At 42.1% G+C, this 72089-nt stretch overlaps 1 protein-coding gene across 1 annotated transcript; it reads right to left on the bottom strand.

The window, feature by feature from the left end:
- Window positions 1-21848: 21848 nt before the first annotated feature.
- Window positions 21849-55179, bottom strand: LOC310802112 (ceramide kinase-like). Its single transcript, XM_083666393.1, has 13 exons — window positions 54980-55179; window positions 39053-39190; window positions 38669-38791; window positions 36584-36709; window positions 35722-35788; window positions 33679-33824; window positions 31757-31831; window positions 30763-30915; window positions 30422-30527; window positions 29972-30057; window positions 26535-26740; window positions 25674-25891; window positions 21849-24724 (listed from the first exon to the last, which is right to left on the bottom strand). Exons 1-13 carry the CDS (start codon window positions 55128-55130, stop codon window positions 24637-24639), a joined length of 1683 nt encoding a protein of 560 aa, XP_083522519.1. The 5' UTR covers window positions 55131-55179; the 3' UTR covers window positions 21849-24636.
- Between the last annotated feature and the right edge of the window lie 16910 nt (window positions 55180-72089).

Raw genomic sequence — 72089 nt, 5'->3', positions numbered from 1 at the left:
TTTGACCAAGTGATAGCAATTGATGGTACTTTGATACGGCCAGACACAGTGCGCGCCCACCCCTATTTTGCGATTATCAGCGACAGGTTATATCGAGTAAGTCGTGACTCACATAGTCAGGAGGAAGTAACCCAGTTGCTGGTTCCCAGCAGCCGCCGCGAAATGGTCTTCCAGGCGGCTCATTTCAACCCCATGGCGGGCCATCTAGGGTATGACAAAACACTGCACCGTATAATGGCTCGATTTTATTGGCCGGGGATTCGGGCAGAGGTGCGTAGGTGGTGCGCTTCCTGTCGGGAATGTCAGTTAGTAAATCCCCCGGCCATTCCCCGGGCCCCCTTGCGGCCCTTACCATTGGTCGAGAACCCGTTCGACCGCATTGCGATGGATATTATCGGGCCATTTGAACGGAGCACACAGGGTTATCGATTTGTGTTGGTCTTGATAGATTACGCCACCCGATACCCCGAGGCGATACCTCTGCGCAATATCTCTGCCAAGAGTGTAGCGCAAGCATTGTTTCAAGTCATCTCCCGCGTGGGAATCCCGAAAGAGATTCTCACCGATCAGGGCACTAATTTTATGTCACGCACCCTCAAGGAACTGTATGGCTTGTTGAACATCAAGGCGATTCGAACCAGTGTTTACCACCCGGCCACTGACGGCCTTTGTGAGCGGTTCAATCGGACCTTGAAGTCAATGATCCGGAAGTTTGTCCACGAGGATAGTCGGAATTGGCATAAATGGCTAGATCCCCTGTTGTTTGCGGTGCGGGAAGTTCCCCAAGCTTCCACCGGGTTTTCCCCGTTTGAATTACTCTACGGGCGTAAGCCCCGGGGTGTCCTAGACCTGTTTAAAGAAAATTGGGAGGAAGGGTCTAGCGACAGTAAGAGTGAGATCCAGTACGTCCTCGACTTGCGCACAAAGCTCCACGCCCTAGGGGCTATCTCACGTGAGCATTTGCTGCAAGCCCAGGAGCGTCAGAAACGCCTGTATGACAGGGGGTCTACCCTACGAGAGTTTACACCGGGAGACAAGGTGCTCGTACTGTTACCCACCTCCAGCACGAAATTACTCGCGAAGTGGCAAGGACCGTTTGTGGTCACACGTCGCATGGGGGACGTGGATTATGAGGTTGTACGCTCGGACCGGGGGGATAGCTTGCAGGTGTATCACGTCAATCTCCTAAAAAAATGGAACGACGTGGTCACGGTTGCTCTGGCTACGGTAATTCCGGAGAGAGAGGAGTTCGGTCCGGAAGTCCCAAAATCGAAAGTTAGCACTCCGGTCGATATTGATAACCATCTCTCTGCTAGCCAGTCCGCGGACGTTGCAGATTTGCAGCTTAAGTTCGCTGATGTGTTCTCTCCCCTGCCCGGTCAGACTACGCTCATCGACCACCATATAGAAACGCAGCCGGGTTTAACGGTGCGCACGCGTCCCTATAGGTTGCCGGTGCACAAACGAAACGTTGTGTGCACGGAGTTGGAAGCCATGCTGGAGCTGGGTGTGGTCGAGGAGTCCCGCAGTGATTGGTGTAGCCCCATCGTGCTTGTCAACAAGCCAGATGGGACTATACGGTTCTGTGTGGATTATAGACGGGTTAATGCGGTCTCCAAGTTCGATGCCTATCCGATGCCCCGGGTCGACGAGCTCTTGGACCGGCTTGGTACGGCCCGGTACTTCACGACATTGGATTGCACGAAGGGATACTGGCAGATTCCACTCTCGCCGGTGTCCCGTGAGAAAACGGCATTCTCCACTCCGCTCGGGTTATTCCAGTTCACCGTGCTCCCTTTCGGGTTGTTCGGAGCCCCAGCCACTTTTCAGCGCCTCATGGACCGTATTCTGCGGCCGCACGCCGCCTATGCTGCGGCCTACCTAGATGACATTGTCATTCACAGTGACACCTGGCCGCAGCATGTGCGGAGTGTGGCTGCTGTTCTGCGGTCCCTGAGGCAGGCGGGGCTGACGGCCAACCCGAAAAAGTGCGTGATCGGGCGGAGGGAGATCCGGTATCTGGGGTACCACTTGGGACGGGGGGAGGTGCGGCCGCAGATTGAAAAGACTGCGGCCATCGCCGCCTCTCCCCGGCCCAAGACAAAGAAGGAGGTGAGGGCCTTCCTGGGGCTGGCGGGATATTACCGCCAGTTCGTACCAGGGTTTTCGGAGCTGGCCAGTCCCTTGACGGACCTCACCCGGAAGGGTGCCCCGGATCCGGTCCAATGGTCGGGCCAGTGCCAGGGGTCGTTCAAGGCCCTTAAGGGGGCTCTTTGTGGAGAAACGGTCCTGTATGCGCCTGATTTTAACCTCCCTTTCTCCCTACAGACGGATGCGTCGGATAGAGGGCTGGGAGCAGTACTGACCCAGCGCGTGGAGGGGGCCGACCGGCCGGTGCTGTACCTGAGCCGCAAGCTGTCGGAGAGGGAGGGCCGGTACAGCACCGTGGAGAAGGAGTGCCTGGCCATCAAGTGGGCGGTCGGCACCCTCCGCTACTACCTGCTGGGTCGCGCCTTCACCCTCTACTCCGACCATGCCCCCCTCCAGTGGCTCCACCGCATGAAGGATGTGAACGCGAGGATCACCCGGTGGTACCTCGCGGTGCAGCCCTTCAACTTTTCCGTCGTGCACAGACCGGGTGCACAGATGGTCGTGGCAGACTTCCTCTCCCGGGCAGGGGGGGGGGAGTAGGTCGTCGGCCGTCGGTTCCCCGGCCTGTGTCGGGCGGTGGGGGTATGTGGGGGGACATGCAGCGTTCGGCCTGTAGAGGGAGCTACAGGACCGTGGCCGGGGTTGTGTCGGCGAGACTTTTGTTGCACACCTGCTGCGAATTAAGTCTCGCCGGCGAATGTTTAAGATGTGTGTGCTTCTGCCATTTCAGGAGCGAGGTGGGCTGGGAACGACAGGAGTGGCTTCCGAGACAGACGACTGAAAAGTCGCAGGAACTTTGAGACGGGCTGAAAAGCCGCTAGAACTTTGAGACGGGCTGAAAAGCCGAGAAAGTGAATGTTTGTGATAATAAACGGGACAAAATCCCTCACTACGATACTGCGTCTGCCTCTGTGTACAACGGACTTCGTTACAGATCCCCTGCTGATTTTGTTAGTTTCCCCGATTACAAAGAAATGAGCGGTCTATAATTTTTTATGGTACTTTTATTTTAACGAATAGAGACAGAATATCAACAAAGAAGTCCAGAAAAAAACACATTATATAAAGTTATAAATTCATTTGCATTTGATCGAAGGAAATAAGTATTTGATCCCCTACAAACCAGCAAGAATTCTGGCTCATACAGACCGGTTATATGCCCATGAGGCACACAGATTAGTCCTGTCACTTTAAGAAAGTACTCCTAATCTCTGCTTGTTATGGGTATAAAAGACACCTGTCAATAGAATCAATCTCTTCCATTCCAACCTCTCCACCACCATGGGCAAGACAAAAGAACACTCAAAGGACATCAGGGTAAGAGTTGTAGACCTGCACAAGGCTGGAATGAGCTACAAGACCATCAGCAAGAAGCTTGGTGAGAAGGAGACAACTGTTGGTGCAATTATTAGAAAATGGAAGAAATACAAAATAACCATCAATCGCCCTCGGCCTGGAGCTCCATGCAAGATCTCGCCTCGTGAGGTAAGGATGATCATGAGAAGGGTGAGGGATCAGCTAACAGAATTGATATTTCAGTGTCTCAATACGGGCAGATGCAAAACATTAACCAGAGAGAGCCTAGTAGAAAAACAACAATTTCAAATAGCCTATTTGTTTGATCAAATTGTTGTAATTTACAAGGTAGGAGATTTGTGTTTGTTGTTGCGCAACGCTTTTAGCTGTAGATGTGTCTCCGAAATGAACCTCTATATTTTTTAAAGGCTAATGATCCCTCAAATTAAATGGATAGCCTATGTTTATTTTCCCCCTTGTGTCATTTTTAAACAATCCTGTATTTCATTACTCTTGTCGGCATTATGACAGACATGCAGTTTAAGTTAGAAAGTTATTCCCTTTACAGCAGTTTGACAATAATTTGTTTGCCCTTTCTATTTTATTTTTTTTCAGCATTATTTTTTCGTTATTGGTCCTTGAAGCAGCGTTTATTGTCTGTCAAGGTCAATATATGTACGGAATTGTGCAGGACAGGCTACACACATACATGTATGAAAATAGATATCCATGTGGCATATGATTATTTGTGAAAGACAGTTGTGCGCTGCTGAAATCAGGCGCAGCGTGTCTTCATCACTGGTCAGACATTTATAACTGGCTGTTGAGACATTACACAGATACTGTACGCATTCGGAAAGTATTCAGACCCCTTCAGCCTTATTCTAAAATGGATGAACTATTTCTTTTCTTCATCAATCTACACACAATACCCTATCATGACAAAGTGAAAACAGGTTTTCGAAATTGTTGCTAATTTATTAAAAATAAAAAACTGAAATATCACATTAACATAAGTATTCAGACCCTTTGCTTTGATTCAGGATTCTTTATTTGTCACATGCATACAAGTATACAGTGAAATGCAAAAGTGACAGTGCCACAGAGGAGTGCAACAATAAATAAAAAAATAAATAGAATATAAACAGCAGTATAAACAGCAATGTAAGCAATGTACACAATGGAATAGCTATATACAATGGCAATGACAGGTTGACTATGACACTCGAAATTGAGCTCAGGTGCATCCTGTTTCCATTGATCATCTGTGAGATGTTTCTACAACTAGATTGGAGTAAATTCAATTGATTGGACATGATTTGGAAAAGCACACACCTGTCTATATAAGGTCCCACAGTTCACAGTGCATGTCAGAGCAAAACCTAAGCCATGAGGTCGAAGGAATTGTCTGTAGACCGCCGAGACAGGATTGTGTCAAGGGACAGATCTGGGGAAGAGTACAAAAAAATGTCTGCAGCATTGAAGGTCCCCAAGAACACAGTGGCCTCCATCATTCCACTACCAAAACTATGCAAAACTTAACTACCTGCTTCAGAAATGAATTGCATATTTGTCCTGCATGACGGAGATAATGTCGTTTTAATGATAATTAGACTAGCTCGCGAGTACCGAGGCTAGTAATGACGAAATTACAATGTGAAGGTGACAAGTCCAACTGACCTCCTATTTTTTAATGGATATATAACATAAAAAGTTAGTAAGTGTTGTTTAATCGTGGTTTCATAATTAAAACAGTGCCTACCTGAGTGATATCATTCACCGTAACCGAACTGGGGCTGGGGATGCGGTGCTTTTCATGACAAGTTGTATTCGGAATGTCAGAAGATTGAGACAAAACCATTGAGACACTTTTTGACCCTGAGGGCAAAATGGCAGGGCCTCAAGCCCCCCTTCGGCCCTATCTGTGCATGTGCCTGGCAAGCACCGATCTGCGGACGTGGAGGACAGGGTCAACAGTCCTGTCCATTCAGCCCTCTCTCTCCCACCCTCCAATGCTACCTCCTCTCCCTCTGGCTCACCTGTCAGGACGTGCAACCCCTCCAGAGGCCTATCTCAGGGTTCCAGCCGCACCTTGCTCCACCTTCTCCTCTCTCCTCTTCGCCTCCCAGCCCAACCTCTCTATTGACCCCTGCTGTGCTGCCCAGTCGCAGCCATGTTCTCCCGTGTATGCCTCCCCTGTGGCCTCGTGCCCTGTGTCCCACCCTGTCTCCTCCTGCCCTGTCTCCCCCTCTCCTCCCACCCCCTCCCAGTCCTTCCCTGCTACAGACTCCTCTTCTTCCTCTCCCTCATCCCTTGCCCTCTTTCAGTCCTCCACCTGCACATCTTCAGTCCTCTCAGGTCTCTCCCCTGGAAAATCTGAGTCTGACAACACCCAGGACCAGGATGGAGAGAGCAACAAGGAGCCTGAGACCATCAGGTAGCATATGATGTCTGATGTTATCTTTCAAAGGATTTGATTGGTTTGGAAAGTCAAGATGAACACCCCAAACATATTTTCCTATGGATTCATCAATCAAAACGTTATAAAAATGCGTGATGATGCTACATGATGTTCATAATGTGCCCTAGAAAGTATACATGAATTCAGGCTAATCTGTGTGTGTGTGTTTGTGTGTTTTCAGAGTTAGGGTAACTAGGGTAACGGGAATGTTTCCTGAGAAGAACTTGGATGGCACTTTAGACATGTTTATGACACATATATTTACACAAGGAGCGGAGCTGTACAAATTACCCGTCAATCTCATCTCTGATACAGCAAAAAAAACACTTGGGTGAACAGTGCGCATATGTACAACACAACGTATAACCATGACAGGTACCACCGGAGGGCAAAACAGGCCAGGAGAACAGCAGAAGACAGGGGGAGTCTGATTGCCTTTAGAGCAATGCAGATAGGGACGGGAACCATATTGCCTTTAGAGCAATGTACATACAGTAGAAGGAACTTGAACCTTATTGCCTTTAGAGCAATGTTCATACAGTAGAAGGAACTTGAACCTTAATGCCTTTGGAGCAATACATGTAATTATATTTTGTCGAACTTCACTCAATGTATCCAAAGATAAGCAGGCTACTACATTTCATACCTGCTACACTCACTCGCTCTCTCACACACACACTGGGTGTCCTTCATAGCTCTCCCCATATCTGGTTTCTCAGTTGTCAGTTGGTTCAGTAACACTGAAACAAATCAGCGACTTATTATCACTGATTACAACCTATTGGAGGGAGAAGCTGGGACATGACTAACCTGTGGTCATAGCGTGAGTGACAGGCTCTGTCTCCCTCTACAGGTGCTTCACAGAACTGCACAACTGGAGGGAAACTAACAGAAGTGTCTCTGTCAACTAAAAATAAGCTCCTCCGGAAGGTGAAGAGCTCTGTATCTGCAATGTGGAATACAGAGAGAACTACGAGCAGGTGAGATACAGGTTGGGCATTCATCATAGTTGATATTTTCTTCTTGGAGGGTGAGGCCTGCAGGCCACGCCCGACGGTTACACCTGCCCAGTGGGCAACTTTGAGTTCAAGCTCAAACATTCGTACCTGCACCAGGTAACATCTCTCATTGCCTCATGGTCTCATAGATAGATTGTATGTCTGAAGTATCATCATCACTGAATAGATTCTGAAGCCAATTCTGATAATCATCAGAGTCAGGCTGTTTGCCTGTGTAAAACCTTATGCATTTCTAATATCCCTACTTTCTTCTCTGTAAGCTGTGGGTGAAAAGTCTTCAGAGAAGAAGACTTCAATCCCCTGTCCCTGGACCTGAGGCCTAGCCTCCCTGACAGCCTGCAGCTCTACTTCAAGGTCAGTATGAGGAGGGGACAGATTTAATAATCAATAAACAGATTTATTCATTCTCCTTGGGGATATCAGTCTTGCATATCCCATCAAACAAGCAACAGGCATTACTTTCATCACAATACACAAATGATACATACAGTATGCATTATCCAATGACACAGACAATAGACATTAATTACTGCTTATTATGATGATGATAATAATAGTAATTAACTTTGGGAGTCAAAACAAGTATTGGAAAAGTAGTGTAATAGTATTCATAATGGAAGTTGTTGTTTGTCATCTCCAGGCATCAGAGATAGAGTGCCACTGCTGGAGGTGCGAAGGCCGCCATGTGTCTGTGGAGATGCAGTTTCTCACGCTGCCCTGTGAGTCTCCTCCCCTCCTCCTCAGTACAACAGCCCTGGTCCAAATGGACAAACAGGACTTTTAATGTGAAGGATGTTGTGCGTGTGTGTCTGTGTGCTTTAGCCAACTCCTCTTTTGTTGTCAAACATGTCATGTGGTAGTCTTGCTAATTGGCTAAAGCACACACAGATCTGGAGCCAGACTATTGAATCAACTGGTATATTGAATTGTTTAGATCGATAGATAGATTGAAGTATTTGATAGAATACATTGGCTCCTGTCGCCACAACATGAGTTCATCAGTCAGTGCATCTCTCTGTCTGTCTCCCTCTGAGCAGAGTCCTAGTGCTTCACATGAAGCACTTCCATATGGGCAAGGACTTGAAGAAAATGGCAGACCCCATGGTCATCCCTGCAGAGGTGACACCGTCCAACATGCATAGAGTTGTTTGTAGAGTCTACAAACTCCTTGACTCCGTCTACAAACAACTCCACGCCCCTGAACCCTACACACTTGTGTACATCTGACAGGGCCCTGACCTTACACCAACATTAAGCAGCCTCTCTGTACTGTCCCCAGTCTACTCCGCAACAGATCAGTCTCCCAACTGTATGATAGCATGGGATGTTTGGATGAGAATTGTAATGCAGACAAAAGTTATTCTAATACAATAGCACTGCTATGAAGCTGCCATGTTACGATGTATGAACAATACAATTTCCTTTTAACAGCTCACCACTGGGAAGTGAGTTAAATGCTGCCATGGCAGAATCCCTGGCTGACACTCTCACAGATCTAGGTAGGCTCAAGTGTCTTATCTAAGACATCACACACATACCCTACACATCCACATGGGTCAGAACTGTGTCGCAAAGAGAGTTTGGTGTCAGTCATTCAGGCTTCTACTGTTTTTTGTTGTTTTTGTGTTTATATTTGACCCCACTCAGCTTCAGTTGTCAACGACCAGCTAGGCTCAGCTGACAGAGAGAGAGGGCAGGAGGGAGCCTCAGTGGTGACAAAGGAGAAACAGAGAGAGAGAGGGAGTGATATGGTGAATTTCCATAGTAAAGAAAGGTGGATGTTCCATGGGAGTAGGACCGGCAGATGGCCAGAGGTTGCTTTGTGAGGGGAGTGAAGTGGAGAGGGTCTTGGAGGTTACTTGGGGGGGATAGGAGCTTGGAGAAAGCAGATGTCCAGAGCATAAAAAACAGGATATAGTAAAGGTGGTGATGTAAACATAACCAATTGTGGACATTCCATGTGGGACAGGACAAAGAAGCTAAGAGTGGGTTATGGAAACCAGAAACACTTATTCCGTGTGAAAACAGGATAAGGCATAGAGGGAGTGACGATTGATGGAGACACTAAGTGCGGTTGGTAGGTGAAGAAAGGGCCATTGGTACCAGGCACTAGAATCACAGTGACAAATACATGAGCTCATCACCAATGTCGAAGTAACCCGAGAACTATCTTTAGGAATGGGAGGGGAAACCAGGTTGTGACGAGGTATAGGAACCGGGTGAATGATATTGGTGGCTACAGCCAGGAAGTGTGAAATGATTTGCATATGGGGGATGTAACCTAGATTTGAATGGTATAAAGATGGTGGATTGGAAGAACAACGATAACTACTTTGCAAACCGGTTTGGCTTTTATTACTTGTGAATAAAAGTCTCTGAATAAACCATCAGCTCTAGTCTTTGGCATTTTATTTTAAAGTATTTTAACTTGGAATTCCACCACAGTGAGAGAAAGAACAAAATGAGACAAAGGAGCTAAATCAGATAATGAGATGAGTCAGTTGAGGTAGATCTCAATAGTGTAGTTTGTAGGTCTGTCCTGTACATTTAAATAACAATCGTACAGTTGTGGTCAGAAGTTTACATACACTTAAAAAGAACATGTATGTCATGGCAGTCTTGAGTTTCCAATCATTTCTACAACTCAACTTATTTTTCTGTGATGGATTGATTTGAGCACATACTTCTTTGTCACAAAAAACATTCCTGAAGTTTGGTTCTTTTATGAATTTATTATGGGTCTTCTGAAAATGTGACAAAATCTGCTGGGTCAAAAATATACATACAGCACCTTGAATTATCAATTTTGTGTGATGTAGAAAGTCGTGTCAATCAAATTTGTTTTGTGGCATGGCCTCTAAACTTCTCATGAGTGATAATGATTGACTACAGCTGGTGACTTATTTCAGCCCATTTAAATAGGGCTCCTTTGATACACTCTACGCTACAATGGGAAAGTCTAAGAAGCAGCACCTTAAGGCTCGACTGAAGTTTGCTGCTGATCACATGGACAAAGAAAAGGCCTTCTGGAGGAAAGTTCTGTGGTCAGATGAAACAAAAATTGAGCTATTTGGCCACAATGACCAGAAATATGTTTGGAGGAGAGAAGGTGAGGCCTTTCACCACAACAACACCATACCTACCGTCAAGCATGGTGGTGGTAGTATTATACTCTGGGCCTGTTTTGCTGCCAGTGGAACTGGTGCTTTACAGAAAGTAAATGGAATAATGGAATAATTCTTCAGGAAAACCTAAAATTATCAGCCAGAAGGTTGGGTCTTGGACGTAGTTGGGTGTTCCAACAGGACAATGACCCCAAACACACATCAAACGTGGTAAAGGAATGGCTAAATCAGGCTAGAATTAAGGTCTTAGCTACCAAAAGCGTCTAATTGAGGTGAAAATGGCCAAGGGACATTTAATCAAATATTAGCATTGCTGTATGTATATTTTTGACCAAGCAGATTTTGTCACATTTTCAGAAGACCCATAATAAATTCATAAAAGAACCAAACTTCATGAATGTTTTTTGTGACAAAGAAGTATGTGCTCCAATCAATCCATCACAGAAAAATAAGAGTTGTAGAAATGATTGGAAACTCAAGACTGCCATGACATACATGTTCTTTACAAGTGTATGTAAACTTCTGACCACAACTGTATATCCTTGACTGTGTTTCCTTACAGTGAGACCAGCAGGAAAATGTTGCCTATCACCTCACAGGCATCTTGCATTTGGGGGACAGCCCATATTCGGGTAATTGAAAACACATACTCACACACCACACACACACACACAGGGAGCTTGACATTCATTCCCCTGTTCCTCAGGTCACTACATAAGTGATGTGTGTGAGGCTCATGGCGATGGGTGGCTCTTTCTCAATGATGCCAACGTGGAGAATAGATGAGGCCACCATACTACAGCAGATTGCACACAGCCTACATTCTTTTCTATGTATTCAGGTGAGGCTCATTCATTTTTAAATATTTGTTTTTACATTGGGGTGTCTGTGTATCTTTTATGTGAGCAAAGAAATCTCAAAGTGGTTTCAGAATTTAGCAAGTTATGTATCAGACACATTTTGAGAGATACATTATCACTCTAAGCTAGTTAACGTTAATGTGTGTGTTTCTATGCAGTATCTAAGTGCTCTTTGTCATTGTCCCATTCTAGTGGAGCCTGAGGTGAAAGAGGCGCTGCTGTGCCTTTTTTCACCACCTGATTGGTGTGCTCGTCCCAGGTGAGGTCGTCTGAGATATGGACGCCAAGGAACTTAAAGCTGTTGACCCTCTCTACTGCGGACCCGTTGATGGTGATAGGGTCCTATTCCCGGCCTTTCTTCCTGAAGTCCACCACCAGTTCCTTGGTCTTGTCGGTGTTGAGAGAGAGGTTGTTCTCCTGGCTGTACTGGGCCAGGCGGTCGACCTGTAGGCCGTCTGTATCACCGTCTGTGATCAGGCCAATCACTGTGGTGTCATAAGTGAATTTGATCACAGAGTTGGAGCCATGAGTGGCCACGCAGTCATGGGTGTACAGGGAGTTTAGGAGGGGACTCAAGACACAGCCCTGGGGGGCTCCTGTGTTGAGGGTCAGGGGGGCGGGGGTCTTCGAGCCCATTCTCGAATCATCTAGTCGCATAGGCCGGGGTTGAGGCCTAGGTTTCTCAGCTTGGTGTCGAGCCTGGAGGGGACAATAGTGTTGAATGCTGAACTGTAGTCAACAAACGGCATCCTCAGGTAGGTGAGGGTGGAGTGGAGTGCGGTAGCGATGGCGTCGTCAGTGGATCTGTTTTGTCTGTAGGCAAATTGGTGAGGATCCAGGGTGCGAGGGAGCATGCTGCAGATCTGGGCCTTGACATGCCTCTCAAAGCATTTGCTCACGATGGGAGTGAGAGCAACAGGGCGCCAGTCGTTTAGGCATGCTACCTTGTTCTTCTTCGGCACTGGGAAAATGGTGGGTGACTTGAAGCATGAGGGGGGACTATTCCTGTCGAGAGGGAGAGGTTGAATATGTCCATGAACACACCAGCCAGTTCCGCTGCGCACACTTTGATCACCCGGCCTGGGATGCCTGGTCCGTCGGCTTCGCGGATGTTGACACGCCCGAACTGCCTGCGCACATCTGCTTCGGTGATGACGCGGCAGACGGAGAACCCTGGAGGAACAATCGCCTGGTCCGGTGTGTTTTCCGTATACCAGGTTTCAGTCAAACAAATTATGTTACAGTCTCTTGTTTCTCTCTGGAAGGCAATCCTTGCTATTTGCTAGCAGAGCTTGTTGTCTAGTGACTGGACATTTGCTAGCAGAATGCTGGGAAGCGGAGGTTTGTTTCCGCGGCATCTCAGCTTCATCAGCACTCCAGCCCTGCGGCCTCTCCGTCGTCACCGCCGGCGGCGCCTCTGTTGTTGTGTTCCAGCTATTGTTGTTGTTTGGCCAGCATCTGGAGCGAGCAGATTGTTATAACGCAAAAGTATCATTATTCAACCTAACAAATTGTTATTTCTTCAGAAAATATGTAGTCTGCTATATATTTACTATATACTACCGTTACCAACCGGCGATGCACATGTGCTTTTGACTTCAAATGTGACATGAAAATCATGAAAAAAATGGCATTACACCCACTCGGTTTTCACTCCCTAGCTAGCATGCTAAAGGTTAGCTGAGCTAGCAAAGGGGGTAACTGCCAACTGAGGAAACAACCGCAGCTCTCCCCCACAAGCGAACTCTCCCCCACCTCCCGCCTGCCCTCTAGCAGTACATGCCTGCATATGCAGCCAGCTAGAAAAATAAGTTCCAGAAGAAACTTTGTGGGCTTGCAAAGTGTTATTTTTGTAGTGGAAACAGTTTAAATATGTTTAGATAGATAGATAGATTTACTGGGTAGTTAACAGGAAGTGATGTCTTATTATGGTAGCGGATAAAGTTAGAGATGGTTTGGTTGGTTTGTTGGATGGATAGAATGTTAGATAGATAGATAGATACTTGCATTCTGAAAGTTTTTCCACATTTTGTTATGTTACACCCTTATTCTAAAATGGATTCAATTCGTTTTTTTCCTCATCAATCTACACACAGTACCGCATAATGACAAAGTGAAAACAGGTTTTTAGAAATGTTTGCTAATTTATTAGAAATAAAAAACTGATATCACATTGACATAAGTATTCAGACCCTTTGCTATGACACTCAAAATTGAGCTCAGGTGCATCCTGTTTCCATTGATCATCCTTGAGATGTTTCTACGACTTGATTGGGTTAGGGTTAGGGCCACTTGTGGTAAATTCAATTGATATGACATGATTTGCAATGGCACACACCCATCTATATAAGGTCCCACAGTTGATAGTGTATGTCACAGCAAAAACCAAGCCATGAGGTTGAAGGAATTCTCCGTAGATTGTGTCGAGGCACAGATCTGGGGAAGGGTACAAAAATATTTCTGCAGTATTGAAGGTCCCCAAGAACACAGTACCCTCCATCATTCTTAAATGGAAGAAGTTTGGAACCACCAAGACTCTTCTTAGAGCTGGCCACCCGGCCAAACTGAGCAATACGGGGAGAAGGGTCATCAGGGAGGTGACCAAGAACCCAATAGTCACTCTGACAGAGCTCCAGAGGTCCTCTGTGGAGATGGGAGAATCTTCCAAAAGGACAACCACCTCTGCAGCACTCCACCAATCAGGCCTTTATGGTGGAGTGGCCAGATGGAAGCCACTCCTCAGTAAAAAGCACATGACAGCCCACTTAGAGTTTGCCAAATGGCACTTAAAGGACTCAGACCATGAGAAACAAGATTCTCTAGTCTGATGAAACCAAGATTGAACTCTTTGACCTGAATACCAAGTGTCACGTCTGGAGGAAACCAGGCACCGCTCATCACCTGGCCAATACCAGTCCCTACGGTGAAGCATGGTGGTGGCAGCATCATGCTGTGGGGATGTTTTTCAGCGGCAGGGACTGGGAAACTAATCAGGATTGAGGGAAAGATGAACGGAGCAAATACAGAGAGATCCTTGATGAAAACCTGCTCCAAAGTGCTCAGGACCTCAGACTGGGGTGAAGGTTCACCTTCCAACAGGACAACGACCCTAAGCACACAGCCAAGACAATGCAGGAGTGGCTTCGGGACAAGTCTCTGAATGTCCTTGAGTGGCCCAGCCAGAGCCCGGACTTGAACCCGATCGAACATCTCTGGAGAGACCTGAAAAAAGCTGTGCACCAACGCTCCCCATCCAACCTGAGCTTGAGAGGATCTGCAGAGAAGAATGGGAGAAACTCCCCAAATACAAGTGTGCCAAGCTTGTAGAAGAAGACTTGAGGCTGTAATCGCTGCCAAAGGTGCTTCAACAAAGTACTGAGTAAAGGGTCTGAATACTTATGTAAATGTGATATTTCAGTTTTTTTATTTTTAATAAATTAGCAAACATTCCTAAAAACCTGTTTTCGCTTTGTCATTATGGGGTATTGTGTGTAGATTGATGAGGGAAAAAAATGAATTTAATCCATTTTAGAAAAAGGCTGTAACATAACAAAATGTGGAAAAAGAGAAGGTGTCTGACTTTCCAAATGCACTGTAGATAGGATGAGCTAGGGGTACTGTTGGGTGATGTAGTGGTAGAGAGTGGTCAAGTTGGTTAGTCAACCGGATTAGTGTTTTTGGGGTTACAAATGGCTGAATAGTTTAAAAGGTTTAATAGGTATCAGAATGCTTTGATCAGGGTTGATGAAGATTTTATTGGTAGTTGAATCAAAGTGAGAGGTTGGTTGATTGGATGGATGAATGGATAAATTAAATAGGTATAGAAAGATCAAAACAATGAAGAGGTTTATCAGTGTGGGTGATACTGAGTGAAGCAGTAGTGACTGGTGAAAGGAAGAAAGGATGATGCTAGGTAGTTCAAGGTATAGATAGATAGTATGTTAGAAGGTTATAGATAGATAGATAGATAGATAGGATAAGCCTGGGGTAGTTAAGTATAGTGGGTATGGGGTTGAGAGTGGTATAGTTGGTTGGTTAAGCGGTTGAGAGTGGCTGAAGCAAGCCCACCTAATAATAAGAACTAGAAAAAATAAGAAACTTTGTGGGCTTGCAAAGCCTTATTTTTGTAGTAGTAAAAAGTTTAAAGATGGTTTGGACAATAGATAGATGTGCTGGGTAGTTGAAAGAAAGTGAGATATCTAGTGAGAGATCATATTTTAGTAGAGGATACAGTTAAAGATGGTTTGATTGGTGGGTTGGGTGTATGGATGAATGGTTGGTTGGATGGATAAATTGATAGATGATAGATACTGTAGATCGATAGATGAGAGTAGGTTATATAGATAGATACTGTAGATAGAGAAGGATATAGATGAGAGAGAGGATGGATAGATTAGAGAAGGGAGGTATAGATATAATGTATCATAGGAACCCAATGATCCTCATAGAAACCCATGTTCGCTCATGCAACTTAATGCAACTCTGAATGCAAGTTATTTAAGTGGAGTCAGTCTACACATTGTAATGTTTAATTGAGGTGTCATGCTTAAAATATGAAAAAATGGATACATTTTGAAATGTCCCCATTCAGAGGAAATGAAAGGAATTAATAGGATTTCAGGCAAAATGGGGTACAGTGCAAAAAGTATAAATGGTATGAAAAAAAAATATCAATATCAGACCTTACAAGTGAGATTAAACTTTCAGCATTGCTGCACAGCTACATTTGAGTTAGACCCTGACATAATTTCGCTAACAACCCCCCCCCCCTCCCCACCCATTGGCCAGTCACATCAGTCTGCAGCCAATCGCTGGGCATCATGCACTAAAACAGTCTCCATTAGATCCTGGAATAGTTTATCGTACCTCATCAAAACCCCATCTGCCATTCACAATGCACCGCAGTGTCCAGAGAGATAATGATAACAGTTAATCACACCTGCCCACAAAAGAACCAGCGACCTCCTTTTCCAGACAACCCACTCTCTGGATAATGGAGATAACTGGACTGCAGCCTTTGCTCTGTTGTGCTAAGGTCTCATCCATCCAGGATGACAGATAGTGACAAAATGGCAGGCAATCATAGCGGGGATACAATCCAGAGGCAGTTAGAATTTCAGCCATTATTGTCTATCATAATTAGCAAGTGTTTTATAATTAGTCCGCCAGCTAATGGGGCTGATGGCTGTTTTTACCCCCCACCTTGATCTGTCGCAATTAGTTCCAGAGGCTGGACCCCTGCCTCCTGTGAATTTGGACTAAATGGAAGGTTAGTCAGGTCACTTAAATGTCCCTGGTGGTGCCCAGACATGTGATTCAGAGTGCCATTTGGCCACGCTCCTAGAACATTTCTGTGACACAGCCACCAGGGTTGAATAGAGGGGACAGCTGGTGCCTGTGATGGATCATGAAGGGATGTGTTTTTCTTTTCCTCCAACACTGGGGAGCCTTGCTTCGGCATCTGGACCAAATCCCAAAGTCTCCTTGCATCGGTTTTGGTTGACACCGGTTGACCACCTCCACCACGGTCCAACTGCTCTGCATACAGTCGAGAAACACAGTAATTTCTTCTTAATCCCTTTCACCACCCTCATGTTACAGGTCTGCTACACCACAGGGGTGAAATCCCTGTGACGGAGTTGATAAATTCCTTTTGTAGTCAACGATACCTGCTATACCAGCGCATATGAAAAACATAGACGTTGAATGGCTGCACTACCAGCAACATAAAATTAGGATTGGACACACGTAATATGCTTAAAAACATATTCACTCAGCTTCATAGTAAAGACTTGCCATACCAAATACAGAGTTGTACGGTGTCAATTTATTTGCACCTGGCAATATGTACAGTATTATGTGAAATACAGGTGGTCAATGGTTAATCAAATGCATCAGCTCCAGCCCCGCCAATCTCGTCTCTGCTACAGCATAAAAGGGGCACAATATATAACAATAATACATTATTTTTTAATTATTTGTGTAGTTGTATAGTTAATGGTCAATCAAATGTATCTATTAACTTCCTCAGGCTACAAGTTTAAGTAACTGGCAGGGACGTACTGGGACAACAAATTGGTAAGAAAAAAAAGGCTTGTTTCCGTTGTGCAAGAAACACATAGCTGCCTAGGTGTGCACACATCCAATCAAGAAATGTTGTTTACTTTGTGATAAAGGACGCATTTTAATGCAAAAGTATAAAAGGTGTCAAAATGTAACAAATTTGCCTTTGCTCCTTGGCATTTCCGATTGTTGAACTTGGCATAAAGCCAGTTCAACCCAGTATTTCATTTTCAGTCAACAATAACTATGACGAAACATATATGTCAGCACCCTTTTTCCCCATCACGAAGACGAGACGATATGAAATGCCCTTAAAAAAACGATAACTAAATTACGTTTCATTTCAGTTGACGAAAATGTGATGAGATGAAAATCGCACGAGAGACGAATGGCGATTCTCAACGCCATCCTGTCATTTGCCTTTTAGTTTCCCAGGCTTCCTGGGCCCCACTAGCCACCCCCACTGGCGCACTATGATCTCCTCTCTCATCAACAGCGGAAGCAGCAATGTGCACTCTCCTAACCTACAGTAGGTCAGTGTTTAAAAGCTTCATGCTTGAGTGACGACATTGTGGGGGCACCACGAAATAGCGAGTCAACTGGCCTTTTCCACATATTCTATTTGAGGTACTTCACCTCGGCAAATACCATTGAATCGGCGGGTATAAAATCCCAAATTGCACATTAATGAACTCAAATTAATGAATGCAAAGAGCACAGTTCTTGTCATGAATTTTTCGCTTGGGCACCGCGAGTTCACGTTGAACGTATTTCATATGATTGATTCATGAAAGCTCTCATTTCAATCAAAAAAGGTTAACATACCATGTGCAATGACTAAATCTGAGAATGAGAGCAAGCAGGTGAGGCTAGAGTGGGACAGCGAGAGAGAGTAGGCTATATCAGCTCACGAACAATGGCGAGATGAAGAGAGGAAATAGTTTAAATATCAAGGTATATTAATGTGTTTAAAATAAATACATATTTTTTTAAAACTTCTCTGCATGTTGGTTGCTGTCTGTGCATACAAGGCCTATGAGAGAATGCAAGTTAACAGTATGAGAGTAGATTAGGGAAATTGAAAAGATTACTAAAGATAACTTGATATTTTAAAAATGTCCACTCTTCATCTTTCTATAGGAGATATCTTTTCAAACATCCTTCACAGCTAATCACCAGCTTGTGGTGGCTTTCAGTGCACTTCACATGTCTTCACAACTCGTGTCTGCTGCAGCAGCGCCATTGAGGTAGCCTACCGTGGTGATGGCAGTATGAACCTTTTTAACTCTGACCTACATTAATACTAGAGGGTGCACTTCCCTCAGATGTTATACTTCAATGTGACGCTATAGTAGATCTAAATTACTTTGATAGATCTATAGATGGATCAATTACTTGGGACTTCTATGCACATTTCAATGTTGCACAAGAGCAGGTCAAAAAGGGTATCTTTACCGTTTCTGCTCACAAACAAGTGAGCAAATGTGTTCTAGCTGTGACTCTTGACACTTCTCTTTCACTCATTGAAGACTACTTGGACGTACAGTATGCTTATAATCACTCTGTGTCCTTCCCTTTTACCCTTTTGGATAGGAATGATTCAATTGCACCATTAGGCATGGGGTAGTCAATAAGAAGCTCAGACACTGCTTCTGAGGTTTAAATAACCTTTATTCTGTCATTTATTAACTGTTCCATTTCCAAGCAAATAAAAACTACCAGTCCATACATTTTTTGTAAGATCTTGAAACCTGCATGATCACAATGGAGGCTTTCTTTTCTCAGTTTTTACCAGGGAAATCTTTGACTTATGTCAGAGGAAGAGTGCTCTGTGTAGTGGTTAGGGTGTGAGTGTGCGGGAGAAGCTTGTAAGCCTGTGTAAATCAGAGTATGTGTACACTGCCCCCCCCCCCCCCCCCCGAAATGCCTCTTGCAAAGATACTACCATTGTCCATAAGCCAGCCCCCTTTTTCGATTGTCCCCTATCCTGAGCCTTTTCTTGGTCTTAAACTCACCCATGCAGCACGCATAACAGCTCTTCTGGAAGTAGTGAGATATACAGTGCCCTGCATAAATAATGGTACAGTGAAGCATTTTTTCTTCTTCCAAAAGTTTGGATTTGAAGGTTAGACAATTGAAGGTATTTGAAGGTATAACAATTTCTATGCATAGACCCCCTATTTCAGGGTACCCAAAAGTGATGGGACAGATTTATCAAATGCCCAAACATGTTTAATATTTGGTCGACAATCCTTTGCATTAAATAACTGCCCGAAGTCTGCGATCCATTGACGCCAGATGCCAGGTATTTTCTCTGGTGATACTCTGCTAAGTCTGTACTGCAGCCATCTTCAGTTGTTGTTTGTTTTGAGTTTGTTTTGTTTTGTTTCTCCACTTCACTTCAATAGGATTTAAATCTGGAGACTGACTTGGCCAGTAAACAACTTTCTACTTGCTGTGCCTGAAAAACCTTCCTAGTTGCTATGGCAACTGTTTCTGTCCACTTTAGAATGAATCCTGCTGCTGCTGTCAGCAGTTACATCATCAATGAAGACATGCCCAAGCCATAACACACCCTCCACCATATTTCACAGATGAGGCGGTATTGCTGTGGATGTTGGGCAGTTACTTTTTTTCTCCACACTTTACTCTTGCCAGCACTCTGGTACATAATGTTTGTCTCATCTGTCCACAAGACCTTTTCCAGAACTCTGCAGGCTCTTTTAGGTACTTTTTAGCACTGTGAACTGTAACCTGGCCATCCTGTTTTGTGGCTAACTAGTGGTTTGCACCTTGCAGTGTAGCCTCTGTAGTTCTGCTGGTGAAGTCTTCTGCGGATAGTAGTCTCTGACACATTCACGCCTACCTCCTGAAGATAGTTCCTGAGCTGTGGGACAGTTGTTTTGGGGGTTTTCTTAATCATGGTGAGCATTCTTCGGTCATCCACTGTCAAAATCTTCCTTGGCCTACCAGGCTGTTTGAGATTTCTGAGCTCACCAGTGCTTTCTTTCCTTTTAATGATGTTCCAAACTGTTGATTTTGGTAGGTTTAAGGTTTTAGCTATGTTTCTGATTGTTTCTGTTTTTTTTCCTGATATTTCAGCCTCATAATGGCTTCTCTGACTTTCATTCATGTCTCTTTGGTCCTCATGTTCACAGTCACCAATAGCAGACTCCAAAGGCAAACGCAAAGCCTAGAATCAATACTAGACATTGAGAGCTTTCTTATGACTGCACAAATGATCACCTGTCAAGTCAATTGCCCCATCACGTTTGGGTACCCTGAAATAGGGGGACTATGCATAAAAAAGTGTTGTAATTTCTGAATGGTGAAAAAAATATGTACACAAATACCATCAAATAAAAGCTGAGAATCTCTTTTGGAGTGTAGAGCCAAAAGAAGAAACAATGCTTCACTGTCTCATTACCTACACAGAAAAAAAGGTTTTTCCCCTGAGATGCTTTGACAAACAAACTGTCAGGAGAAATCAGTTAAAGAAAGAAAATGATCTGACAGCGTACTGTAGACATAAAGCACAAAGACAGTCTCCAAAACTTTTCTACAGCTGGAATATCACTAAATCTCACAACCAACATCATGTTACATAGAGACTGAGAAACTTGCTTTCAATTCAGGAAATAAATGGCATGATTCAGAAGTGGAAAAAATATCACAGGTTCAGAATAACTCTCCCAATAATGCAAAGTATAGTTCGACCCCTTCAGAGAAAAATTACTTTAGGGTCAAAGTAGACAAACACAACAGTTAAAAAAATCATCTAATCATCGGCACAATATAAGTAACACCCAGCAAACATGATTGACTTGGGGGCAGTGGTAATAGAGGCATGTTCATGAAAATGAGCAGGCCAAGTGCTATCAGTTACACTGAAAAATTCTGGCCTTGAAAATAGCAATAATATTTTGGAAACACCCCCAGGCGCCAGCGCCCACTTTGCGCTAAGACTGGATTTTACACTGTTCAAATAAAGCCCAGACTCTGGGTTGTTAGTCACAGAAACCTAATCATTTCAAAGCAGTAGTCAAAAAGAGTTGCTACATTGTACTCCGTCTTTGATGTTATGTCTTACAGCAGCTACATGAGATTAACATTTAAATAGTTCTATGTGGCACTGAGGCAGTTACGTGTGTAGTTAAATATCTTGATTTTAGCTAGCTAAATTAAGAGGGACAAGACTCCATAATCTTATCTAATCTTCTATTGTTCACTTGCTCTGAAGATGTAAAGCAACAGGTCTCAAATCAGTTTCAACGCTTGAGCTTCTATTCACAGGCAGACAGGGCTTTTACCCTGGATACCACAGTTGTATTGTGTGCTGAGAATACTAAAGGACATTGGGACCAGTGTAATAGGGACTAAATTTAGCAATAGAAAACAAAATTGAAGACTCTTTAGTCCTGATAGACACCCATTCAAGATGGAGTGCACAGCTAGTCTGATAGGACAATAGTTTCTGTTGCTTTTCACCGTGCTCCTTATCTCAATGACTGACTTAGATCTGGGTAACCAAGTGGGAGAAGACTGACCAATCAACACTATCAATTGACCAATAAAATACAGCGGCAAATAATAAAACAAATCATTTATGGCAGCCCTCTAGGACTAGTATGTATATTGTGCACTTAAGTATACCAGACTTTTCGGACATAAAAGACAGACAAACACACTTCACATCACTTGAGATTGGTATTTGGTCAGATAAACCTGGTGCTATTAACCGTTGTCACAGCATACTGAAATTCAGCACCATGAATTGCTACTATTTTACTCATCAGCTACAAGACCAGCTTGACAACACAAATAAAAATGACATCTAGCATAGTCTCTAGTGAACAAAGGATGATTTGGATCAGAAGCAGCGCACTTAGCACCACCGGTGCAACAAATAAACAAGTTTTTCTGACAGCCATTTCAGACAATTGAATATCACCATGGAATGATTTTGCAGCAACAGCAAAACCAGCCTGGCAAATTATCTAATTGCTACTTTTTTCCTATGGAATCACACTTTTTTTTCAGTGCATAAACATGTGTTGATGCTACATAGGTACGTTTTGTAACTGCTCATGTGAATTTTAACCAACCTTAGTGAACCAATAGGACATTTTGGCCCTGTCCAGGAAGAACCCCAGGCCCTTACTTACTGATTTCTATAATTATTATTATAAGGTCACTTGCACATGGCTAACATGTTAGCTGCTAAATTACAGTAATTTCTTCGGGACGGAAGTTTCGGTAACAGCCTAAGTATAACCCACTGTCTTGGTAACTATTTATCCCTCTTGCAATAAAGATAAGGGCTTGAGATTTGTTAAACCAAGTATGTTGTGGTGTTTACTCAATTCAATGTAGGCCTAAATCGGCTTAATAAAAGTTTCTAAACCAAACAAGCAAATATTTGTTTAAATAATATGAGTAGGATTGGGCAATTGGTTGCTTGCTAAGTGTCACACCTCCGTTCATAACATTTTTAGTGTTTTCCCAGAAGAGTTTGAGCTGAAGACTTCTGCATGCTTATCAGAAACCTAATATAATATTTATAATCACCACATTTCTAACAGCGGAGATGTGTATGAGTATATTGCAATAATTCTAATTCGATTTCAGAAAATAACAGATCATGGATGTCGGAGTCCTAATGAACCTACATTTTTTGTGTGCAAAACAATGCCATTATATATTCAGCTACACGTTGAATAATAGTCACTACAAATTAAAATATCCCCTAAAATAACGAAGCATGTTGCCCAATATTGGCACGGATGTGGAAATATTTAATAGCATAATGATGCAGTCGAGAAATACAGCATGTGCGCTCTTGATTTCCGGTGCAAAACATGTAGCACTCCTGTAGACTATATCGGCATGCTCGTAAACTGAATTCCTGGGTCTTATTTGTTTCAGAAGTTAGGGGAACATATCCCTTCACCACTACCTCAAAGTGGTGTGTTGCAAGTGAGATTAAACGTTCAGCATTGCTGCACAGGTAATCCAATTACAACTGAGTTAGACCCTGACATATTTTCGATGCAAGTGGGTTTTGGTCAAACTATCCAGGCAACACTGTCCTTTTTTTAATTTATTTTTTTATTTATCCCCTTTAAGATCAAGGAAGTTATGGTAACACGTAACCTCCACATAATAAACCGAGTAAGTTATGGTATGTTCATTGCAAGTGGCCTATTTTTTCCACCTACCCAAGTGTCTAGGGGGGTAGAGGCTAGGGGATGTTTTCTGGATGGGGCCATCAAGTTTGGGTAATTGGTAGGGATGCACCGATATGAACATTCTGGGCCGATAGCTGTTATATTTAATTCCCAAAAACACACAAATGCACTGCAAAACATACTCTTAGAATAACTGCATTTATTTGCTGCTAATCCCTGTTGCTTCAAATAAGGGTTTATTCCAGCCCTCCCCCTCCCCAAGACAAACTTTAGCAAGGTGGTAAAATCCCCTCTCCTCACGAGTGTCAGCAAACCTGCGTAGTGCTCCATTCTGTTAAACTGCTTGATAAAGATAGGACATCTGTCTCTAAAATTAATGGATACTACAGTAGCTATCCATGTTAACTGGAAAAAATAAATGACTGGTAAATAATATCTTATTGTGTGACTCCTTATGCCAAATAACTCTTGTTCAGTGCTTACTGTGCAAATTGACTGCAGTCTGATTGGACGCTCATTTGTATCCTTTTAAAATCTTGATGTAAGTAGTAAATAGTGATGTGTACATATTTTGTAATCAGGGTACCCTTGTGAAACAGATCCTGAATAAGTAAAGGATACCAAAAAAAAAAAAAAAAGAGAAGAAATCAGACATTTTACAGCAATACGATCACCGATTGTGCAAACTATTGCTGATATTGATTGCTGACTGATTGATCAGTGCATCCCTAGTAATTGGTTTGTTCAATATCACATGACCACATTAAGGTAAGAGGATTGGTTGGTGTCTGGTAACAGCACAGAGGGACTGGTGCGTCTTCATCCAATTCATTGTCAAAATGCTATTTTCAAACATTCAATAATTTCAAATATTATTTTCTTTTTTAAAGCACAGAAAATTATTCTTATCAAGACATTGCTTAAGCGTGACAAAAATACTTTAATGGTATACTTTTTCAAACCTACTATTCACAAAACAATTATTCTATTCTCATTGTAACAGTTATTCATAATTTTCAGCAGCATAGATTCTAATGCGTGCATAGGGCAATTCTAAAAATATTCAACAGCAACTAATGTATGACCCTCATGCTGTCTCTCTCAACTGCAAAAAGACAGCAGAAAGCATTAAACAACAACCACATTCAACAATTATTCATAATTCCTCTTACTCCAGTGGAAGGACAACCTCTCTGAAAGTATACCAGACACCAGACAACCTTTGACCTGAAACCTTGTGACCTAAGAAATGCAGTGAAAAAAAAAAAGCACTACAGGTACAGCATATAAAGGCATTGAACATGGGTATGGCCAAGCGTTCCTCATCCACAGGGCCCTAGTTATTTTCCTGGTCAGGTCACGTGGTTAGGTAAAACTCCTGGCCCTACACATGGGGTAAGGTAGTAACAGCAGTGAGTGAAATACATTGGGACTGTTCCAGTGACTTTGACAGGGCAGGGGTTGGGGGTGGGTCTATATTGCACATGGGGTGGTGAGGTCCTCGAACACAGGCTGCTCTTCGATTCCTCGCGCAAACAGCTTGATCAGCTGGCAGTGCACCCTAGAAGAGAGAAGGTTGTCAAATACGGACAATCAAGTTCAGGTAAAATGTTGGTTTTGCATGTGAACGATTGTCTTCGCTTTTTTCCAAGCAGGAACCATATTTTTATAGTTCGCTGAGTATACCAATACAACTACGATACTCCAAATAGCAATAGCAGTCCTAGGTGGTAAAGGTTTAGATAATTACATGGGAGATAGTGGCTATATGATTAAAATCTTGATCTGTGCTTGATTTAGCTTGTCTTGCATGTAGTGTTTGCACATCTGAGACTACTTCAGTGCTCCCATTGTGCCTGACAAGGAAATCAAGCACACCTCATGTTTTCCAAATACATTTCTAATATCAAATATGCATTTTGCCCAGGTCTGGTATAGATGTGTGTGATAGACATGACACTAACAATTCCTAAATTGGATACTTTGATTCATAACAAAAAAAGTAAATAGCAACGGTTAAAAACAGATTTCATTGTTTCATAGCTCTCTATTTATTCGATTTGAAGTTTAACTGTGATACAGTCATACACTGGGTCATACAATGGAATAAATGGTTTATTAAACAAACACACTAAACACCATGGAGCTCAGACAGTTTTTTTGTCACGCAAACTCCTCGCCGACTAATATATCCAATATAATTTAATAATCTCTGCACAAGTGAATCTTTCAGAATGCAATCTCTGTTTAAATTCAGATATATCCAATGTGGGTCACTTGAAAAACTAGCGTGAACAGTCTGCCAAAAAAATCTGACATGACAAAAAGATCACTTTTATTTGCAGTATAAACATTACCAAAGTGGCTAATATAGTCAGCCCTTAATTACTGTGTAGTACAATCAATACATGACACTTTATTTTGATCATGGCCCTATAGATCATCAACAAACTATGCTGATAACGAGACATTGGCGGATTCACTTGATTGACTGCAATAGGAGGGCGTACCCGACTTCGATGGCTGCGTGAGGGAGGATTTCGCCGTCGCAGTTCCAGCTGCTGTAGGCAGGGCGGCAGCTGCAGGCCGGGTGCTCCCTGCAGATCTGGCTGAAGAGGCGCTTGCTGTTCTCCCTCAGGTCGAGCTCTAGCTCCGAGTCACTCTGACAGTGGCGTGGCGTGAAGCGGAAACGCCGCACACGGTGCACCTCCACGAAGGTCAGGTCAAACTGGAGAGGGAGTGAAGAAAAGATAGTCGTGTTGGCAGGAGATAGATGAAATGAGTCAAAGAAAAGTTAAGGGGGAAAAGTAGTGGGTTTGAGGCAGACAAAATAAAAAGGTTAGACAAATGAGAGGAAGGTTGAGAGAAATGTGGACGATGATAACACAGATATAACTACCAGCATAAGGTACAATATATGGCACACTCAAGGTGCAACATTTAGAATTAAGCATATTTCATTGCACACATTCTTGTTATATTACTAGTGATGCCAGAGTGAGTAGCAGGTTGTAACACTTCCACAACTGACAGGGTTTCAGATCCTGCCGCTGACCCTTTCTTATCTGTGTCCCTCTCTATCATAATACCTTGTCTGTATCTCCTCGCTGTCTGAATAACTAACATATACTTAAAAGAGGGTGGATATCCAATCCCCTTTAAACAAATAAAATAAAAATAAAAATAAGAAAGGCTAAAGAAGAGTCAAATGTGTTAAGAGTTTCACATTTGCCTTACCTCAGCAAGGCAAGTTTGCAAGGCAAATTTAATTTTTCTGCAGTTGGAACTGTACAATTACCAAGCATTTAGTTCTACACAGAATTAAAATTAGTTCTAACTAGAATAGATTCTACCGCAGCCGGATCCGCTACCTGGTCGTCTTTGCTGGTGTGACGTAGCAGGTGACGGAGGAAGTTGAGTCGAGAGCACTTGCGGACTAAGATGAGGTCAGTGGTGCCGTCTGCCAGGTGGGCGGCGGGGGACAGGCCCTTGGGGCTGCGGGGACATGCACAGCTCATACTGGCCGCGTTGATGGCAAGGAACTTGCCCCGGATCACCTGCCACTTGCCGTCACACTCTGGAATAGAATGGAAATTATTAGTGGGCTTGCTCAACTATTGTTCTTAAATATACATACAGTGCCTTCGGAAAGTATTCAGCCCCCTTCACTTTTTCCACATTTTGTTGTGTTATAGATTCAATTTAAAATGGATTAAATTAAAATAAATTTGCTATCAATCCACACACAATACCCCAGAATGACAAAGTGAAAACAGGTTTTTAGAAATTTCAGTAAATGTATTAAAATTGAAATACAGAAATACCTAATTTACATAAGTATTCAGACCCATTGCTATGACACTCTTACAATTTGCCTAAATGCAAGATTCATCAACAAATCACTCAATAAGTTGAATTGAGTCCATCTTAATGCAAGGATAATAGTTCATGTAATTTTGGAATTAATATCTTTGTTTTATAGGGTTTCTGATTTGCATAAGAATCCATTACACACTGATCAGGTGTCATTACAAACTGAGCAAATGGAGAGGAACAAAACTGCTCAGGAATGCGACCCTGAGGCCTGGGGAGACTTACAAAAATCTACAAAGTTGAATGGTGGAGAGGAAAAAGCAGTCGATGGGACAACATCATCTCAGTCACTCTACAAAATTGGTCTATTACCAAGTGGCCAAAAAGAATCTCATAACCATAATTGTGTTTGCAACAATGAATTCAAGTGATGCAGCAAAGAAAGTGGCTAGAAATGTGTTTATTTAGTTTTACTACAAAGCATTAAGTTTGGTGCAAATCCAGCACATGCAATGCAGTTTCATCACCATCTCTCGTTTGAAGAATAGTGGTAGCTGCATCAAGTTATGGGTATGTTTGTCACCGGCAGGGACTGGGAAGTTTGTCAGGATCAAGAGAAAATTATGAAATTTTCTGAGTTGGTAGTGACATCCTAATCCACAGTGTGTAATTGATTCCTATGCAAATCAGAGAGCCTATAAAAACAAAGATATTAATTCCAAAAATACATGAACTATTATCCTTGCATTAAGATGGACTCAATTCAACTTAGTGAGTGATTTGTTGATGAATTTTTTGCATTTAGGCTAATTTTAAGAATGTCATAGCAAAGGGTCTGAATACTTACGGTATGTACATGAGGTATTTCTGTATTTCAATTTGAATAAATTTACTGAAATTTAAAAAAAAATGTGTTTTCGCTTTGTCATTCTGGGGTATTGTGTGTGGATTGATGGAAAGTGCACTTTTTAACATGGAGGTCTATAAAACCCACAACATGCAATTGTTTAACCACTACCTTTTAAGCTATTCACACCATTTCAACTGTAAAATGTGCCAAAGACTCTGAATTACAGTATCAACTAAGAAAAAATCTTTCTGATACCTATTCAACTTTTTAAACTATTACGCTTTTTGTAACTCCAAAACCTCTCATCCGGTTAACATGGTGGAATGTTGATTTAGGACAACATTCTGAGAGCCTCATTGTTACTTCAACTGCTATGGATCTTTCGGAACTCTTGAATAAAAACAACAGGAGACCTACAGAACACATTCTTAGAATGATTCCACAACAATGCATTCTCTTGTCAACTAGTTCTACCCCACTAAAAAACACCTTAGACTCACTGTCTTACGTCAGGTGTCGTCATTCTAGCATGACACCTCTTTGCCTGAACTACCTGTCTTATTTTCTGTATCAACGTGAATATATCAGAAAATCTATCTGCCACCCATTGCTTTCAGTGGCATTACAACATATGTTACAAAGTATCAAAACTCAATTAAAACAGTTTGCTTTTATAGTAACTGGCTACTTTTAGAGGTTTTTATATGCACTGTTTTGTATACACATGATGTATGATAAGCATCCATTTAGTTTATTATGAAATGTGCTCGCTGACCAATCTATGCTCGTTTTCATTCTCATTATCAAACATAATAAATATTGCACAGTCAACTCCTTTGCTAGTCATACAATCATGTAATTAAGAAATTAGCTCGAAAGAAACTTGAAACTCACTTACGGATGTATTGTTTTGTTGAATAATCATGACTAGTTTAAGGCTGAAATGTTTGTCTGTAACCATGGTAATGTTTTGACAGCACATATTTTATCTGAGCTACTTTTTATCCTCTCCATAATTGCTTGCGAGGTATCAAACAGATCAGTGTGGAAGGATTAAGACAATGTGTTATCTGTCGCAAGACAATGCTTTTCACTCCCTCTCTCTATCTATCTTACCTTAACAATCTTCTAAACGTCTCTCATCTATCTGGCTGTCCTACAATCTGACCATCCTCCTCTCAAATCATCCCCACTTATCCCCATCTTGAAACTTTTTTACCACCAAAATAATACTTTGAAGGCCCACAAAGTTTCTTCTGGAACTTCTTTTTCTAGTTGTTTCTATACTTGAAGTATACTTTTACTTGAGATGTTACACATGATATATAACAGTGTTCAGATATTAATATTAATAACAATATTAATGGTCTATGTAGAGTTTATAACTGTATCATATAGCATTATACCTGAAATATGTTTTTTAAATTATTTTAGTTTTACATTTGTAATGTCTGTCATGATGCTTCTATAACACATTGACTAATACTACTTAATACTTCATAAGTGATAGTAATGCCAGTTGCTTAAGCAAAAACATTATTTTAACAATGTTGTGACAGGTAAAAAAACAACCAAAGAAAGTCCAGAACAGACTAAAGGAAGCTACAGTATGTGCTTCACAGGCACTTCGGCTTCATTGTTGTGCCTTTAGTCTGATGATGATGAGAGCTACAAGCTCACTGAGGCAGGTCAAATCTCTGCCAAGACTGGTGGCAGTGTCATCTCCTAAATGATGATGTCACTTTGCTCACTTACTCACACACACCCCTTCTCTATCAATATCTCCCTGTTTTTTCCCTCTTCTCCTCATAGTCTGATGAGAACCATGTTTACTGCAGAATGCATGACACCTATAAGCTTTTTGTGAGGAATTCTGATATGGGTTTTTCTAGGGTTCTATGTGACAGTGTTTCTCAACCTTCTTTTTGTATCTAAGGGCAAGTTATTATCTTTTCTCAGATGATAGAGACTAGTTGAGACTACTTGAGAACTAAATCAGTGTCAGCTAACCATCTAAGACAACAGAAAGCTATAAGAAATATCCCATGGGACGGTGCAAGTCCATATAACGGGCTGAGAATGTGAGATGTGAGATGTTTCTTGTATTTCTGTGGGGTCTATTTGGAATAACAAAGAGACACTAACCACTGTCTGAAATGTCTTGGTCGCTCTTGCATTTCTCTGGTTTATCCTCCGAGTACAGCTGCCCGTTGTGCTGGCATATGAGGCACCTGAAAAACAGGAAGAGGGTGAATCCAAAATCTTTACTGTTGGCAAATGGGCGATTTTGCATGTTGATGTTTACACTGGCTGAATTCCATAAAATAGGTAGTGATATCAAATAGAGCATTGTGGTGTATTATGTCAGAATCATAAAAGGGCATAACATTTAAGAGAAAGTCTAAGTTTGTCAGATGTTTACAGGCCTCCATGTCCCTGTTTTTTAGTTTATGTCCCTGATGGTCCTGAGTTAACGCATATCTTTTCCATTAATTCATTTGGGGTTAATGCATATAGCTGAAAATACACACCAGATGGTGTGGGATGTGGACTCGAGTCTAGACAGAACACTAGTTAAGGCCCAGGAGCTCTTACCCAGCTCGACACCTAGACCTGTCCCGAGGAGTCCCCAGGATGTCTATTGCTGGTAGGAAAGATACTGTCCCTTCATAGTAGTGATGAGTCAGAAATGTCTTAAAACCTGCAGGAGCAGCAGTGTTAAATACCATTAGCATTTAGCAACAGTCTTATCACAGCAGTGCTCCTTTAGTGTTAAATGTGTCATGCATAATGTCCTCTGTACCATGTGGCGACAACAGTACAAACAAAATCAGTCTGGAGAAAAACTAAATAGGGAAAGAGTATGTGTATGGGGTGGGGGGGAGTGGTAATTTAATGTCGGTATTATGTCTTTAAAATATTTCTTTCCAGTCTACCTGAAAAGTCGTATCTTGCTGGTCCCATCCACCTCTTCCTCTCGCTATCAGTCAGCACATCGCCATAGAAACCGTATCCAAGCAGGGAGACGGAGTACCTCAGGAATGTGTTGTTGTGGTGGACCGAACACACGTCCATAGACTGGGAGTCCCCTGTCAAGACACGCCCCCTCCCGTATGAGTTAATAGCCGCACACTGTCTGGGTATGTGACTGCAGATAATAACAATGACTGTGCTTTCATCTTGACCATGTGTACACACACACACACACACACACACACACACACACACACACACGTTTTCAATTTCAGCCCGAACCCAACGGGACCCAAAGGGTCCCTGCATAAGTAATGGGACACGCAAGCATTTTTTCTTTCTTTTCTACACTCAAAAAGTTTGGATTTAATAAAAAACATTTTTGGGATTCTCAGCTTTTATTTGATGGCATTTATGTACATATTGGTACACACTTTTAATAAACACTTTTTATGCATACTCCCCCTTGACAGTTGACAAACTTGCAGTTGACTGAAACGTTAAATAAGAGGTCAAGGCTGTAAATCTTCAGCTGAGTGTGCAATATGACGAATGACACACATTTGTATGCACAATAGAGTTACAGGAATTCCCTGGCACAATGAGAGAATGGCTAACACCACATATCTTTGAGTATAACCATTTCAGTTAAACCTCTGTGAAAAAAGTGATAAAAATAAACATTCAATTTGTAGATAATAATGCCATGAGAGATGGTACATAAAAGGCAATCAAATATGTTTTCTTTGTTCTCAAAATCATGCACCTATTAGCATTTCAGTTCTTGTTTCTTACAAATTCAGGTGTTGCTAAAAGAAACACAAGCCAAAGAAATGGGGAAAAGGCTCAAAGGCTCAAAAGTTCTCATTAGTTACCCTGTACAATTTGAGTTGAAATAGTATGATATTAAGCTGGATTTCTTGCTATTAAGATCTCAATATTTATTCCTGGACTCACCCACTATGATGTGTAAGACCGAGGTCACAGGGTCGTTGGCGCCTACAGTTGCATAGCAGATGCAGTCCGTTGAACCTGGATAACACACACAGGCAAACAAATGAGTCAATGATACACATCAATGGTAACAATAGGATAATCGTGGTAGTCAAAGGATATCAAATCAAATCAATCAAATATTAAATATAGAACAAAGTTTTAACTAAGGCCATGCAAACTTGATAAATTGTTTAAAATAATTATTTTTCTGAAAAGTGAGGCGAGCGAGGGGAAAAATAAAATAAAGAAAGAAACAGTATTACAGCGTATTGAGTGCATGAATATCCAGCTTAGATGGAAAAACATGAAAAATATGAGAAACATTATGCTACATTTCAGTATGACTATTAAATACATAAACATTAATGGATTTGGGGTCCCTAGTCAAGATCTTAGCTTAGGTCATTGGTGTTTCAGTTATGGAAAGGTGAGACCGCTGTAATTATGTCATTTATGTCAATTATGTCATGTGATTTATAAGTGATATTTATCAAAAACCAGGGGTAGGCCTATACTGTATACAATTTATTTTTATAAATTACTGGGAAAATAACTGTGGCTTTAATGAAAGTGCTGCCATTGAACCTACCTGAAACCTACAAAGCATATTCAATGGTAGCCTAATGATAAAATAACTTGCACTTCTTTCTTTCCTAAAATACAACACTGCCCCTTTAAGACCTCAGTCAGACCTCAGCCAGTGTGTCCATCTTGCATTGAACGGCACTAAACACAGCTAGTTGAGCTACAAAATATGAAATTATTGGAAACTATTGTTATAAAGGCGTTCAATCCCCTAGGGCAATATCGAAGTCCCTGTCCAGTCATAAAACGCAAATGGCACCAATTCCCTCAGTAAAAAGTCCCTGTCACGGTAACAGAGAGTCAAAAAATCAGCAGCTTAATGTGGTAAGGACCAGGGGGTATGGGCCATTGTCCTTGGGGTGAAAAGTAAATTATTTAACACTTGTTGAAAACAGATTTGTTTTTAAATCTGTCAATCATGCAAAACTGGTATAAAATTGCACATTTTACTGAAAATGATACGGTGAGCTATTCACAGTAAAAGCTTTTCCATATAGTTAGCATTTCCAAAGTGTTTTCATATAGTTTGCATTTAGAAAGTGTTTTGTCGAAATGTAGCATTTAAAAGCATTGTGATTAGAAGACACGACAGTACTTAGCACTCAAATGTCTATGGTGTGCACACACACTTGAAGAAAATGAATGGAGGTGGCATTTAGAGTTTCAAAGCCAACCACAACAATTATCAATTCCTCCAGTATTAAGTCCATCTCACACCATTTCAGCCACACACTTTGAAGAGTAGCTGCAATCAATCATTTCCCTACATGACACAGTTATACTTTTTTGTCCATTTACAGTAACCACTCCCCTAAATATGGACAATTCAACCAATGACTCTGGAACAATGACCATGCTGTTCCTTTGGTATACAGACCATAACAGGCCCGAGGGTTTTCTCCTTTTATAACCAAATATACTGTTATATTTTTGTTACAATAGAATTAGGCCAACGTTGAATTCTATTTCTGTGTTTGTAACCATGCTGTGCTTTCGCAGTAGAAACCTCTATTACCTCTCTAGAATCCCATTTATCTCAGCCAGACATTTTATTGAATTCAATAAGGAAAGTGGATGTCAATGACTTTGTTACTTTCTGAAAAACATAGAAGGGAACTTAAAAAGGTGAGGAAAGGTAGTACTGGGGAACATGTATACATGTATACATGTGTATATTCATGTGCATTTGAAAATGTGCATTTACACACATTTGTGTGCATATTAGTGTATGTGTATGGGTGCTTGAGTGTGTGTGTGTTTGTGTAGCGAGAGAGCGTTGGTTGGTTTTGCACACTTACCCGCAGGTATAATGCCGATGCGGAGAGGACAGGGCATCAGTCTCTCATCCGGACAGTTCTGGTCCACTCTGTTGTCCCTCTGGGTCCGTGAGATCAGCCCATGGACCACCTCGCTAAACATACCGTCGCCACCCACACACACCACACTGTGTAGGGATCAGAGGTCACAGAGAGGTCACCACACAGTGGAGTTGATTGAACTTGTCTGTTTGAAAAGCTGACTTCACTAAGCCATAGGGCATTTTAAGGAGTTGAATAATATTGACTATTGTATCCTTGAACAACATTAAGAGTACGACCTAGACCTAATCATAGACACAACATCCTTTTTTATTGCCACTCATTTCAACATACACTCACCAAACACTTTATTAGAAACACTATACCAATACTTGGTAGTGCCTCCTTTTGCTCTCAAAACAGCCTCACTTCTTCGGAAAACATTCCTGGAAACATTCCTTTGAGATTCTTGTCCATGATGACATGATTGCATCACGCAATTCCTGCAGATTTTTCAGGTGCACTTTCAAGCTGTGAATCTCCCGTTCTACCACATCCCAAAGGTGTTCTATTGGATTCAGATCCAGTGTCTGGAAAGGCCACTGAAGAACATTAAACTCATTGTCATGTTCATGAAACCAGTTTGAGACGACTTTTGCTTTGTGACATTGTGCATTATCATGCTGGAAGTAGCCATTTGAAGATGGGTAAATTGCAGCCATGAAGGGATGCACATGGTCAACAACAATACTCAAATAGGCTGTGGCATTCAAGCAATGATTGATTGCTATTAACGGGCCCAAAGTGTGCCAAGAAAACATTCCCCACACCATTACACCACCTCCACCATGAGAAGGTGTACAGGTGTTCCTAATAAAGTTCTCAGTGAGTGTAGGTTGGTGGAATTTGTCTTCAGTACAGCATGGGGTGTACTGGGAAAAGGCAGAGGCAGTTTACAGTCTGGACCAGAATATCAGGGAGAGAAGTCTTGATCTTTATTGTAGTATGACAGGAAACAGTATAGTAGACATATACATGTTCTTACTAGCTCTGCAGCTAGGCTTCTCTGATTGTCACTCTCAAAGGTGGCCTTTTTGTACAGGAACATAGCCCATCCCTCTGGTATTCTAGTTAGGGGAGGGGGAATAGGAGACAACCCCATCTGACCTGGCCATCGGGGCAGTTTAGTCATAAACTGCCTTGCAAGACAGGCCACAGGTCAAATTTGTAACCTATGAGACCATATAACAGATACCTAGTAGCCTAACAAAAGGTCACCTGCCATAAAGCTCAGGACCCTGACCCCTATAACTTCCCTTACTTTTCCACTCCACAAATCACACACTCTGATCATATGATGTTAGTATATTGCATTGTGTTTATTGCGTATGAGTCTCTACCTAGACTAAATCATTGATTAAGAGCCAGTTTCCCAGGCTGTCAGCAGCAGCAGAATGAATACTGAAGTGTCCAGATATATCTTGTACTGCTGAAGTACGAGCAAATGCTTCCAATCTCATTGGATACATCTCATCTTCATACAGTAAGACAATGACCCCAAACATACTGCCATCGCAACTAGGTTTTTTCAGGGCCAAAAATTTTAAAGTTCTAGAGTGGCCAAGTCAATCTCCAGATTTAAATCCAATTGAACATGTATTTCATATGCTTAAGGCAAAAAGACCACAAAACAAACAGCAACTGAAGATTGCTGCAGTAAAAGCCTGGCAGATCATCACGAGAATATACCCAACATCTGGTGGGGTCAATGGGTCGCAGACTTCAGGCAGTTATTGCATGCAAAGGATTGTCAACCAAATCCTAAATATGAGTGCTTTATTTGGACATTACATTATTTTTTCCAATACTTTTGGAGCCCTGAAATAGGGGGAGTATGTTTTATAAAAATGTTACTTTCTAAATGGTGAAACCAATCTGTATCTGGGGAAACCAACACTAAAATATGGATCTCTCAATCAAGATGAAATATCTGCATCGACATCTTTCATGGACAGAAGTTAAAAATGATGATCGATGACTCACCCATCATATTTCTTTAACTCCGCCTCTGTCTCCAGATGGTGCCTGGCATGATTGGCATGCTGTGTAACTATAACAACACATGAAAATGTTGGGACATCATCATTGGGTAAAATAACCAATACCTTGTGCAGCAAGTTATTCCAACAATTGCCAAGACAAATTATTATTCAACCAAACTTGTGTATTGCTGCATAAACAATTAGTCATAATTTGTGACTGTGAAGGATATAAATGATTCATCAACCATGAGCCTTTCCCATTAAGTGGCTAGGTTTATTGATGGCAGCTGTAAATTGTGTCATATTCCTGCGCGGGCTGAGCAAACTTGGACCATGTGTCTACAGTGACCAATTTAGGCCCTGTCCAAAAACAGCCCCTAGTTATACATCTGAGAGGATTGTGACGGTATAAGCTAAAATGGTGAAGGCTTCACTTAGCATATCAGTGATCAAGGTGTTTTTGTACCCATAAATCCTGTCAGATCTAGGATCTTCTAGACAAGGCCTTGGCTTGGGGACTCATCTTTTAGTGGGCTTGCATCAGCAATTCCAAATCTCAATATTCCTATTACTTATAAGTGGGCTTGCTTCAACAAGTCCAACTATTGTTCTTGCTTATACTTATTAGGTGGGCTTGCTGAAAGCATACTAAATTAAAATGTTTGGGTCTCATTTATCAAGTCATATTGGTTAGTTAGATTTTCTAAGGGGACTTTTGAGAACTGCTCCTCTACTATCTCACTTTCTTTCAACTACCCAGTGACTATTTCCACAACCAAAATAAGACGCCCACACATTTTCTTCTGGATCTTCTTTTTCTAGTATTAAAGGCTACTATCATGTAGTTGGCAGGAGGAACTCACCAATCACGTGTGTGGAGATGGAGGCGTGAGCGAAGAGAGGGGAGACTTTCTGCTCGTAGATGCGCTTGCCTTGCTGTTTGCCTCCATAGGGGTTGATGTACACCAGCAAGTGTTTGGGTCGGCCAGCTTGAGAAAGACAAGGGAAACATATGGACAGCTTTCAACCACAGTGAGGCATGTCACATGTCACATACAAGTACACTTAACTCATAGAAATAGGAACAATCTCCTATTTTATTTTATTTATCGGACATACAATGAGCATGTTCAGTAGTGATGAGCATGGCATTTTTGCTAATTATATCAGTGATCACTGCCCCATTATATGTGTCAAAAGTCTAATCCCTGTATGATTTCAAAGACAAACTTTAATAATGTTGATGCACAGGGTTTTCTACATGAACTGTATCAATGTCATCTACCCAGTATTTCCTATGTTCTTGATGCTGAGCTAGCACTCAACAATTTTTCCTCTATAACTATTTGTGTGGCAAATAAGCATGCTCCAGTTAAAAGGTTGACAATTAGGGATGGAAGCAATCCCTGGGACTCTCCTGAGCTCTCTGAATTAATCAAAGTAAGAAACCTAGCCTGGCCTAAGGCCAGATCTACTGATTAGCTACTGATTGGCTATCCTTCAGCTCAGAAATAGATGCACTGCCATGATTAAGAAGGCTAAATCAAGTTACTATTTAAACACTATCTCTGATTCTGGTGGTGACCCAACAACATTTTGAGGGCAGTTAAGTCACTGAAATGCAATAGTTCTTCTCTCTCTCTACCTCAACAAGTTGTATCCAATTCTAACATCATTACAGATAATATTTAATAATATAACATTTTTTAAGTGACACCTTTAACCAACATTTTATCTCTGCAGGCTGCCTATATTAAATAAACAATGATTTAAATATCTCTGATTAGACAGATAGTCTGGCTAGGTTGATCCCTGATCAGACTAATAGCTTGATAGTTTCCCCACAATACACCTAAATCTGTTGTGTTTCTACCAGGGAAGTGTTTGATGTGCTGTGTAAGATTGGTGTTTATTGATTTTTAACATGACAATTCTCTTTGGTACTATTCCCAAAGTGTGAAAGGCTGCCAATATACTCCCTCTTCATAAAGGGGGGGAGTCCCTGATCAATTCTCAGATGCAATCCTTTTTATCAATAAATTGCATTTTAAATGCGCAACAGCCAGGTTTTAGGTCTGGAGAGCACCAACTTTGCTGCTTCCCTAGTCATAAATGAGATTGTGATCTCTCTTGATAAGAAACAGCATTGCACGGCTCTCTATATTGACTATATATATATATATATATATATATATATATCAAAAGGTGGAGCAGGGCTTATTTCTGAACAAAAGAAGTCTCTCTCTAACCCTTGATCAGTATGTGCATATATATATATATATATATATATATATATATATATATATATATATATATATATATATATATCCTTGACTATGGTGACAATTTACATGCACACGGCAGCCTCATTTCTTAAACCACTAGACTCGGCTAATTTCTGTGGCTCATTTCTAGGGATAGTTTCCGCACCCACTATTGTCTTTTGTATCAATCTGTGGTGTTGGGATTCTTTCACTGAGAAGGGCTTATTTATTTTATTTGTATATAAAGCAGTTCTTTTAAAACTTCCATTGTACCTCACATCATTGCTTTTATGGTGATCTAGTGGTGATCAGACATGCTCTCAGAGATTGCTACTATTTAATGTCCCACTGGTGTCTAGAGAATTGGGAAAAACTGCTTTTAGCTACTATGCTCCTCAGACATGGAATGATCTTCAGCGTAGATTGAAGTTGGACCACTTGGTCCCTAACACTTTTTTTACATCCTTGGTTAGGGACCAGCTCACAGAGACATGCTCTTGTTTTGATTAATGAATGTGTATTTTGTATTCTACTGTATTTTGTATTCTATTTGTTTTGTGTCAGTATACTAGACTAGTAACAGTATACTAGAAATTGCTAAAATAATTAGCTAATAAATGGTAAGTTCCCCTCAGTCACACTAACAACACTGAATGCTATTATACCCTCTTCAATAAGTCATACTCAGTTGTGCGAGCTGCTCTCTAATGATCTGGGCCCACTGCTGACACAGCACTCCTTCTGGACAGTGAAAGGTGACATCACTGCACCGCCAGCGGTGCTGTCGTGCTCTCTCCACATAGGACACTGAAAAATAATTACACTTCTGTTAACCAAACATGGAGCTGATGTACTATGCCATTTACCGTAATGCAAACAATAAATCAGTAGAACACTGAAGGTGATAAAATAATCCCAAAATAAAGGTAGTGCTGTTAGCATACTATTGATTGAAAGTGTTGGCAAACCAAGTCTGATCAGTTGCAGCTCAGCACGCTAAGCTTCAGCAGACAGTTAAAGGTGCTACCTACATGTGAAATACAGGATAAAAGGGCCTCATATGTCTACCTGTGAATGCATATGGATAGGCCTCCATCGGTTTCTGGGGCATTTTCTGCCACCTCCCATCATCTTTAGTTCCACTGTAGTCCACATCTAGCTCCCGGACCGCAATGATCTCCGAAACTGGCACGGTGTGGCAGGTACCTGTTCAACACACCAAACACACACACACACTGTTCTGTCCTCAGTACATGGAATTTTAAGGGAATTCACATGAAAGCACAGCACTGTATTGTATACAAACAATACAACAAATGTACAACGGTTCTTGTCCTTAAGTTTATGTATTGGCTAGTGATAAAAATAAATCTCTCCTTTTTCGAATAATTATATTGACACTATGAGACATTTGCATCGCAAACTGCATTTTTTTCAAGTTAAAATGTTATAGCAAGGAATTGAATCTTCCAGAAATGGATACACATTCAAAGGTTTCATTGAAGTTAATCGGGGAGCAACACCTAAAAAAAACATTCCAGTATGACCTGAAGTTGTCCTCTGTAATTGAAAGTGAAGGGGGAGACATCAATTCTGCCCGCCTTCTTGATATTCCTTCCCCCCAATGGGCCAAATGATCTCTCTTTGATGTTTACAACCCATTGGAATGTGTTGATGCTGGGGTGTCATATGACTAGGATTGATAGGATGATGTCTGATTAGTTCTCCCTTACAAACAGCTCTTGATTTGAATACTATGGTTGGAAGTTAGGTATAAAACAGAACAGTTGAACAGCAGATTATCTCTCTTTGTCTTGTTCTGGGGTCCTAGCTGTTGTTCTGTGATTACAGTATCAGACTTCTCAGAGAGAGAGAGAAAGCTCACTGAAAAATAAAAAGATAATCTCAGTATAATTTCAGGTATTATGTATATGTATTTCAGGATCCAGCCCATGTCCCTATGGTTCAGTAATGTAAAGCAAGAGCAACACTTACATACAGTGCCCTCCATTTGTATTGGAAAGAGGAAGTATTTTTTTCTTCTTTTAACTCTATACTCCAACAGAGATTCTCATCCTTAATTCAATGTTTTTGTTTTTTTTCAGATTTCAGTTTCACCATTTAGAAAGTCCAACATTTTTAAGGGCTCCAAAAGTATATATCGAATAATGTCCAAATTAAGCACTCATGTTTAGTATTTGGTCGACAATCCTTTGCACGCAATAACCTCCTGAAGTCTGCGACCCATTGACCCCACCAGAAGCTGAATCTTCTCTGGTGATGCTATGCCAGGCCTGTACTGCAGCCATCTTCAGTTGTTTTGAGGTCTTTTTGCCCTAAGTTCCCTCTTTATGAAATGCATGTTCAATTGTATTTAAATCTGGAGATTGACTTGGCCACTCTAGAATTTTCCACTTTTAGGCCCTGAAAAACTCCCTTGTTTCTATGGCAGTATATTTGGGGTCATTGTCTTGCTGTATGATGAAACGCTGTCCAATGAGATTGGAAGCATTTGCTTGTACTTCAGCAAACAAGATGTTTCAGTACACTTCAGAATTCATTCTGCTGCTGCCGTCAGCAGGTACATCATCATCCAGTCAAAGCCATACATGCCCAAGACATAATACCCCCTCCACCATATTTCACAGATGAGATGGTATGCCGGGAATTTTGGGCAGTTCCTTTTTTTCTCCACACTTAACACTTGCCATCACTCTGGTACATGTTAATCTTTGTGTCACAAGACCTTTTTCCAGAACTCTGCAAGCTCTTTTAGGTACACCTTGCAGTGTAGCCTCTGTAGTTCTGCTGGTGAAGTCTTCTGCGGCTCTGACACATTCATGCCTACCTCCTGGAGAGTGTTCATGATATGTGGGACAGTCGTTTTGGGGTTTTTCTTAATTATGGTGAGCATTCTTCGGTCATCCACTGTAGAAGTCTTCCTTGGCCTGCCAGGCCGTTTGCGATTTCGAAGCTCACCAGTGTTTTTCTTCTTTTGGATTAAGTTCCAAACTGTTGTTGTTGGCAAGCCAAAGGTTTTGGATATGTTTATGATAGCTATTGGGCTGACAAATCAGAAATAAACTGCTTCCTTGACTTGCCAGTGACAACTTTGGTCTTCATCAAAGTCAAAGTGGCTTTAATGTCAATTCTTCACATGTCAAGACATACAAAGGAATCAAGAGGACGTTTCTCACTCTCCCACGGTGAGACAGATAAAGAGCACAGGCACAACAGATAAGACAAGACATACTAAAAGTAAAACATTCAATTGCACAACAGATAAGACATTTACTAATGCTAGGATGATAGACAATAATTTAAACAGTGCAAAAAGAACAGTCAGTAAAGACAGTAAATAGCAGCCAAATACTGGTAGTAATAATAGTGCAATAGATCAGTAGATTGTCCAGAGTCCGTAGTGTTTTTAGGGGGGGGGGGGGCTGAAGGGTTGGGGGGGGGGGGTTTCAGCTTCCTGACAGCCTGGAGGATTGTGGCTGGGGGGAGTGAGGGGAGAGAATTTAGAATGAAGCTTTTCATGAGTCTGGTGGTATGGGCACAGAGGCTCCTATACCTCTGTGGCAGGAGGCTGAACAGACTGTGTGCGGGGTGGCTTGCGTCGCTCACAATCGAGGTAGCTTTTCGGGTGAGGCGGGTGGAGTAAATGTCTTGCAGGGAAGGGAGTGGGGCACCAATGATCTTTCCAGCTGTGTTCACTATGCGTTGCAGTGCTTTCCTGCTGTGTTCGGTGCAGCTACCACCCCACACAGTGATGCAGCTGAACAGGATGCTTTCAATGGTGCCCCGGTAGAATGTTGTCAGGATTGGTGTGGGAGCTTTCGCTCGCTTCAGCTTGCGGAGGAAGTAGAGGCGCCGCTGGGCTGTCTTTGCCAGTGATGCAGTGTTGGTGGTCCAGGAGAGGTCCTCACTGATGTGCACCCCCAGGAATTTGGTGCTGCTCACTCTCTCCACAGCAGCACCATCGATGGTCAGTGGTGGGTGTTCGGTGTGGCCTCTCCGGAAGTCGACCACAATCTCCTTAGTTTTGCTGACATTCAGCAGGAGGTTGTTGTCTCTGCACCACGTGGTCAGAAGATTGATCTCCTTCCTGTAGTGGGTCTCGTCGTTCTTGGTGACCCACCAGAGTTGTGTCGTCCGCAAACTTCACCATGTGATTGGTGCTGTAGGTTGGTGTGCAGTCGTGAGTCAGCAGGGTGAGGAGCAGGGGACTGAGCACACAGCTTTGGGGGGCCCCTGTGCAGAGTGTGATGCTGCTCGAGGTGTTGTTGCCGACTTGTACTGCTTGTGGTCTCTTACTGAGGAAGTCCAGCAGCCAGTTGCAGAGGGAGGTGTTGAGCCCCAGCTGGTCCAGTTTACAGATCAGTTGTTGTGAGATTATGGTGTTAAATGCTGAACTAAAGTCTATGAAAAGCATTCTCACATATGAGTCTGCTTTTTCCAGGTGGGTGAGGGCTGGGTGGAGAGCAGAGCAGATTGCGTCCTCTGTGGAACGTTTTGCTCGGTATGCAAACTGAAAGGGGTCCAGGGTGGGGGGGAGGATGGACATGTTGACAGACACCAATAGCAGAGTCTAAAGGAAAATGTAAAGGCTAGAACCAATACTAGACATTGACAGCTCTCTTATGCCTGCACAAATGATGTGACAGAATACACCTGACTAACCAGAAACAGCTGTCATGCTAACTGTCCAATACTACTGGTTCCCTGAAAGAGGGGTACTATGTATAAAAAGGGTTGCAATTTCTAAATGGCGAAACCAATCTCAAAAAAGAAAACATTGAATTAAAGCTGACAATCTATATAGAATCAAATCCATATTTGAGTATGGAGCTAAACGAAGACAGCATGCTTCCTCTTTCCAATACTTATGGAGGGCACTGTGTCAGTCCTGTGACAGCGCAGTGCATCATTAATGATTAACGACGAACCAAAATACCAACAACAGGACGTATAATAATAATAATAATAATAATAATAATAATGCATTTTATTTGGAGGCGCCTTTCAGGTCACCCAAGGTCACCTAAGTGTATGAGTGTAATTGTTTGTTTGCGACAGGTAGCTACAGTGAACAACAGCTGGCTCTCATCTCTATGGGGGATACGAACGGAAACCATATCAAATATTAAACTTTGCTCTAGTTTATGATTGCAATTACACAACAAAATGTTAGGAGCATAACACAAATGCGATGCACATGCTCATTTGAAACACAATGAGCATGTATGAGCTATTGCCTTTTAAAGTAAAAGCCTTGGCATGACATTTAAGAGCCATTCTGGACAGAAAGGCATAGATTGTTCTCTGTTAGGGCAAGGCACATTGAGTAGAAATTACAATAATACGATGGGTGCATTTAGTCCAATAATATCACATACAGTAGGTGGTGTTTAATTTGGAGGACAAATTATTGTCTGGTTGGAGAAATTCTAAATGATGTCCTTGGATAAGTCATGTCTTCATGGATACTTGATAAAAAAATTATGTCAGACATGGAAGAGATGTGGCAGTGTTCCTCGACCACTAAATGGGTGGGGCAGGTAGAAAATCTGAAATCGCATTTTGATTAACTCATAGCAATATAATGTTTCTCAATTGATTCTGCACATTTCAGCAGTAGGCTATATGGACACAGCGTGCTCACAGTGCAGTGCTTGCCACGTTGAACGTATTTCACATGATTGAAATATGAGCTTTCATGAACAAATCAAATCAAAAAGTTGACATGCTATGTGCAATGACAATAAATCAGAGAAGGGCATCAAGGGATAATGAGAGCCAGCAGGTGGGGCCAGAGTGAGGGACAGCGAGGAAGAGAAGATTAGCTCATGAATGGCAGATGAAGAGAGGAAATAGTTTAAATAGGCTATCAAGGTATTTTAATGGGGACCAATGTGTTTGTTGTAGTCATCACACATTATTTCTACCAAAGCTCTCATTTGGCAGCGACAGCGCTGCCTGAGAAGCAGTGGAAATGTTTGATGTATTTTGAAATAAATAGCACAAAATATGCTTTGATATTGTAACCTATGGATTGCAGAATGACATGAGGAATTTTCATCAAGACAGTAGTCAGGGTTTTGAATTTCAGATGGATTTTATTGGACAATTGCCCATCCTCTATAACAGGAAAAGAACATTTCCCCTGCCAGTCCCATGCCTCTGCTCTGAATATGTTAATATACTTTGGCTCTATTCAAGGGTTTAGACGGCAAGACATGGTTGTGAGCCCCCTTCAAAGAACTGTATAAGTGTTATAAGGGTTATAAGGGTTAGGGTTTGGACTACTCTTTATAATAAAGAAGCATTTACTGCGATCAGTAACTGATAACGACACCTACAATGACAGCTAAATGGATAAGGATAATTGAAAAACACGAGTTGGTCCCACTGCTTGGTCCTCGTTAAGATAACCTGATATTTAAACCATTTTCACTTTTTATCTCTGTAGTTCATGAACTGCTATAATAAACTTGATTTTGCCAATCTATCACAACCTAAGGCAAGCTGATAAGGCAAACCATCACCAACCATTCTCTCTCTCATTTTTATGTTAGTGTCTGCTGCAGCAGTGGCACTGAGGTAGACCACTGTTGCGATGGAAGTATGAAACACTGGCCTACTGTAGTTACCACGGTTGTGAACATACAGAGGCATTTAGAAAGCAAGTGTGATTTCATCCTAAGGGATGATCACTGTTGGCTGAACTAAGCAAGGAACCACAGCATACTAGAGCTAAGGGACTTCTACAGAAGTAGGTCACGGCTGTATTTGATGTCCAACGGGGTCAAATACTAGATGTTCTTTGTATTCCAACCCCTCACTCTAAATTAATCTATGTTTTTGTAGTTTTCAAGCAGACTCAAGCTGAACCAGATGCAGCTTGATTCAGTGTGCATTCTTCATATGGTGTTAATTGTTTTGCAAAAGTGTATAGTTTAATCTCTTCAACTTTTCTTTCCTCCAAATCTAATCTATTAGAAGAGCATAGATCAACTCTGTGTTTCTTTAAAGGAACCCCATCAAATACAGCTGGTAGAATTAGCATTTAAAACTACTCACTCTAGCGGAAACTCTTCCACAGTGTGAAAAGAGGGCTCCTACCTGACTCTCCTTTGCTTCTGTGTAGAAACTTAGAAAAGCAGAAACCTGGAGGGGAACAGTGAGGTTACTGTGGTTGGTTTTATGCACCAATATGAGAACCACTAGACCTTGCACTCCCTCTGATTCAGGTTAACCTCAAGGCTTTCCCTTGAGGCATCGCAAGACAGATTCTTATGGCACACAATCTCCCTATACCTTCAGCAATCATTTTAAATAAAGAAAAATATCCTGAGGGATTAATTTACATTTAGCAAGAAAACTTTAACATCCCCAGTTGGTATAGTATATAATACTTTATAATAACATTAATTTAGAATCCATTTATAAACCATTCAAAAATAATGAACTCACTCATACTTAACTAATCATTATTCCAACACTTTTAAACATTATTAGTTCTTATTCTTATAATTAGTTATTATTAATCAAAACACATTGCAACCACTCACCCCTTACAAACATAATAAAGGTTTGGTAGCCATTGACCTTGATACATAAATTGTGACATGTCTTGACTGACGCCTTTTCATAAGTGTTGTTCCTCATATTTTTTGTAAATACATCCCTCAATAATTTGTTAATAATTCATATTAGTTTTTTGCAGTCCCTAATCTAAAGTTGCAACTATTCATCAGTTATACACATGTATAAAGGTTTATAAGCCATTTGTATATCATTGGAGCAAATTGGTTGGTTTGATCATCTCAATAACATATCAAAAAGCATACAGTGAAGCATTGAAATGACCAAATTAACCACAGAGACAATTTAAATAGATTTGTATTCTTTGAACAATCTAAGTTACATGTGGCATTGGAGGAACAAACAATTAATTAGCTACCATAGCATCACAAACCATCATCAAACACATTACATATCACACTAGAATACTACTGCACCTAAGCAAACTGTGCCAACTGTGGCTTGCCAGACCACACAGTTCCACCACTAGCCAGTTAGCTAACAACATATGGCTTTCAATGCAAGGTGAATAAACTAGCTAGCTAGGCTTTTCATGACAAGACAGTCTCAACACGTCTAGCTAGCTAGCTAGCAACAATGTCAGTAATATTTAAGGAAGGCATACAACTGCGGTTATTCCGGCCTCTTTCTCTTCCTGGCCTGTAAAAGTGGTGAGAGGACGCTAGTCCAAGCCCTGTTAAGGTAATCCCAATCCATTTCCCTCATACACTGCCTATAAAACCTATTCAGTATAGGCTAGCAAATTGGCCTACACCTCAGGGGAGTTACCCACCCTAGAAACCCCAGACGACTTTAAAATGAGAAATGGGCTTGGACTACATTTAAATGCCGGAAGCCTAATACATAAAATGGACTTCATCAACACATGGGCAAAGCCAAACATTTTTGTGATATCTGAAACATGTCAGTGCCTATTCCATATTTAGAACAGAGAGAGAAGGGAGGAGGAGGGGTGGCTACTTTTGTCAAAAACTGTTTGACTGCATCTGTTCTGCTGTCCTCCACTGTACCACATCAATATGAATGTTTAGTCCTAAGTGTGTTTTGGAAATAACTCTAAGCTGTCTGTGATAGGAGTGTATTGCCCATCATCTGCTCAGCATAGTACCCTTGATAACTTAGCTGCACATCTGTCCCCCTATTTACATTCTGAAGTAGTAATAATAGGCGATTTTAAATCTAGACCGGTTGTCTCCAACCTCAGGTAAAAACAAACACCTATGCAATTGCTTACAACTATCACAGTTAATCTCAAAACCAACACGGCCTAACATGAAGAATCCAGATACATTCACCCAGCTAGACATCATTCTAACAAATAGGTCTTATAAATATATAGTCAGTGGTGTTTTTGCAAATTACATCAGTGATCACTGTCCAATAGCCTGTATTAGAGATGAAAGGATAAACAAATCTGCTCCACGCTTCCTTCCAAAAAGTACATGCCAAATATTTTAGCGAGCAAGGTTTTTTACATGATCTTTATTGATTGAATCTTTCCCTTACCAGCTGCATACCTGACACTGATTTGGCACTAGAACATTTCTCATCTATATTTACATCTCTGGTAGACAAACATGCCTCCTTTAAATTCCTTAGAATTAAGAAAAGTATTCCAATAGTATTGGTATTCCACAGAACATTCAGATCTCCTTTTGTTGAGAAACCAGGCCTGGGCCAAAGCTAGAAAAACAGACTCAGTAGCTGATTGGCAGATTTTCAGACAACTGAGAAATAGATGCACCTCATCAATTAAGAAAGCGTAATCAAACTACTTCCTAAGTACTATCTCGCCCTGAAGCGTGGGAATTCCTCTTCATCCCTACCTAAAGAAGTTTTGTCAGACTCTGGCCTCATTACAGAGAAAATGTAGATAAATAATGCCTTTAATCAGCATTTTATCTTGGCAGGCTTTTTATTTGAGAGAAATGGAGGTCTGGCTGACCCTGGTCATACGGTCGATTGAGCTCCCATCTCCCAGACACCAGTTGTCTCGATGGGAGATCAGTCAACTACTAGTGAATCTTTGTTTTCATTTAAACCATTATCTATTTGTGATGTACTAGATGACCTGCTTAAAATTTACATTAAAAAATCCATTGGGGCTAATCTGCTTGATGCAGGCCTATTGCAGCTGATTGCGGAGTCATTGATATATTTTTAATCTGACTGTTAATTCAGGTGCTATCCCCAAGGTTTGGAAGGCAGCGCATGTGCTCCCTTTCCATAAAGGTGGTGACCCCTCCAACCTAGATAACTACCGCCTAATATCCAAGCTATCTTGCCTTATATACCTTATATACTTTAAGTATTAGTGTGACTGGTCAACTCCCAGCTAAGAACCTTTTTATCGTCTCGTCTTAAATGATGTATTACATTGCCTAGATCAGAAAAAACATTATTTATAGATCTCTCCAAGGCATTCGATACAGTCAACCATTACCTATTCATTCAGAGGTTGTCTGAAATAGGCCTCGATCAGCCTTCATGTAGATGGTTTGAAAAGTATTTAACAGACAGAGCGCAGTGTGTCTTAATTGATAAGACTTGTTAAATCAGGTTTTCTGGACATAACAATGGGTGTTCTCCAAAAGGATAAATTCTTGGTCTGGATCTTTATACTATTTACATCAACAATATTGCATTATCTGTCAATAATTGTAACCTACATCTTTATGCAGATGACACTATTGTATATGCTATTGCCCCCCAAGACGGACCAGGCTTTTCTGAGCTACAGTTTGCATTGCTGTCCTGCAGAGAGCATTTGTTGGGCTGAGATTGGTGCTTAATGCTGGAAAAACAAAATCTGTGTTATTTACCAAATCACAGAGACATGTTGAGCATGCCCCCATTGAGCATGTCCCCACTTATAAATACCTCGGCATTTGGTTTGACAAAGACTTGATGTTCAGAAAACATATGGAGGAGCTTGTAAAAAAGCTAACTTTCCCCTGAATAGCAGAAAGTAGATTGTGCAATCAACCTTCGTGCCAGTGCTTGATTATGGTGATATCATCTACCAAAATGCAGCAGCTACTACTAAATCTTCTGATGCCATCTACCATAGCGCCCTTCGCTTCATCACAGGTGATCGTTTAATACTTATCGTTGCATACTTTATCAAAGGGTTGGCAGGACCTCATTAAAGTCCCGTAGAGCCATAAATTACCTAAACCATTCTCAGAGATGGTTAACTCTTCAGGTTCCCCGGATCTCCACCGAATTGGGTAAATCCACTTGTTATGATGCACCTGCAAAAGAGGCCTTGGTCTCAATGTGTTTCCTCTGTATAAATAAAGGTTAAATAAAAATATGACCACAACTTATTTTGCAATAAGCTACCTCCCTACCAATCAGTCCTCTTCACCCCCACTACCCCCTGTACAAGTAAGTTTTCCTTCTTCTAGCATTGTGACTGTCTATGGCCCCTGGTCCGAACATTGATTACTTTATCTTATGATGACTGATGGATAGATGATTCACTTACTTAAACAAATGTATTTGTTGGAAGTCAATTTGGATAAAAGCATCTGCTAAATGCCATAAATGTAAAATGTAATCTGTCCGCTCCACTGATCATCAGAGACGGGGTTGTGGCCTGCAATTATAATGAAGTTGGGTGACAATCACTCGTAGTTGTGTGGCTGGTATAGACCTACTGTGATCAGTGAAAGTAAGATTGACTTAATACATGTTGATATGCTGTTATTCAAATTATTCTGTCGGCTATAATATCTAAAACTCACAAATGTTAATCTATAAACAAATTATATTTTCACTGTTTTACTGCCTGTATCCAATGAGTCATTTGTAGTTGCCTGTCAGTATGCATATTTACTGTTCATTGTTGCCCCTGTCCGGCATATCATAGTATGCACCATAGTTGGCTACAAATGCATAACTTTCACATAGGTGTCATATCATTGATGTAGCCATGGACAGTTCTTGATGTATGACATTCATGATCTGTAGACTACAAATGTTGCTGCAGCTCCAGTGTACAGTATGCTTGCTTGAGCTGAGCACTGTGAGCTCCACTTACAAGCTCAAATTCTTTATTTCTATTAACAAACAATAGCATCTGTCTAGCCACTTCCCCTCCCCCGATGGCAAGTTCTGAAATTCGAATGCTGAGTAAATCCAGGCCCATTCCTCCCCTAGAACAGTTAAGTTCTTCATTTAACACATTTTGTGAGTTCCTGCATAGATTATTGACTTGCAAACATAGATTTTTACTGTAGCCAAAATGTTGCATATTTTAGAGAACTGTAATCAATTAATTTTTACATCACGAAAATAATAAAATGGTCGTGTTCATTCATACATTTCAAATTACTTTTTAGGCTATCTAAAGTTTTAAGAACTTACTGAAGACACTGTCCGTTATTGAACAAATAAAAACATTTAGCAGGCTCAATGCTGGAGGAGGGGGCGGGTCAGTAATTTATACAGACAGAATGATCTCTCTTTTCAAAAGGAGTGTTTAATGGGTCTTTACTGGGCAGCGAATTACAATACATGGCAGAGTGGGGGAAGGTGAGCAAATTTCTCATCAACTATGGCTGATGTCACAACCATCTTCTGCTGTCCTATATAGCCTACTGCAGGCTACTTTTCTATCCAGTCTCAATCTCCCTGAAATCCAAAATCTTCACTCATGTCTCGCATGAACATTTCATGAACTTTATTCCTTTATCCATAGGTTGCATTATCAAAGATGACTAAAATAACACTAAAACATTTCCCCCCCTTCTCCGTGCTGCCGTGTGTTGCTGACTGCACATATGAGAGAATGCGTGATGACAGTATGATATTAGATAAGGATGTGTGTGACTTGCTCCATCATTTGAATAATAATCTAATTGGAACAGAGTGCTGTACCTTTATACCTGATAAAGCACAGGACATCTCTGACCACATCCAAAATTAAATAAAGAAGTTGCACAAACCTCAGGGCTGGGGTTGGGATATATTTGGCTGGACTAAAGGCAACCTGAGTGGGGTAGGCACAGTGATCCTTCAAGGATTTGTAATGATAGTCGCTGTTTTTGTATGCATAATGTTGTTAGTTTCCTGCATCCACTTTCTGTGTTCTCGTGCAGTAACCTCTGTCTTGCCCATGGATACAACTGCTTTTGTTACCAGGACCAGGCCTAAGAAAGAGCAACCACATGTTGGAATGTATGACATGCCCTAATGCAAGTAAGTAAGTAAGTATTCAACCCTCTGGACTTTTTCCACATTTTGTTGTGTTACAACCTGACTTTAAAATAGATTTTTTTGATACTCTCTAATGTCAAAGTGAAAATTATCTTTTAGAAATGTTTACAAATTAATTAAAGATGAAAGGCTGAAATGTCTTGAGTCAATAAGATCACCCCCTTTGCTATGACACTCTTAAAATTTGCTCAAATGCAAAAATGTCATCAAGTTGAATTGAGCCCATCTTAATGCAAAAATAATAGTTAATGTGATTTTGGAATTCATATATTTGTTTTTATAGGGCCTCTGATTTGCATAGGAATCAATTAAACACACAAAACTATGCCTCCTGGTGGTTGTTTTGCCGAGGTGAATTACCTGAAATAAAACATGGCAAATAGTTGAGCTGATTCCCTACTGCTGTCTCAGTACCCCGGTGACATCGTCACACAAGCGTGAAGCTTGTAAACTCTGACCTACTGTACTAATTAGAGATTGCATCTTTAAAGAACAACAAAAGGCAACTGAATCAAGACATGAAATGGCGTGGTGTTGCCCAAACTGTACTTTTGGCCAATGTATTCTTCCTGAAATAAATAACATAACTAAAAGCTCTGTAGACAAGTGTAATGATTTATTTAGCACAGGACACTAACAAGGCTACAGTGCTTGCAAGCTGTCTGCTCTAGCCTATTATCAGGTTACATAAAATATTCAAAACTCTTAAGAGAGAGGCCAGTGATTGGTGGAGAGAAGCGTAGAGGGGAGGACCTTTTCTTTTGTGTTCAATGCTAGGTCATGTACTCTTCTGAACATGAGGTAATTAAGTCATTACAGACATAAGTGTAATGATAAACTTGTAACTTAAAATGTTCTAGTTTTACTATGCTTTCAAATGCATCTCATTTGCACTTCCACCATTGAAAGAGAATCACATTAAATAATTCTGAGACAGTTTGAAGATAGAGCAGAAGAGGCAAACAAAATAATTATAAAAAAATCAATCCGTGCAGTTTAGGCTTGTACAGTCAGTCAACAGAGGGAATCTTGAACCCTAACCCTAGCCTAAAAAAGACCTACTGCTGATAACACACAAACACACACATCATCAACCTGTATGTGCATCAAATGTAATGGATGCTGCGAGAAAAATACATTAGAATTCTGGTGATCTCAATGACTTGATCCCTTCAATTCCTCTTTATTTATAGTCATGTTCCTGATGGTCAAACCTAATTTTACCTCAATTATGACATATGAAACAGTATTACACAATGCTAATGCATTGCTCTTCACAAACAAAGGAGCTGGTCAACAACATGCATACCAGTCAAACTGCTGAAAATCATGAAGCTGGTCTGGAAAATACCGGTAACTGTTTTTCCATTGCTGCCCGAGACACTAGCCTGACCTTTCCTGGTTGTGCAACAAGCACACTGGTTTGACCATTTGAGGGGAAATCACAGCCACACAGAGAGAGGAAGAGAAATTAAACCTTGGTTTGAAGGAAGTCAGGAGATACCATGCAGGACATATGGTGCTAGGCTAGCATTAGCTATACATGGAAATGTCAAAGCACAAAGCAACCAACGTGAAAATGTCAACAGAGGGACAGGCCAATATTCATCATCAAATGGTTTCATCATTTGAGAGTGTTCCATTCAAAAACAGTGTAAGCCTATAAGCTAACTCTATTAGCGAAGTATTTGGCTATATACAGTGAACAATCAACTCCTGACAAGTAAAAAAAAGTGCAATTAACCAACTAACATGGATTCTCTTCCCTTGCTCTTGGTATCGGCATAATATATATATTTTTTTTATATTGGTTTAGTGCACAACACGCTTGTCAGATGAATCCTTGCAGACAACTGAGAACAGCAGTGATTATTGTAAGAACCTGTAGATATGTGATTACAACATTTCTAAGAACCCACTTTCATGCAAAACATATCAGGTTCAGTTTCAGACCTGGGTTTATTTTTGCAGCAGTGACTGCTGCCAAAAAACTTGGTCTTTCTTTGTGCAAACAAACTGTACTTAGGATCACCTTGAAGCATCTAAATACTTGACTGGAATGTTTCAGGTATGTGCCTCGCTATTCTAAACATTTACTACATCTGAAAGCAAATGTGCCATATTATGAAATACCTGCGCTATAGGCCTTTCTCCATCATTTAGCAGTGACGTGATGGATTTGGTTGTTTGTTTGGTAGGTATTATGTCTACTTCAGAATTTGGCTATTGACAATAGTCAGGTGAGTGCAACACAATCTGTGATAAGAATCGATGAAACAACGATACTGGGTAGGGCTGTAACTATCGAGTATTGACTCAATGCTTCATTGAGAAAAATGATAAATTAGGTAGGCCATAGCCTTTGCAACTTGACACCCTTGACAACCAATGACAAATGCCTATGCTTAGAACGAGAAAAATCTGTTATGGGCAGTTCCGTGTAAAAGGATCCATGAGGATGAACATGTGAAATTAATCAGAGCATATAAAATTGGCTGTCAAATGAAAGCTAAGAGTTGGCTTTGATTTCTGGTCAAACATATGGAAAGGTCTCTAAAAAAACATCTACAAGAAAAAGTATTGAAAGGGGTTTAGAAAAACATCAAACCTCATTAATGTTAAAGTTAGACCCTGGACAATTAATATCAACACTTGCATTTCATTTTTAGGAAATGGTTTGGCTTCTCTGTAAGATCACTGCTCTTGTCTCTGGGTCCTTCTGTTACCAATAACCCAGATAAGTATATGATATTTTCAAATGTCTCTGCCTCATAATTCTGTCCAACACTGTCATTGTCACAGCTTTTTTTTTCTATCAAGTGTAATCTTTGTGCCACCCGGTGCATGCAGAATCGTCAAACATGTGTACCAAGTGACAGGAGTATAATATATTATCATGTACCAGAGTGATTGCAAGAGGAACGTTTGGAGAAAAAAGGATCTGCCCAAGCCCACCTCATCTGTGAAAAATGCTGCTATGGGGGTGCTATGATTTGGGTATCTATATAGCTGCCACAACAACTGGCTAACTTGTCTGAATTAATGATGTTACTGCTGACAGCAGAAGCAGAATGTATTCTGAAGTGTACATAAACATCTTGTCCGCTCGAGTACAAGCAAATGCCTCCAAATTCATTGGACGGCGCTGCATCATAAGACAATGACCATTTGTGTACATTTTTCAGGGCCAAAAAGTGGAAAGTTCTTGACTGGCCAAGTCAATCTTCAGATTTAAATCCAATGTAACATGCATTTCATTTCCTGATGATAAGATTTTAGACAAAAAGACTTTAAAACAAACAACAACTGAATATGGCTGTAGTACAGGCCTGGCAGAGCATCACCAGAGAATATACTATACCCAATGTATGGTGGGGTCAGTGAGTTGCAGACATCAGGCAGTTATTGCATGCAAAGGATTGACCACATACTAAACATGAGTACTTTATTTGGACAGTATATGATTTTTTTTAAAATACTTTTAAAGCCCTGAAATAGGGGGAGTATATTTAAAAAAATATTGTACTTGCTAAACGTTGAACCCAATCTAAAAAAAATTGAATTAAAGCTGAGAATCTCTACTTTGACCCCATAGAAACTGTTAGATTTCAAATCCAAACTGTCAGAAGTATAGAGCTAAAAACAAAAGACAAAATGCTTCCTATTTCATGTGCCCTATGTAAAATGACATGTAATAAGATGAATGTCAATTCTAATGATCAATTACTTCTATGAAATTGTATATACTTTGCTACGTAATATTTTTCTGTCTTAAAAATATGATAATTGGAAAGTGATGGGATCACAATACTGTATCTCTTACCACGCGCTTTTATTTTGAAGTCAAGAAATCGAAATCGGAAGTCTTAATCTCGGAACTGACCGCTTATTATTGTTCACAGAACACTTTTTTTTTTTCTTCTCTTGCTGATGTAGTCTTTGATGTTATCGGACAGGACGGCAGCCCCTCTAACATTAGGGTGTACTTTTACAAAATGGTGGTCTCTTCCAGAAAACAAAGTTGTCAATATAAACCACATTGTGAATATATCATAGAGATGTACATTCTAAAGCGCTACCCTGACCAGTTCACCTCGCTGTCCTTTGTCAACCCCACAGCGTCCTTCAACCTGTACGGGGTTGTTTACATGACATGTCACTTACCGGCTTTGAAAGGATGATGAATGCCTGCAGAAACGCGTTTTTTCTTGGTCGCCAGCTCTTTCCATGTCAAAAGTACACGGTTTATCGAGACCTCGAAAACACTGTTTTTTAGCAGGAGCTGCGATGACAATAACCTCTGCTGTTTTTCCATCTCTACTTCAAGACGCCAGCGCACTGGAAGATCGAGGGGGTGTATATGTTATCTAATTTTCAGCATCTTTAGTTGTATCGAGTTACCGGCACCCTTTGTCGGAATTGGAAACAATGATGCTGTTTTCGACAACACCGCTGCCGCAATTGGTTAGCGGCTTCTTTCATTCTCTAAAGGGCCGTCTGAATTGTACGCATGTCGTCACCACGTATTCTAATTTCGGTGATGGGATTTGGGTAATGATAGGAGGCTTGATTTCCATAACAAGTATTTCACTTAAATAAAATGGAATACATAATATTGTGTTTCAGATTAATTATTAATATTATTATTATAAAAAATAGATTACTTGTTCAATTCAAACACAGGCCAGGCCTTAATTCCATTTTTTTGACGAAGACATTTATTTCATAACCTACTGTTAATGTTGTACAATCAGCTATAAATCATTTACTTCCAGCCCCCAAAACAGTGTGTGCTGTTTCATTATAATATGTATTTCTAAACACGTCATCTCACATTGCTTCAACAGAGCTGTGATCTCCAAGCACTTTAAAGGGATTTTGGATAACATTATTGTCTCATTTGACAGCAATAATCTTCTATATGAGTAAATTAATCAATAATCTTCTATCTCAGTCATTTAATCAGCAATGGAACGTTGTGAAAGTGGATTCGCGGTGTGGATATCTGATGCATTGGTCACAAGAGGTCTGTAGACTGTAATGGAGATGGCTTGTAATTGAATCTCCCCTGGAATGAATGAAGCCTATGACTTACAAAAGGCAAATTCAGGTCCTTGTTATGTGTAACAGAAGAACTGGTAGCCTGCCAAGCTACAGATTTTTAGTTTCACAAATATGCTGGTCATGTAAAATGGAAGTTGGTTGGATGTGTAATCATCAACCATCTTAAGAGAATGGAAACCATGATGAAGCCTACATGGCAAAATGCATTGATTTTAACAATGAAGAAGCAATATTTTCCACTTCCATTGTCTGAATAGGATCTTTTAAACAACCGTCTTATTAAGACTGGAGCAAAAGGTCATTTTAGTTATTATTTGAAGTGACTGTCTGTCCACTAAGGAGAAACTTCATACACTACAACACCACAAGCATCAATACAGTGGCTTCTTTGTCAGGAAATAGGTTTATAATGAACTACAGTAAAAATGCATTTATTTTGCATTTGCATCTTGCAATGCAACTCAGTACTCAAATACACTACATTCCATGGAGTAAAACAAAAGCAGTCAGTAAGAACAACAATAAAAATAGTTTTTTTTTAATAGTAGTTTGAAAGGATGGGTTTTGAGGGAACGTTTGAAGGAGGAGAGCATGCTGGATTCTTTGATGTGGTTTGGGAGAGTGTTCCAAAGAGTGGGGGCTGCAGCAGCGAAAGCTGGATGAGGTCAGAGAGGTAGGAGGGTCCCATGTTGTTGAGGACTTGAATCCTAAATCAGACTGGGTACCAGTGGAGGTTTTGGAGATGTGGTCTCTGGAGTGGGTTCGAGTGAGAAAGCAGGCAGCTGAGTTCTGAGCATGTTGGAATCTGTTGAGGACTGTTGGTGGCCCCAAATGACCCCACTGTTGCAGTAGTCCAGCCTGGAGTTACCAAATGCATGGATGAGGATCTCTGTGGAAGAAGGCAGTTTTAGCCATGTGTTTGACATGGGGTTCAAATGAGAGGGTGGAATCCAGGATAACACAGAGGTTATGAACCTGGCTTGACGTGGAGACAGTGAAGCCATCAGTGTTGAGGGTGAAGTGTAATACACTGTTGTACACAGCTCAGCATTGCAAATGCCTGATAGATGGGTTATAATGAGGATAGAGTCTTGGGGAAGTAAACATTCTGGGAGAGAATGGCTGGGGGAATAATGATAATACCTTTATTTGTTTTTTAAAACAAGGTTACAAAGTGCTCCTAAACAAGAGAAGAGATCATCAAGTAATGAAATCAACATTCAAATAATTAATATCATTGAAATAAAATAACCCGAACTAATATGCTTGTAAAGTGGAATGTCACTGGAGACACTCAAACAAAATGAACATTTTCATGCAATACTGACATGAAAATGTTCATATTTGGCTGTCAAACTTTATCCCACAGTAATACAACTGACTAGTGTTGATTATTTCACTTTCCCCATCATTCCAGAAACAGACAGTGTGAAAGATTGTGTAGGTTAGAAGGTAGGTTTATTTTCATATTCTTTACAAAGTAGATGTCCCGCCACCACAAAAAACGGAGACACCTGTGAAATCACCGGATTTCATAGGCAAATAGAGCTGGGTGGCATCAGCATAGCAATGAAAATAAATATTATGTTTACAAATAATATGACCAAGTGGGAGTATACAGTGCCTATAGAAAGTCATCATACCCTGTGAAATCTTTACCTTTTGTCACATTACACCCTGGAAATTAAAATAAATCCAATCTAACTTTTTGGAGCTATATGTACACATTATAACCCTCATCATCAAAGTGAAAATAAACAATTTAAAAATTCTGGACAATTATTAAAAATTAATTAGTGAAATACCTGGTTTGGTTAAGTGATCAGTAGTGATGGGCAAATGAAGCTTTTGTGAAGCACTGAACCACTTGAGCCAATTGTTTCGAAAATGGATTCATTACTCGAAGCTTCAGTTACAGTGACCTCTCCTGGCGAAGTGCAAGGCTGCAGTCAAATTAGGCAGGCTAGTTGGTGGACAGGAGGCTTTTAATTACACGCACGCACGAACACACACACACACCTCAATGAGCAGTGTTGGAGAAACTACTTTACTTTTGTAGAAAAGATCTTTTGTTCTGAAGCATCTTTGCTTTGATCACCCTTGGATTTAAAGTATTGTAACGACCCTGTGAAAGGCCCGTTAGCAACTCCGCCAAGGGAGTTACCTCTCTTGGTGTTGTGGCTAGCGCAGCCGGTTTGTAAGCGAAAGATTGCGAGTTCGATACCCGCTTAAGGCAAGCTGCTCTACCCCGCCGTTCGCTACAGTATCTTTGCTTTGATGAAATTCTTTGATGCACACACACACTAACACTGAATATCATGTTCTATTTACAAATAAAGATTGATGAATGTGTGTATTGTGTTATTGAGGAGAGAGTGCTGGGGAAAATATGGCATAGGTTGGGTGTGTTTGTGTAACTATGGCAGGGGGTGATTATGTGGGATGGGGAACACTCAAAGATTACAAGAAGAACACTCAGAGAATACAAACGCAATACCAACAACTCAATACCAACAACGCATTGTGCATTGTTTAGAGCGGTTATAAAGTGTTGAGGCACTCAAATTCAAAACTGTCGCAACCTATCACCTGTCAGAATCGAGACGAGGCAGTGCCAGTGAATCACCTGATTGGACCGCGAACCAGTCAGGTGATTCATTCAGGCAACGAAGCAGTTGCTGCTTCGGACGTCATATGTCACATGATTTTTTTCGCACCAAAGCAAGCTTTGAAGCAGTGCTTCGATGGAATTGTTGTTCAGTGTTTGAAGCACGTATCGAAGCTTCAGTGTCAAACTGCCATCACTAGTGATCAGCCCCTTAGAGTATACCATTATAAACTTGCTCAGGTGCAACCAATCAACTTCCAGATCAAACACCAGGCTAATTGCGCCCCACCTGACATCAGTTGTAGTGGTGTTGATTACTTCAAAATAAAACCAGCTGTTTCTTGAAGATTCCACTACTAGAAGTGCATGGTTCTGCAAATAATTCACCATGGTTGGAAAAGTAATTTCAAAAGGCCTCCGGGATAAAGTTGTAGGAAGGCACAAGTTAGGTGAAGGCTACAAAAAGATTTTGAAGGCTTTAGCTATCCCTCTGAGTACCGTTCAGAGCATCATTAAGAAGTGGAAGGCGTATGGCACCACTAACACCTTGCCTAGATCAGGCCGTCCATCCAAACTGGATGACCGAGCCAGGAGGACATTGATCAGAGAAGCTACCAAGAGGCCAAAGGCAACTTTGAAGGACTTACAAGTCTTTATGGCTGGGACTGGTCTGTCTGTGCATGTGACAACAATCTCACAAGCTTTACACAAAGCTGGCCTGTATGGCAGGGTAGCAAGAAAGAAGCCTTTTCTGAAAAAGTGCCACACTCAGTCTTGTTTGTGCTATGCAAAAACACACCTGGAACAAAAGGTGGAAAAGGGTTTCATGGTCAAGCGCTATGCTTGGCGAAAACCAAACACAGCACACCACCCAAAACACACCATGCCTACTGTGAAGCATGGTGGTGGCAACATTATGTTGTGGGGATGTTTCTCTTCAGCGGGGACTGGGCAATTGGTCAGGATTGAAGGGAAAATGGATGCTGCCAAGTACACCCAAATTCTTGAGGACAACCTGCGTCCCTTTGCTAGACAGCTGAAGATGGGCAGGTCATTCACCTTCCAACACAACAACGATCCTAAACATACCGCCAAAAGAACAACGCAGTGGCTTAAGGATAGAAAGGTGAATGTCCTTGAGTGGCCAAGTCAGAGCCCTGACTTAAATCCGATAGAAAATCTGTGGATGGACTTGAAGAGAGCAGTCCATCGCTGCTCACCACGGAATTTGACTGAACTCAAACAATTCTGCAAGGAAGAATGGGCAAATATTCTCCGATCTAGGTGTGCAAAGCTAGTAGAGACATATCCAAACAGATTGATGGCTGTAATTGCAGCAAAAGGTGGCTCTACAAAGTATTAAATCAGGGGACTGATGACCTTTCCAACTCTGTTATTCTTGTTTTTCATTTTTTATACATTTTCAGAATTGAAACTGCCTTTTTTTTTATTAGTTTGATGTTGTATGGCTAAATTTGTACATAAAGCTGGAAAAAGTTGTTTTTTTAATGGGTTTTGATTTCAGGCTGTACGACAAATATAGTAACTATTTCAAAGGGGTATGATGACTTTCTATAAGCACTGTATATAGAGAGAACAAAATGGGGCCTAAAATGTAACCTTGAGCACTCCACACTTGACTTAACAATGCAGGAAACAGACTCAAACCAACACCTTTTTGAGAGATGAGATGTAAACCGATTTAGGGCAGTATCTGTAATTCCCACACAATTTGTAATACGGTCAATTAAGATGGCATGATCAATTGTGTCAAAAGCAGCATGAAGGTCAAGGAGAACTAGAATGGAGCGCTGACCAGTATCAGCCACTAAAAAAAGGCAATTGGTGACTTTGAGTAAAGCAGTCTCTGTGCTATGAAATGAGCGGATTGGAATTTTTCAAATAGATAATTTCTGCTCATGAAGTCTGTTCATTGTTCATAAACAACATTCTCTAACACTTTGGTTATAAATGGGAGTTCGGAAATGGGTTTGTAATTACTAAGTATGGAGGGGTTCAAACTGTGCTGTTGTCCGGAGGCTGGACAAATGCAAGTTTAAAGTAAGATGGCACAGAGCCAGTGACCAGAGAGCTGTTAATGATAAAGAGAATGTTTGGACAAACAGTTTCCATGAACTCTTTTAGGAATCTGGTGGGAACTAACATCTAGGGAACAAGATGAATATTTCATTTGGGATACAAGAGTTTTCGAGTTAAGACTTTTGGCTGATATTGGGTCAAATTAACTCAAGGTAGCATTCAAATGGTCTCCAATCGTCAACTGAGAGAATTTACTTTGAAAACAAATACTCAGGAATACCAGAAATACTTGACTTAAGATGCCAAAGTATGGCGAATAATATGGTGATAATTATAAGGTTTTGTGTTGGATAGGTGGACCCAAGTGCGGTGCATATAAAGAGGCAGACGAAAGGCAGCGATACAAAATAAAAGTTTCTTTACTTGAAAAAATAGGTTCTTGATAACACAGGATACTAACACTAACTTACACAAAAATAAAGTGGGAGAAAGCAAAGTCTCCAAAACGGAAATAGTAGATAACAAAAGGCAACAGACTCGAAAAATAAAGAAAGAAAACTACGACTCATAACTTGAACTCGTAAATATCAAAGGCATCCTTTTCTCAAACAAACAAACAGTGCACACACTGTGAAGACTGAGTGGGGAGGGCATATAAAGCGTAGGTGACAATCAAACACAGGTGCAGGTAATAAGTCCATAATGAGTGAGTGAGTGAGTGAGAGAGAGAGTGAGACGGCACAGTGGGCGGCCGGAGGGAGACACCTAGGGCTCACACAAGTGCAACTCCATCCGTAACAGATAATGGTGGTGAAACAGGAAGGAAACGAAAACTGTGGAAATCTAGTGAAAGTTTCTAGAGATCTAGAGACATTTATGAAGAGTGAGCTTAAGATGTCCGAACAACAGATTGCTGGGGCAACTTTCGAGAGAGACCATTGTTTTGGTAGGAAAGATGCCAACAAACTCAGACCAATTGTGGCAAGGTTCTCCCACTTCAAAATGAAGCTGGCGGAGGGAGGCCAAAGGCACATCATTCTCCATTAACGAGGGGAGATGAGCTGAGATGAGCTCTCCTCCTGATAATGAAGGCTCAGAGCAGAGAAAAACTGTACATTAATGATCAGCTTTTCAGAGACCCAAAAATAGCAACTTGGTTATGAGGGGCCTTCTGATATTTGTGTTGAATGATGGATGTCAATGAAATGTGTTGGATAATTGGATATTGGATATTAGTTTTTGATAATTTCTCTATACGAAATTGAGTAATTCGAAATTGAGCAACATATCAACTTGATAGTGTGGGATGTTTCTTGCGTTAATGATATTATTATTATTATTATTATTATTATTATTATTATATTAATAATAATAATAATAATAATAATAATAATAATAATAATAATAACTTAGTTATTAATAGTTTACATTTTGGAAAAGATGCATGTAATAGGAACTGAGCCATTATGATTGTCAGTATTGGTGGTAGTAGTAAAAGTGATAGTTATTAATATATATTCCATTGCAATTAATGTTACTAATTTAAATTCGAAACTCAGTTTTAAAATTAAAATGGTTTAATATTGCTCCAATGCATATCCACATGTTGGTCGCCAGGGGCAGTGGCTCTGCTGCTTGCAGCTGGTAACACTTGATCAAAAGTAATGGTAAGTTAAATTAGTAGAGCCAAAATCAAAAATGGTTTAAGAATGTACATTTGCTTATCCGTCTCATCTACTGTAATGGCCGATTGTAATTGAATCACTTTTCGCTCACGCATGCATGCTCCTGATTGGCTGAGGAACTGTCTGAATTCAAGCAGGAACATTGCTCCAGGACAGGGAGACGGCAGGTTTTTGTCATTGCGCCGCTCAGTGCATTTGCCGCACACACACACACACACACACACACACAGTCTTGGACAATCTACCGGAAAACACTTTACTGAATGTGGAAAAAAAACTTTTATGCACTGTCATTTTTGTGGTAGATTTGATATGTATGAACATTATTTTCATGTTGGTCACATTATTTGTAGTTTTGTGATTTTTGTGTCTGTTTCATGCCTTATTTAGCTGATTAATATTTGTCTTTCCTGCACTTAGGAGCAGTGTGTGCAGTGTGTGCTTTCTCTTACCCTGACAACTTTTTATTATTACACTTTTGACTGACTGATACATCATGGCGACAGGCAGTGGCCATACATTTGACAGAGACAGTCGTTCTGAGTCTGCGACCAGACATTACATACAGCAACTGTCAGCCATGAACTTACAGGACCAGATTCATTCTCTTTGGACTGAGATGGCAATGTTGCAAGAGTGCTTAAATGATTTGTTGAAAATTCCAAAATACATTCTCATTAAGTGGAACAAAGATAGGGGCGTACCACAGGAAAGCCCTTTCCAAGGACGGGCCCGTCCCATCAGCACATCCACTCCTTCTGCTCCTCATATTATAGGGGAGGCCGCCAGCCCAGGTAGGGCTGAGGCTAGCCCAGGGGCTCAGTCCAGGGACCACATGTCCAGTGTGCACCCTGATGATTGCTATAGCATGGCCAACACTTCTAAAATCCTGGCTTCTCTCCTGCATCAGTCTAATATGGCAATATCAAGCCATGGACGGCTCCACCACTGAGGTTGGCAGACTCCACCTCATGTACCCCCTTGGGATTACATGACTGGCAATTGGTTGCCAAGGCAAGAGTTTCTTTCACATATTCGTTGTCATTCCGCAGCTATCCTCACCGTTGATTCTGAGCATGGACTTCATGCTGCAAGCTTCAGTCAACATACATGTCCCTACCAGGACTGTGACTATAGGCAATGATTCACATGCTGTCCAGACTGTGCAGCTCCGGAGGTTACTGAGGAGATGTTGGAAGGCCATTGTGTTGGCTCTTTACAGGTGGAGCCGACCAGTGTTCAGCTGAAGGTTGAGGAGGCTTCGTTGGGAGAAGAACACAATGTGAGGCTGCAGTCTCTCCTGGAAGGTTTTCAGGATATCTTTGACGACCACCTTGGACATACCACTCTGACGGAACACTCAATCGACACTGGGGATGCCAAACCCATCCACCGGTCTGTATGAGCCAGAATTCTTGCTGGTTTGTAGGGGATCAAATACTTATTTCCTTTGATCAAATGCAAATGAATTTATAACTTTATATAATGTGTTTTTTCTGGACTTCTTTGTTGATATTCTGTCTCTATTTGTTAAAATAAAAGTACCATAAAAATTATAGACCGCTAATTTCTTTGTAATCGGGCAAACTAACAAAATCAGCAGGGGATCAAATAATTATTTCCCCCACTGTATATATATATGCCTTCTGGCATTACAACTGCCAATGGCCCCTGGTCTGAGCATTGATTACTTTGTACTTTACAAATGTATTTGTTGTAAGTCGCTTTGGATATAGGCGTCTGCTAAATGCCATAAATGTAAAATGTAAATATTTCACAAAGTGTATAGAGGTGAAGGCGGTGAGACAGGCCACAGCACAGGTTGCCGCAGACAGATTCTTGGAGGATGTTTATGCTCGGCACAGTGCCCCAAGATTCTTGATATCGGACAGAGGCTCTCCATTCGTGAGTGACCTTTTGAATTGTGCTGTCGGCATATTTGGTACCACAGCATCCCACCCACAGACAAATGCTACAGAGGGAGTAAACTGAATTCTTAAGACAGTGATCCACGCCTATGTGGATACGAAGCACACCTCATGGGACAAGTACATCCATTTGATCACCTCTGCGCTGAGGACGGCCCTGCATGACAGCACTGGGTTTAGTCCAGCAAGGATGCTGTATGGACGGGACCTGGACACGCCTCTGGACCTAATCTCCCAGCCCCAGAGTGAGGGATCCAATGACCCAGTCACCGACCACACGCGGAGTCTCAAAGCAGCACTGCTGGAGGCCCACGATCATGCTAGTGCCGCTCTAAGTGCTAGTCACGCCAAACAGAAGCGATACTACGACGTGTCGTTGCCCGGTGTCTTACCAGGTGGGTGACCTGGTCCGATTGAAAACTCACCCGAGATCAGATGCCATGGCGGACTTTACAGCAAAGCTGGCACCACTGTTCACAGGGCCTTATCGAGTTACACAAAAACTCTCTGGGGTGAACTACCAGCTCTCCAGGGTGGACGATGGTGAGGATGCTGGTGTCGTTCATGTAATGAACTTGCAACCATTCCACACTTGGGTGACAGCGGATCTCAGTAATCTGCACAATCCCGTTCTGCCTCCAACGGTAGAGGTGGACCCGTCAATTCAGGATGTGTCTTGGGAGGACATTTCAGATGATAGGGAAGGGCAAGGTCTTCAGACTGATGGCAAACAAAAAAAAAAAAAAAAAAAAAAAAAAAAAGAATATGACTTGTTATAATGTCATGAAGCTGGTGTTCATTTGTTGACTGGTATATGGATTAATGTGGTCCACAGTTCGAGTTCCTATGGTGGACTGTAAAAAAGCCCCCAAAGGAAAATAACATTGTTGAGGAAAACAACATTGTTTTGGTTGTGGGGCACGCACCAGGGGGTATGCGCAAATACGTTACTTTCATAACCGATATGCATGGAGCACTAGCGGTCCGTACACATGCAGCATTTCCAAAATGACACCGATTGGCCCAATTTTGACGAAACTTGGATGAATGACATGTCTTGCCGTAGAGATCACAATAGCAGCTCCTTCTCTCTACCTCTCACCAACAATGCAACCCCTCCTCCCAAACCCACTGCGCAACACCCAGTCTCTGGTTTATCAGATTTCTCCCCCCCTCTCCCCTGAGGATGTTCTAAAGCTGGTCACATCCAAGCGGGCAACCACCTGCCCCCTCAATCCTATCCCCTCCCCCTTCCTCCAATCCATCTCCAAAGACCTCCTTCCGTTCCTTACCACCTTAATCAATTCCTCTCTATCCACAGGATCTGTCCCAGCTGCCTTCAAGACAGCCAGAATCAAGCCTCTTTTCAAGAAACCAACTCTTGACCCGTTTGCTGTCCATAACTACAGACCGGTATCCCTTCTCTCCTTCTTATCTAAAACCCTTGAACGTGCTGTCTCTAACCAACTGTCTAACTACCTCCTTCAAAACAACTTCCTTGACCCTCACCAATCCGGCTTTAAAGCTGGGCACTCTACTGAAACTGCTCTCCCAGCTGTCACGGAGGCTCTTCACTCCGCTCAAGCTTCCTCCCTCTCCTCTGTTCTCATTCTTCTGGACCTGTCTGCTGCATTTGACACAGTAAACCACCCAATCCTTTTCTCCACCCTCTCAGAATTGGGCATTTCTGGCTCTGCACCCTCCTGGTTTGCATCCTACCTGGTCGGTCGCTCCTACCAGGTGATGTGGAGAGGATCGCTGTCCTCTCCATGACCCCTCACCACTGGTGTCCCCCAAGGCTCTGTCCTTGGGCCTTTACTGTTCTCTCTCTATACCAAATCTCTCTGCTCTGTAATTTCTTCACATGGTTTCTCCTACCACACCTACGCAGATGACACTCAACTTTTTCTCTCTTTCCCCCTTTCTGACTCACAGGTGGCAACACGTGTCTCGGCATGTCTTGCAGACATTTCTGCTCGGATGTCAGGCCACCACCTAAAACTCAACCTTGACAAGACTGAGCTGCTCTTCCTCCCAGGGAAAGCCTGCCCTCTCCAAGACTTCTCCATCACAGTAGAAAACTCTACTGTGACCTCCTTCCATACAGCCAAGAACCTTGGGGTGATCCTTAACAACCGCTTATCCTGTGTGGCGAACATCACAGCGACAGCACGCTCCTGTAGATTCTTCCTCTACAACATCAGAAGGATACGTCCATTCCTCACCAGAGAAGCAGCACAACTTTTGGTCCAAGCACTTGTAATCTCTCGCCTTGACTACTGCAATGCACTCTTGGCCAGACTCCCTGCCTCCTCCATCAGGCCTCTGCAGCTCATCCAGAACGCTGGTGTTCAATCTCCCCAAATTCTCCCATGTCACGCCCCTCCTCCGCACCCTCCACTGGCTCCCGGTAGCAGCTCTCATCAAATTCAAGACCCTGGTGCTTGCCTACCGGGCGGCAAAGGGAACAGCCCCTCCCTACTTGCAAGCAATGTTTAGCTCCCAAACCCCTGCAAGATCACTCCGCTCGTCCACCTCGGCTGCCTGCCTGGCACCGCCACCTCTACGTGGATGCAGTGGCCGCGCTACTCGGTCATGGCTTTTCACTGTCCTGGCGCCCCTCTGGTGGAATGAGCTTCCCACTACTGTCAGGACTGCAGAGTCACTTCCGATCTTCCGCCGTAGATTGAAAACCCATCTCTTCAGGCTACATCTTAACAGTCCCTCCTAAAGACCGCTTCACCCTCACTACCCCCCCTATACTAACCCTAACCCCAACCCCGAGACCTCTTCTCCCCTGCTATCCCCCTGAACAAGTTCTCTCCTGCTAATAAAATATATTTAAAAAAATAAATAAAAATAAATTAGCCTACTGCCATTACAACTGCCGATGGCCCCTGGTGTGAGCATTGATTACTTTGTCTTATGATGACTGTTGGATAGATGATCCACTTAAACAAATGTATTGTTGTAAGTCGCTTTGGATAAAGGCCTCTGCTAAATGCCATAAATGTAAAGAGATCCATTATGATCCTGTGCATCATTTACCTTCTTCTGCCAAATTTTGCGGTTTGCGCACATGGAAGTCAGTGATTTATGTTTACTGTGTGTTAATGGGGCAATCAATGTGATGTGACTAAAATGTGTAAAATGAAATTACATTAAAACGACCCATTTTGACAATAACTAGACTAAATACATTTATCTATTTTAGTCAAAATCACTAAGACCAGAGTAAATCTGGTGCCAAAAGGGTGCCAAAATTAACACTGACAGACACAGACACACAGACAGACACACACACACACTGAAATAGGGAGACTATGCATTAAAAGTGTTGTAATTTTTAAATGGTGAAACCAATATGTACACAAATACCATCAAATAAAATCAGATAATCTCCACTATAACCTCATAGTATTTGTTTGATCAAAACTTTTGGAGTGTAAAATGAAAATAAAAATAAATGCTTCACTGTCCAAATACTTATTTGGAAAGACTGTAGTACGCAGGCAGAGGACTCAAATGCATGACTCAGAGACAAAGACTTAAATCCAATAGAATATTCTTTACTTTCAACAAGGTTCGGTACACAGGTAGGCAGTCAATGGGTATGCAGATAATCCAGGAAGGGGGTAGGCAAAGCAGGGTTTGGTACACAGGTTGGCAGTTCAAAAAGGCAGGCAGATAATCCGAAAAGGGGTAGGCAAAAAGGCAAAGTCAGAAACACACTCGGAGATCAAAAACCAGGAATACTTATCATTAGCAAATGCTGGGACATCTGAGACGAAGATACAAAGACAAACTGGCACAGAGACAGGGGAACACACAGACTAAATACACTGGGAAGGATGATGAAGAACAGGTGAAGCTAATCAGGGCGGGGTCGACAATCACACAGGTGAGAAACACACAAGGGTAGGTGGTGTCTGAAACAAGAGACAAGGTGAGGAACACAAAACAAACAGGAAAAAATTAATCACATGAAACAAAGACAAACATAAACTAAGAAACAGGACGAGACGTTACACTTACACAGGGCACTTGTATCAGCTAAAAAACTGAAAACAATGACTAATGTGGGCCATTAAGGGGCATTCTACATGAGTTCCAGTGGTTTCAAGTGGTTTCAAATTGTTTTATGTTCCATAATTACCCAAATACTCCAAATCTAATTTCCCCCATGGAAGAGAATAGATCAAAGAACAAGTATGGTTGTGTGGTGACTAGACACCTACTGGTTGAGCGTAGACGAATTCACTACATTACCCAGGTGCCTTAGCGTGGTGACAGAGGGACAAATTATGTATGTAAACAGGAAGTGTGAATGAGTTGTAAGTGAGAATGTAGAGTGCGAAATAAACATGGAGATTGTTGCAACTTTGAACTGGTGATCCTCGAGATTCTTCAGATCCCGCAAACCGCTACAATTGGTGACCCTGACGTAAGTTTTTTTGGACGTTTTTCAAAGCTTTTTTGAACATGGCGAATGCAGTTGCTCTCAAGTTGCCTGAGTTTTGGGAGCACAATGTTAGCGCTTGGTTTGTGCAGGCTGAAGCTCAGTTTGCCATCAGGGATATAACTTCAGAGGACACAAAATATTACTATGTGGTAGCGTCTCTGAAGGGTTCAACTGCTGCGCGGGTGATAAACCTGATAGAAAACCCACCAGCCAGGGACAAATATACCACGCTTAAAGGACACCTGAAGGGAGTTTTTGGATTGACAGAACCAGAACGAGCTCGGCAGCTCCTGTCTCTCCCTGGGCTTGGAGACTCAAAGCCCTCAGAGTTAATGGACCATATGCTGGCTCTGCTTGGCAATCACCAACCATGTTTCCTTTTTAGGGAGCTATTTCTGCAGCAACTCCCAGACCAGATTCGTTTGCATGTAACCAGTTCTGTGAAGGTAGACCTTCGTGAGTTGGCCAAGGAGGCTGATGTTATTTTTTCAGCTGGGAGGAAGACTTTTTCGGTCACGCCCTTTACCAACACCAGCACTACCAGTGTGGAAGGCATGCATCAACCGCACACACACACCGTCTCCGCCAGCGCTGTGGCTCGCCGTGGGAAGTCAAGTCTCTGTTTCTATCATGGCAAGTTTGGTGACAGAGCAAAGAAGTGCCTCCCACCATGTAGCTGGTCGGGAAACGCATTGGCCGCCACCCATTAGCAGCACTGAGTGTCGGCCCATCCAGCGGTTTGCTGTTCATTACTGACTCTAATTCCGGCCGTAGATTTCTTTGTGACACTGGAGCTCAGGTCAGCATTCTGCCTGCATCAGCTTTGGATATTCGAACAGCCAAAGTGGGACCCAACCTTGAAGCAGCGAATGGCACCCCCATCCCCACGTTTGGCACACGGCCCTTAACACTGTGCTTTGCTGGACAACGTTTCTCTTGGGACTTTGTGTTGGCGAAGGTGTCCACCCCTCTCCTGGGTGCTGATTTCCTCTGCGCTAATGGGCTGCTGGTGGATGTGGGTAACCGTCAGCTGGTCAACGCTGAGACCTTCTGCTCACTGGCTTGTGAGCACAGCACCGCTACATCAACAAGGCTGGCCGCTGCCCTTTCACCGGCTGATGATATCGCCCGACTCCTGCTGGAATTTTCAGACATCACAACGCCGACGTTTTCAGCGAGCTCCATAAGACACAATGTGACTCACTTCATACCAACCAGCGGTCCACCGGTACATGCTCGAGCCCGCCGGCTGGACCCACACAAGTTGGCGATCGCCAAGGAGGAGTTCAGCTCCATGGAGAGACTTGGCATCATTCGTCGGTCTGACAGTCCCTGGGCCTCGCCTTTGCACCTGGTGCCCAAGGCCAATGGAGGATGGCGCCCGTGTGGTGATTACCGGCGGCTCAATGATGCTACTACACCGGACCGGTATCCTGTTCCCTACATTCAGGATTTTTCAGCCCACCTGGCGGGAGCAGTTATTTTTTCAAAGGTGGATCTCATTCGGGGGTATCACCAGGTGCCAGTCCATCCTGACGACATCCCCAAAACGGCAGTCATCACGCCGTTTGGCCTTTTTGAGTATTTACGAATGCCTTTCGGTTTGAAGAACGCCGCCCAAACTTTTCAGCGGTTGATGGACTCAGTGCTGCGTGATTTGCCTTTTCTTTTTGTTTACCTGGATGATATCCTGGTGGCCAGTACATCCGAGGCAGACCACCTGTCACACCTCCGCCTCCTCTTTACTCATTTGCGGCAGCATGGCTTGATTGTCAATCCAGCGAAATGCCAGTTTGGGGTGCCCTCCATTGATTTCCTCGGCCATCACATCACTTCTATCGGGGCAACCCCACTGCCCTTAAAGGTGGAGGCGGTGCGGCAGTTTCCACGCCCCACAACGGTGAAGGCCCTACAGGAGTTCCTGGGGATGGTAAATTTTTATCATCGCTTCATTCCACGAGCAGCCCACCTCATGCGCCCCCTGTATGGGGTCCTTAAGGACAAACCTCCCAAGCACATTGTTGACTGGTCTAGTGAAATGTCAGGATCATTCTCTGCCATCAAGGACGCGCTGGCGAACGCAACCATGCTAGCACATCCTGTGCCGGATGCCCCCATTGCTGTGACATCTGATGCCTCGGACCGCGCAGTTGGTGCGGTGTTGGAGCAGCGAGTAGACGGGGTTTGGCAGCCACTTGCTTTTTTTAGCCGGCAGCTCCGTGCTAGTGAGCAAAAGTACAGCACGTTTGACCGTGAGCTACTCGCCCTCTACCTGGCAGTCAGACATTTCCGTTTCCTCCTAGAGGCTCGACCATTCACTGCTTTCGTGGACCACAAGCCTTTAACTTTCGTCATGGCTAAGGTGTCGGAACCATGGTCGGCCAGGCAACGGCGTCATCTGTCCTACGTTTCTGAGTTCACCACAGACATACAACATATAGCAGGGGAACAGAACACCGTGGCCGACTGCCTTTATCGCACCTTCACCAGCGCTGTCCACCTCGGCGTCGATTATGCCCGCATGGCTGTGGACCAAGCCGCTGACCCTGACATTCAGGCCTGGAGGACGGCGACTACAGGGCTTCGGTTAGTGGATGTCCCTTTTGATGGTAAGGGTACGACGCTGCTTTGTGACGTTTCTACTGGCCAGTCCCGTCCTCTGGTACCCAAGATGTGGAGACGGACGGTTTTTGAGGTCGTACATGGCCTGTCACACCCGGGCCGGAAGCCATCGCAGCGTCTGGTGACAGGGAAATTTGTCTGGCCTGGCATGAAGAAGGACATTCGCGGCTGGGTCAACACATGCATTGCATGCCAGCGCACAAAAATCCATCGGCATGTGAAGGCGCCATTGGAGAAGTTCACAGTCCCGGAACGGCGTTTTGACCACGTCAATGTGGACTTGGTGGGACCTCTTCCTCCCTCCGGAGGGTTCACCTATCTCCTAACGATGGTGGACAGAACGACACGGTGGCCGGAGGTGGTTCCACTGTCAGGAACAACGACAGCTGAGGTGGCCCGTGGATTCATTGGGGTTTGGATTGCCCGGTTCGGGGTTCCCTCTGACCTCTCCTCAGACCGGGGGCCACAATTCACCTCACAGCTGTGGACCTCTATCACTCAGCAGTTGGGTATTTCACTCCATCGGACTACAGCATACCATCCCCAGGCCAATGGCCTGTGTGAGCGCTTTCATCGTTCCATGAAGGCAGCGCTGAAAGTGGACCTCCAGGGCAATAGCTGGATCGACAGGCTACCCTGGGTGATGCTGGGACTTCGTACTGCACCTAAGGAGGACCTCCTCTCTTCTTCGGCGGAGCTCGTCTATGGCCAGGCCCTTAGAGTGCCGGGTGATTTTTTTCCTTCGGTTACCGTTCCCTGGTCGGCACCAAAGCAACTGCGTGATCTCTGGGACAGGGCAAGTGCCTTTAAGCCGACTCCCACTTCAAATCACAGCCTGCCACGCGTCCATGTCCCTCATGATCTC

The sequence above is a fragment of the Argentina silus genome (assembly GCF_951799395.1).
Source record: "Argentina silus genome assembly, chromosome: 3".
Taxonomy (NCBI): domain Eukaryota; kingdom Metazoa; phylum Chordata; class Actinopteri; order Argentiniformes; family Argentinidae; genus Argentina; species Argentina silus.
This window is presented reverse-complemented; position numbering and strand designations above follow the sequence as displayed.

Excerpts from the sequence above, each read along its gene's own strand:
- LOC310802112 (XM_083666393.1), bottom strand. The coding sequence starts at position 55,130 with ATGGAAAAACAGCAGAGGTTATTGTCATCGCAGCTCCTGCTAAAAAAC. Across the intron at positions 31,832-33,678 it reads CATCGGCATTATACCTGCGG|GTTCAACGGACTGCATCTGC; the intron begins GTAAGTGTGCAA and ends TGTGTTATCCAG. Across the intron at positions 25,892-26,534 it reads ACACCAGCAAAGACGACCAG|TTTGACCTGACCTTCGTGGA; the intron begins GTAGCGGATCCG and ends CTCCCTCTCCAG.